The sequence below is a fragment of the Leptonychotes weddellii genome, chromosome 2, assembly GCF_054177405.1.
Source record: "Leptonychotes weddellii isolate Sample4059 chromosome 2, ASM5417740v2, whole genome shotgun sequence".
NCBI classification, from domain to species: Eukaryota; Metazoa; Chordata; class Mammalia; order Carnivora; family Phocidae; genus Leptonychotes; species Leptonychotes weddellii.
The window spans coordinates 172,317,888-172,380,102 of record NC_138370.1 but is presented as its reverse complement, the minus strand read 5'-3'; the positions used below and the strand labels follow the sequence as shown (position 1 = coordinate 172,380,102).

General features: G+C 55.2%; 1 protein-coding gene across 1 annotated transcript; it reads right to left on the bottom strand.

Moving 5' to 3' along the window:
• Positions 1-2,079: 2,079 nt before the first annotated feature.
• Positions 2,080-44,657, bottom strand: WDR1 (WD repeat domain 1). Its single transcript, XM_081812612.1, has 15 exons — positions 44,498-44,657; positions 43,926-44,047; positions 31,830-31,920; positions 26,730-26,877; positions 25,535-25,715; positions 17,781-17,858; positions 17,340-17,420; positions 16,769-17,002; positions 13,954-14,046; positions 12,335-12,486; positions 11,457-11,544; positions 8,570-8,680; positions 5,635-5,808; positions 3,858-4,002; positions 2,080-2,418 (listed from the first exon to the last, which is right to left on the bottom strand). Exons 1-15 carry the CDS (start codon positions 44,511-44,513, stop codon positions 2,312-2,314), a joined length of 1,821 nt encoding a protein of 606 aa, XP_081668738.1. The 5' UTR covers positions 44,514-44,657; the 3' UTR covers positions 2,080-2,311.
• Positions 44,658-62,215: the final 17,558 nt, after the last annotated feature.

The following is a 62,215-nucleotide window of genomic DNA, read 5'->3' as shown; positions in this document are numbered from 1 at the left end:
GGGTTAGCCCGGTGATGGGTATTAAAGAGGGCACGTTCTGCATGGAGCACTGGGTGTTATACGCAAACAATGAATCATGGAACACTACATCAAAAACTAATAATGTAATGTATGGTGATTAACATGACAATAAAAAATTAAAAAAAAAAAAAAGCCCTAGTGAAGAGTGGAGTTGAGGGAGGTGGGCCCCTGGCTGGCTGGTGGGCGCCCTCCTGCCTCCCAGCTCCTGGCCCTTATCAACCTAAAAGCGTTGGTTTGAAAGATCCAAACCTGTGGTCTTTTTCCATAAATGTGGTCATTTTATATGCATTATTCTATCACTTAGCTTTCTATCATAGATTTTGAAAACTGTCCCAAGTATGCACAAATTTGCATTTGAAAAATCCCGTGTGCTCAAAGAAAATTATGCTGAGCATTAAAACATACACATCCTTTGGCCTAGCATGTGTAGAAAAGTATGCTATTTGCCATGTTTTAACAATTTGTTTACTGTGGGTTTTTTTCCCCCACTTCGATACACTTTTAACTCCATTGTTTAAGACTAAAAACTTGTACCTACTTTTAATTTAGTTTGGCATAAGGACAAGTAAGCAATCTTATTTTTTCAGATTGGTACCCAAATCAATCTTCACTGTTTAGTGAATAATTTGCCATTTCCCCACGGATGTGAGATGAGAAGTAGCTTGTCCCCAATCCAAATACACAGGCATGAAGCACTTGTCTGGACTCTGTTCTGCAGTGGCCCCAGCTTTTAGATATACTACAGAGTAACACTTAATTCTCTTTTCCTTTCTTAGGTCTGTTTTCATACATCAACTGTGGAAGCAGTAAGATGAAACCAGAAGGGAGAAAATATTTTTTATTAGGACTGCGTATTTAGGCACCTTTACAGTGTTGTCTTTCTAGCCAAGATCATCTTTCACGATTAATAGGAATGTTTGGAAATGTAGTGTTTTTCAACGCCTACACGCATGTCATTCCTTACTTTTGAAGGCAGTGCTAGAAAGGTCACAGACTGCCCCAGAACTTGAGAATCAGGTGGGATCTAGGGATCATCTGGTCCAATGTTTTCAGTTTACAAATGAACAAGTTTAGGCGCAGAGAAAGGAGGTGAGATGGCCCAGGTCACCCAGCAATTTGACCCAGAAGTGCCCGCCCCTTCCCTGGGGCTTCTCTTCCCCCACCGGGTGATCCAGCAATCCGGGGTCCTGAACGGTCTCCCCCTGAGGCTGCAGGCTGGGGAGAAGCCACTCGGGTCGCACAGCGTTCCATTCCGCCCCCCCACCACCACCACACAAAGTCAGTCACCCACAGTGACGAGAAAGACATTTAATCACTTCTTGGTCTTATCTCTTAAAGCGCTCAAGTATTTTCACAAGTGCAAAGGGAGCGATTGCTCTCAGCCAACATTTACCAGTAATTCCAACACACGCAAAAAAACTACAAATCACCGTGCTTTATACTTACTTTTAATTGCTGCACTGGAAAAAAAAAAAAGGTGAAAACCATGACAGGTTAGGTTACAGTGACGTCACCTCTGCCTTTAAATTAACCTTTGCTCTTGGGGGCAGAAGGGGGAGAGACAGACAGGAACACATCAAAGCAGGAGAGCAAAACGGGGGCCGAGACACCGGGGTCCGGCTGACCCGGCTCCGAAAACCCGGAGGCGGCGGCGCGCTGGCCGGTAAACACGGACAGGCAACAGTTAAAGACACAGTAAAAAGGGGGGAAAAAAAAACAAAAAACAGAACTCCCACAATTCCATTCTTAAAATCAAGCACGACAACGGACAGCGAATCCAAGGTTCACGTGGGTGCACCCGTCCGCCGCGGGGGCGACCGCACGGCGGGGCGCGCGCTCCGGCCCGGGGGGGCCCCTGCTCTGCACAGACCTGCGCCCGCCAACGCGGGGTGCTCCGCGGGGAGGGGGTCCGCGGGGAGGGGGCGGCCCACAACCGCAGCCTCCCGACAGACAGCAGGAGCCGCGGGGCGGGTCTGTGTGCCTTCGAGGCTCTGCCTCCGGAATGCTCTGCACTCGGGCTGGGGTGGGTGGTGGGTTTGAGTTACGCTCCACACGGTGTTTAAGTGCTTGCTTTATTTTTCATGTGCAAACTGTCACTGTCTAAAGCTTTCAGAAGGACGTGTACAGAGAGGAACACCCTGCAGAGAGCCGAGGGTACTCGCGTAAGGCCCCTCCCTCCTGAGCGGGGCGGGGGCGTGGGGGCGCAGGACAGAAATATTTAGAGAAACGACGTGTTCTGCCGCGGTTAAGCTCAAGTCCCTGATTCGGTCCGAACAGAGGAGGGGGCTCCTCAGTAGGTGATTGTCCACTCTTTGACAGAGGCGTCGTGGGAGGTCGTGATCAGCGTGTGCTCGTCCAGCCAGGCCAGGCTGCTCACGTGATGGAGCCGGTGTGCATCTGGGGAGAAAGAGGGCGTTCTGAAGGGAAGCCCCTCTGCTCCCCCAACACCTCACGCGACGGAGTAGGGGACAGGCTGTGCCAACAGCGACAACAGAACCTGACCCCGTCCCTCTGCACCGAAGGGGGAGCGTCTGGAACGTGGAAGGTGGCTGCAGGCAATCTCAAGCCGGCATCCCTGCGGTCGGTCCCTCCCAGACACGGGGGCTGTCCTGACAACCAACAATGTCCCCTGGGAGTCAGAACTGCTCCTCCCCCAAGGGGGTAAAAGTCTGTTCCTTTTTATGCATAAAGCAACAATACAGACAATACACAAACAGCTTCCTGGTGTATCTGCAGTAACAAAATGGGCGGGGGCAGTGAATAAAGGCGGAGAAACCTCTCTAAGAGGTGGACTGGTGACCAGAATACCCTGAGAAACACCCACAGGGCCCCGGGCCCCCCTCTGTGAGAGGTGCACCAGGGGTGACTGCAGTCCTCCCCAGTTTCCTGCCTCTACTCTACGGACTGGGTGGGTCCTAGTACAAACCTCACAGAGCAGGGGACCCAGGTGAATCTGTTCTGGGCCACCTCCCACTGGGCCCTCCCATCTGGCTGGGGGGTGACACCAGAACAGGAGAATTTCAGATCTATCCCGGACAGACACGGTCCCTCCTAGGGCCATGAGGCATGTGTGACTACAGAGCCCTTGAAGCGAGCTATTCCCACATGTAGAAAAAGTATGTAGGGACTAAATAAAACAATTAACAATAATTTCATCTGTTTTTTGTTTTTTTAAACGAGGCTGCTAGAAACACAGAAGTCCACAGGAGGCTCCATTACACTCCTACTGGACGCTGCCCATCGTGGAGAGAACCTGATCAGCAGTTTAATTTAGGGGGTGGGGCGGGGGATGGGAAAGTGCTGTGGTCTGAATGTTTGTGTCTGCCCCTCAAAATTGTACACCAAAAATCTCATGCCCAAGGCCGTGGTATCAGGAGGTAGGGCCTTGGAAGAGCTGCGAGCACGAATGGGATCAGTGGCTTATTAAAGAGGCCCCGCAGAGTGGGGCCCAGTGAGAAGTCTCTGGCCCAGAAGAGCTCCCCAACGCCCCAGCCATGCCACCCCCTATCTGGGACTTCAGCCTCCCGAACTGTGAGCAATAAGTCTGTGGTTTATAAGCTGCCCAGTCTGCGGTACTTGTTATGGAAACCCGACGGGCTGAGAAAGATGTCAAGAGGGACCCGGTGTGCTAAGGCGCGTGCCCAGTGAATGGAGACCACCTGCTCTCCCGCGGGGAATATGTGCATCGTCGATCCCTCTGCGTGTCTAGCGGGGGCCGGCAGAATGAGAGCCATGCCTCTCGGGGGTGACTTCCCCAGAAGCACAGATGGGACACTCGGGCTTGGGGAGAGCCTCTCTGGGGCCGCCTGGGGAGCCGAGGCGGGATCGAGAGTCACCTTGGATCTTGACCCTGGTCTCAGGGTCACTTAGGGTCCAGACGTACACCATCATGTCCATGCCACCGGAGGCAAAGTGCTCGTTGTCTGGTGACCAGGCCAGGCAGACGATCTTCGCGTGGTGGCCGTAAAAAACGTTGTTCTCCTAGTTGCAGGTTGAAAACAGAGGTGGTAGGTCAGGGTTCAGGCCAGAGGGGTGCGCGTCATCTCACGTGCCCCCAGCGACCGCCGCGAGGGCCGACGCTGATGCAGCACGCTCTGCCAGGCACCGCGCACGCCTCACGGAGGGCTCACGGGAACCCAGGTGCCCACCGCTCTGTGATGAGGCCCAGGAGGGTACGGCCCCGCACGGCCCAGCGTCGGGCAGCAACCACTGTGCCCCCGGGGCCCCGAACGGCCTCCGTCCCCCCTGAGGCGCTAGGTGTGTGCGCTCTCCCTCATGGAGCCTCGGCCCAGCCAGGGCTCAGCGCAACGCAGACACGAAGGCTCGAGGAGGCCCCGCCTCGGGCAGGTGGTGCTCAGGGAAGGTTCAGGCAGCAGAGGGAGGCCGCCGGCCCCTCCCCACACACACCTGCCCACTACTCACTACTCCGCGGCCTGGGGCGGGGGGCTGGAAGGAGCCTGCAAGCTGGAGGACTAGCACTTTCCTGCCACCGTAGGAATGCTTTTTCTTCAGGGCAATTCCATTTTCTTAATCCCTAAGAAAAGGTCGACTTGACGATTTTCCTTTTCAAGTTTGCCTGTTCTGTGCTGTGTTGATCCCACCCTGTGGACCGCCTACTTAGCATGCTGTCGCAAGACTTCTGTTGTAAATACATGAAACCACTAAAAATGAGATAAACACAAAATCTGAGAAATGTGGCGAGGGAGCAGAAGGAAATCCCCTGGGAGGTGGGGTGTCATGTGGATGGAGATCCTGATTACAGGCTTTATGTCCAAAGCCTTTTGTCAGAAGTAACATTGTAGCATCAGACAGACTAAAAAGAGACTCAACTCTAGTTCATATATAAACCCAAGTATTTACAGGGAAGTGTACAGATGCCTGTAATTTAAGTGCACCCAGAATTAAGATTATCGGATGGATAATGGCAAAACCTAGGTGGTAAATTCTTTCACCTCTGCTGCATTCCAAAACCATTCAAGTGCTGGGGGGCTGGCGTGGTACAGGGCCCGGGGACCAGAGACCTGCCATCCTGTGCCCCCGCTCTGGCCACACCCAGCAAGTGACGGAACCCCTAACAAAGCTCAGTCTCCTGTCTGTGAGCTGGGGCAATGGATCGCTCTTGGCCCTCGGCTGTCCTCCCATGCCCAGGTGCCTCTGCACCCTGGTCTGCCCTCGCCAGCCCACTGCCCAGCGCCCCCCACACGTGAGGCAGTGCTGGGATGATCCGCGCTCATCTTCGTGAGACTTAAACAGCAGTGAGACTCAGGAAGAAAATCTAGTCTCAGCCCTTAGAGAAGAAGCCAGGAAGTCACTTAGCCAGGCAGCCCAGGTGAACCAATCAGCCTGCCTTCACAGCAAGCCTTGCTGCCACCCAGGGCCCTAACTTTCTGGCAAGTGTTCTATCTCACCCACAAAACCACGAGACCCTGGATGACAGTGCGTCTCCTTGTCTCACATCATTCAGCTCTGAGAACAAGGAAGCCACGGGGTCTCATGGTCTCATGCGACTGCCGGGCTGATGAGAACAGGGGAGAGAAGCCACGGCCATCCCCCCACCCCTCGCCTTCTGCACTGCCCAGCACGGGGACAGAGCCGCCCCGCCTGACCACTCACCGAGTAGCCGTCCGCGACACTGAAGACCGTGACCACTTTGCTGGCATCGCACACGGCTAGGAAAGCGCCATCGTGGGAATACGCCACATCGGTCACGGGGCCCTTGGCCTCCAGGAGCTTGCCCTCGTCCTTCAGCGTGGTGCCCAGGATGGAGTACAAGCGGACATTCCCGTCCTGCAGGAGGACAGAGGGGCACTGAGTCACTTCCCGACGTGCACCACTGCGGGAGCACACACAGGCATGCACACGCACACCCCCTCCTGACACCCTTACGCACGCTCTCCCGACACCCTCCCGAAAACCGTTCAGCAGCTCCCACAGCGTACTCAGCTTAGTGGGAAGAATTACTCAGGAAGGTAATTAAAATGCCGAGTGCTAGGCGCCCCCACTTCTGCTTCTGGGTGTTTGGGTGTTCAGGACTCTGCCTCTTTTCATAAACGCTCCAGTAAGTTCTAACGCAGGGCAAACTCAGAACTACCTATACACACTTTAGGGCCCCTGGTCTGGCTCTGTCCCCTCCGGCCACTGCCTGCCCCCTGTGCTCCGTACCCACAGGGCCCTTCCCAGCGCCCAGGAGGTTCCTTCAGGCACCGACTCACTCTGACCAAGCCCCCCTCTGTCCAACCGGCTGTCTCCTAGCGAGCTCCCCCTCCTTGTCGTGACCCAGGTGCTTCTTCACAGGGGAGGCACACCTGCTCTTTCAGATGGCAGGTGCCACCTAGTCCATGGGCTGATCAACTGCCCCAGGGGTCCTTGAGCCTGGGATGCCCAGGAGATGCCCAAGTGCCTGGCTCTACCCAGCTCTCCTCGGCGGGAGCCTCTGAGGGCTGTCTGCACATCTCTGCTGACAGTTCCGCCCGTGCTCTGGAGCTCAGCCAGGGGACACACCTTGGGCACCTGCCCTCCAGGCCAGGGACCCCCCTCCCGATTTCATGCCCCCAGGGACTTGTCTAGGACTTGGGCCTGAGAAGTGTCACACACGGTGGAATGAATCCCTGTGGCATGGATGGACAGACAGAAGGAACTGGGAGAGGTGGTGTCCTTGCGGCTGCCCCAGGCTGCCCTGGGAGGAGGCAGATCAAGGACCAGCCGCCCTCTCGGGGCAGCTGAGCTACCCGAGTGGCGAACATGATCCAAGGTGTCCCAGCTCAGTGCACGACACAGCCCTGGCCCCGCCTCTAACGCAGGAGGAAAGCCCTGTCCGACCCCAGCAGGGTTTCTGAGCTCACGGGACAAGCCCAGCTGATGCCTGCCCGCAGTGCAAGTCTGGGCCCCAGGGTCCTGGGGGTATACCGCCCACATGGAGGCATCGCAAGGAAGGAAAGGGCTACGCTCGCAGACCGCACACAGGACGTCAGAGGAGGGCACACGGCACAACGCCCGCCACCGGGCTAACTACGTGATGGGACCGCCACTTGCTGGAATGTCATTAAAATAAATGAAGACTACTAGCGTGGGGGACAATGGGGAAACTTGGGATAAACAGAGATGTGTCCTGTGTGATCACGGAGATTCACAGGCCCAGGGCTGGCAGACAACCAGGGAAAACGAAAGCTGCCAAGACCTTGAGGTGGGAACTGAGGGGATGACGAGACAGCCATCTCTCTTCTTCTTAAGTGAAAAGAGGTAAAGGTCTAGTAAGCAGGGCATGGTGCTATGCTGTGCAAGGGGGAACACCAGGTTCAAACCCCACGTCTGACTTGGACCTCCTGCCCCAGGACCACAGCTGTGAACTCTTCCCTAAAAAAAGGAAGGCTGTTTCTCAAAACATGTCAGAGGGCAGCTACCTGGGAAAGGGGTAACAGGCCCAGAAGGGACGGCCAGCACTGCGGGGTGCGGGCCTACAGGGACGGTGTCCGGGCCGAGCACGTGCAGGAGAGCAGGGCCGACGGGAACCCTGTGGGAGGCGGTGGGGCTGCTGGGCAGGAGGGGATGCAGCCCCCAGGCAGGGGCCACCACACACACACACACGGGACACAGCTTACTCGTCTGTGAACACCAGGGCAGTCCACGGGTCTTAGAGCCCCCGAGGACGGCAACACAGAGGAACAGCTACAGTGCAGGGGCTGACAAGCTCTGCTCTCTGTGTCTGGGCAGTGGGGGCTCGACGCCGTGCCCACGGGCTCCTGGGGGAAGGAACAGCTTGTGGCCGTGACAGGGGGCTCCCTCACCCGCTCGGGCAGGCACCCTGACCTGGCTGGTCCCCCTCCGGGCTGGAAGGGCGGGCAGCAAGAACCACTTCTGAGGCTGGGGGGCGAGTGGAGTGGCCAGTGCCGAGCTGACGCGTCCCACGGGCCAGCTACTGGGCAAAGCCCTGCCCGCAGACCAGCCTTTCCTCAGCCCTCACGCCGGCTCTGCGAGATCGGCCGTGGGCCTCTGGGGGGCAGCTGGCCCTCGGCACGGCCGGCACTGCCCGACACTGGCGCCCTTCCCTGGGGGCGCGGAGGTCTGCCATCTCGGCTGCGGAGCTCCCTCATCAGGGCACCTGAGCCCCCCGGGGCCGGACGGGGCGAAGGGAGCCGGTTTGTAAAGCAGGCAGGACTCGGCCTGGCAGGCAGGGACCACCGGGCCCCCGCGGCTCTAGGTTTAGGGGGGCAGGAGCAGCACAGACGTCAGCACTGAAGGAAATCCCTGAACCCATCGGGTTAGTGCTGCTTCGCACGGGCTAGCCATCTTGTCACGCTCCTCCCACCTACAACCCGCCAGCCCAGCTCACCCGTGCTGGTCCTCTCGCAACACGCTAAGTCACGCGTGCCCCACGCATTCGTGTGGCTGACGGCCCAGCGGTCCCCCTGCTGTGCGCTCCCCAGCCCAGCCCCTCCCGCTGCCCGGGCCCTTGGTCCCCCACCACTTCCCTATCTGCCTCAGGACGCTCCACACTCACCCAGCCTGTGTCACCCCCAAACCGCCCGACAGCCGGGGGCAGGAGACTCACCGTGCCCCCGACAGCCACCGTGTCACTGCTGGGGTGCACCGCCACCACTTCGGGCTCGTAGCCGGGGCTGTCGATGCTGAAGCACTTCTTCTGATCCTTGAGCAGGACGATCTGAAAATCACAGGCAGCAGTCAGGGTGCAGAGGCCGGGGACAGACCGCTCGGCCCCGCTCTGGGCCCCGTCTCGAAGCTTGCTGGGAGCAGGGGCCCTGTGACCCTGCGTTGTGCTTCCGCCCTCATCAGCCGCTCGGGGCTGTGACTCTTCCTAGTCACAGCATCGTAGTAACGATCGGCTGCTGTCACTGTCACCGCACGTGCCGGCTTCTCGGGAAGCCATCTGACGCCAGAACTTTCCATCCTCCCGTTACACAGTTCCACAGGAGCTCTGCCGAACGGCCTTCTCCTGAGGTTCAAGGGATGCAAGCATTTGGAAGAGCGGGGCTCTAGAGCAACACTGGGAACGAACAGGACACGCCGGAGTCTAAGTTCTGAAATCCCAGGTCCAAGGAAAGCCCCTCCGCACCGCCCTGGAGCACGGGAACATCCACGTGTGCTAGTGTGAGCGTCTCGCACAGCTGGGGGGCAGTGTTGGTACGTCTTCCACACAAAACTGGGTCCCAGGTGGGGGCGCCAGCGAGCAGAGAGCACAGCTGGGCCCCAGGTCCACAGAAGCTCTTCGCTCCCAACCGGCCTCCCCCCAGAGCACGACCTGGCCCAGGCAGCAGGCAGAACAGGACAGATGGTGCACAGCAAGGCAGCTGGACTGTGGCGCGGCGAGCCCTGTGCGGGGCTCCACCCCAGCCAGGCCTGAGTGCCCAGGTGTCCAGGCCCTACTGAGGGCCCTGCGGGGTTTGATCCTGGCTCGGCCGCCTACTGCTTGTGGGGACAGCTCTGTCCTGAGCCTCAGCTCAGCTTCCCAGGGCAGAAGAACCTAACGGTGCCTACACATCACAAAGCTGGAATCCGACGTTCAGGGTAAATAAAGTCCCTAATAAAGGCAAATAAAAGTAGCAGCTAAGGTCCGCTGAGCCTGAGACACAGGCCTTGCTAAGAGTGCTGCACACACCCCGCCCCTGGAGACGGCAAGATCACCACCCCCACCCCCATACAGACGAGAAAATGGGGTACAGCTATAACTCTCAAAACCAAGCTGGGGCTCGCGTCTGGGCCCCCTGGCTCCCACGCGGTTAACTTCTGCCCACTGGTGCTCACAAGAGGCCCTCTGTACACGAGGACCCTCTGCGCCCTCCACCCCCACGTGCCCCTTGCTACCCCTCCTGCTTCTAGCTCCTGGACTGCTCCCAGACAGCATGGCCTAGATCTGTGACGGCTTTGGCTTCATCCCACAGCACCCCTGCCCAAGCTACCAGCTGCCCCACAAAGGGCAGGCCGGCCCCTGCCCCCACTGTGCAGTGGCCTCCGCTTCTGCGTGTCCTGTGGGGCGGGGGCTGGGGGAAGAGGACAGGTGGACAGGTGGCCGCACCCTCACTAAGACCCACCACTGAAGACGCAGCCTGAGAAACCCTCACCGGCCATCTGCCCGACTCAGGAAGTGGACGTACCTATCTGACCGGTAAGGACTAGGGGCACCAGCATTTGCCAAAACTTGCCCAAGACGTGAGACTTGAACCTAGCTGTTTCCCTTCCAGCACATTCTGCTGACCCTCTGACCTGCAATGAGAAGTTCTACGGAAGCTTCCTACCTGGAGTGGGGCAGGGAGGCTGGGCAGCAGTGGCACATCACAGAACAATCCTGCACTCCCCCACCCCTCCCCAGCGCGGCACCAGGCTGGCCCCTCTCTGACCCTTTGTGCAAGCCCCGCTATGAGCCTTGGAGGAAGGCCTGTCAGGACTGCCCTCCACCGACAGGAAACTGAGGCCTGGAGACACGGAGCGCACCCCACGGAGTCGCAGCCCAGGCCCACCCGTGCTTCTAGAAGGCTGCCTTTCAGGCCCCCTACACACCCCCCGCCATAGCTCTCCACGCAGTTCATGCCTGTTGTTCCCCCACCGACCACCCAGGCTGCTGACAGAAGTTCCTGCTATCTAGGACACGCAAAAAACCATTCTCCCAGAAGCACTTAAGTGAGCAGGATGGAGGGGCGGGGGACCCCGAACGGCAGCTGCCTTTACCAGGGTTGTCTCTCCTGCCGTCGGGGGCTGTCACACCTGCCCTCCCTGATCTACACGCTGGGATGCCCGGTCTGCTGACAGACGCCGCCTGCGCCGGAGCAGAGCCTGGTAGGAAGTGGGTCACGCCAGGGTCTCGATCAAGGGTGCTTTGTTCCAGAAATTCCAAAAGAAAAGGTGTATAGGTAACCTGCCTTGAATGAGAAGCCAGGCCGCAGAGCTGGGATACCTAATGCCATTCTGGTCCCAGCACCCCGGCCATCGTGCGGCCTTGGGGAAGTCACCAGATCACTGCGCCTCGGCCCCGCTCAGGAAAGGAAGGTGCATCGCTGCAAGGAGCCTCACAAGCCCCCCTGTGAGCTGCCAAGGAGGAGAAAAGCAGAGCTCACAGACAGTGAGGAGCATGTGCGGATCACACAGCTCCAGGCCTCAGGGCTGCACCCCCGGCAGGCCCCCCGGGCTGATGGGCACACGGGGAGGCTGATGCCTGACAGCCGTGCCCTCTGGCAGCTGCAGACCCTGGGCAAGCAACTTACCCCCCTGTGCCTGTCTCCGTGTCTACAGAATGGGGAGGACCCTGTGCTACCGGGGAGGCCTGCGGACGGAGCCAACAGGCGTGCACGTGGGGCTCGGACAGACACGTATCAGAGCTCCCGCCGCACGGGAGGCCAGGGGAGATCGGAGGTCAGATGCCGCGGCCTGCCAGTCCCGCTCTGCCACCCTGCCCGTCCTCCCCGCCACACCGAAGCAGACCGTACCTGCCCGATGCACACGACCACGGCGTAGCCTCCGGGGCCCACAGCCACGCACTTGGGCTGGACGTCCATCTTCACAACTCCCTGCCCACTGGTGCAGACAAGGGAAAACGTGTTATGTCCACCTCATGGGGGCTCGGCGTGCGGGTTAAGCACACACTCACCACACACCCACAGCAGTTCCGGGGGCAGGAAGCAGAGATGCTAGTCCATCCACACGGACAGAGCCATGAGCTAAAACCTGGGACCAGTGAGAAAGGGCCCCCGGCTCCAGGGAAAGAGATCGGAAATCACGCAGGGGCTGGGGTCAGGGGGCTCCCGTCTCTGTTACCTGAGGACTGCCCATGGACCGCCCTGGGGGACCCCATCCTGCTCTCGTCCTGCGTCCATTGGCCACAGACCCTGGCAATCCCTGGATACAGATGGAACCAAGCCCACCACCCACTCCCATGGTCACAGCCACTCTGCTCAGCAGGGTGACTCTTCTGAAGAATCGGATACTTTCACAGATGAAAATCAGGTCTTCGTTTTTGGCTAATGCCGTGAAAACACGCCCTGGAAAATCTTGCACACTTACAAAAACTTCTTGAAAAGAGTAAACGAAGGAAAATCCCCTGTGACTGGCCAAGTGTGGGGTCTGGGAGAGCATCTGGGTTGAGATGTTGCGCCTGGCTTCCCAGGCAGAGTCTACACAGCTCACCGTCCACGTGGGCCACTGGACTGTCACCCGGCCCCCGGCCGAGAGCCCGGTACAGGAGGAGTAGTTGGGGGGAGCAGTGAGAAGAGCAGAGTGCCATCGAGGGCTGCGGGCCGGAAGCAGTGTGGGCGGAGGGCCCCTCTTCCGGGGTGCACTGTGGACCCAGGCCCCCGGCAGCCCTCACCTGTAGTCCCTCAGCGTGAGGTTGGTGTACCGCACAGTGTCGTCCATGCTGCAGCTAACCAGCTGCCCGGACTCGTCCACCGTCATCCTGGACACCTGGTTCGTGTGGCCCTTCCCGGCGAAGGCGTCATTCTCCCCCGTCTCAGAATCCCAGTAATGTGGGGCGGCGGTTAAGGAAAAGCCGCCTCCAGGACATGGCGCAGGCCCCACTGGGGATGCCTGGCCGTCCCTCCTTCGGGACAGCGTATGTGGGACGGGGAGCACGGGGCCTGAGGGGACGTCTACGGCAAGTCTAAGTCCGAATTCCAGAACGTTCTGGTGACAGTGGGCCACTGAGGACGCGCCGAGCGACGAGCAGTCCGGCCGGACCCCCTGCAGCAGCCGGCACGGAAGTGTGCGGGTCCCCGCTGGCCAGCGGTGCACACGGACCACAGCCCGGCGGCGGCGGGCTCCCGCAGCGAGGGGACAGCTCTTCACTGCGGCCCCGCGCCACTGAGCCCACGCCGCCCTGTGTCCTGCAGCGTGCCGTCAAGCCCGTGACCGTCAGCAGGAGGCTGGCTGTGCCTCCCCGCTCAGAGGGTGGCCAGCCAGGTGCCGCCGGGGCTGACCCACCCTGGCTGACCCACCCTGGCTGGGCTGGTTTACACGCTGCGAGCGGGAGGTGCTCAGCGGGGAGGGGTGCTTTAAGTGAGGAGGCTTTTCTTTCACACAAACACCTGAAAATCTCATTTCCAATGAAGATTATTGTTGCCTCTCGAGCGCCACGGGAATGCTGCACGGCCGACAAGCTCTTGTGATGGAGACCCAGCGCCTGATGCCCGAGGAAACGCAGCTATCTGAGCATCAGAGTTCACACCAGGGCAACTGAAGACGGCGCGACTGCAGACCCGCACGCCACTCCAGAAGGGCGGGTTCTAGAGCCTTCTCTGCCCCTGATTATCATGCAGCCCCCACCACACACTACCCTCCTTACATTTAATGGGGCAGAGGATGACGTGTCTGCCCTCCTACCCCAGGGCTGTGGGGAGGCCTCCCTAACTGGAGCTCTCTTGGGAAAACCGCAAAGCCCTGCAGGGAAGCGTGGGCCTGCACCCCAGCACCCCACAGACAACAGTCCTGGGAGGAGCGCGGGCTGTAAGGGCTGCTTCACATGCCTCCAGGGAAAGTCTCGCAGGACCGCAAAGAACCTCAGCACAAGCGAGATTGTGGTTCCAGTCCCAGGGGCCGCCGACAAGCGGTGTGACTTTGGGGAAGGCACTTGAGCATTCTCAGCTTCTGTTCTCCACTTTTAAAACAAGGGGAACAATACTGACAGGTTCTAGGTCCTACTTAATCCTAAGACTCCTGACTCACGGCTTGTGAGAGGGATCCGGCAGCACTAGGGGCCCAGGTGGGGGCAGCAGTTCGATTCAGAGCTGAACAGCCACTTACAGCTACACAGAGAGAAGTGACCCACCAGGTCAAGGCTGCAGCACGGAGCCAGAGGCCCCCAGCATGGACACGGCCCGCTGGTCGGAGCCCTGCTGCCGCCACCTGGCTGGCCTGGCCTTTGGCTCAACGGGGACAGAACACTCCCACCTCTCCTGTCAGTGGCCCCGGAGCCAGCTCTGTGAGTCAAAGGATATTGATGTGTCCATCGTGGCTCCCGGAGTAGATGTAGGACTTGCCACCGTTTTTATGCACCGTCAGACACTGGATGGATTTGCTGTGACCCTGCGGAGGACATGGACAGGGCAGGGTGAGCTGAGAACACGCCATCCTGTGTCTGCAACCTGCCAACCGCCCTCCACTGACTGTGCCCCTGGGGGATGAGGCAGAAGGCCGTCCACATCGTGGCGGACGTCCGTGCCGACATCCTGCAGCGCCCCGTGTGCCCGAAACCCCCTTCCATGAGCCACGGCCTGCTTTTCCCCAGCTGACTGGCCATCTGGCAAAACCCCATCATGCAGCCCTCCCCTCCTGGGACCCAACCTCAACCCCGGCCAAGGATGGGATCTAATAAAACCCCAGGAGCCAAGGGCCTGGTCCGTGCAACTGACCCTGGCAGTGCCCCCGAACGGGGGAAAGGCTGCTCATGTCTGGCAGACGGGGGGCGGGGAGCCCCAACCCCGAGCTGAGCCTCCGTGGAGCGGAAGCAGCAGTTAGCGGGACCAGTCGCAGGAGGGCCTAATGCTCACTCACGGAGGCAGGTGGGGGGACGTCCGGGGTGAGAGACCCAGACAGTCCTGGGGTGCTGCTAACAGTCTGTTCTCTCCCCAGAACCGGAACATACAACCCTAGCTTGGACTCCTGGCTGATGAGGTTTCTTCTCTCCCAGCACGCCGCTCCCCACCCAAGCTGTCGGAGGGCCCTGACCCCCAAAACCTCTGACTCCTCTGCAGCAGTCCCCCGCTGCTAGGGGGGACACGTAACCTCGCTGTAACTGCTCCTGGGGGCCTGGGGTGGGCAGGTCTCTGTCTGGTCTCTCCCAGCAATGCTCCGCAGCCCGGTGGCACAATTCTGCACAGGCCTTGCCCCAGGAACTTCCCAAGCGTCCTGCGGGGTTCCACTTGTTACCACACCATGGCAAGAAGCTTCCGAGAGAGGGTCACACAGTTCTCAGGAGACACACTGGGTCCTTTCGACCTCACGTCTCCTTCTAGGACACAGTCCACCAGCCCTGGTACTTAACGCGTGGTCCTCAGACCAGATCGGCCCCACTGGGCATCCCACCTGCGCATCCTGAGGACTCAGGACCTGCACCCGGGGAGATGCCTGGGGACTCCATGCACATGCCCTGCCTGGGGCCACAGCCTCACCCGGGGACTTGTGAGGAACCTGAGCTCGCATGTGCCCCACAGATGTCCCCAGACGAACCCAGCCGCCGTGTTTGAACAAGCTGCCTCTCAGCTGACTCTGATGGACGTTCTAGCTTGTAACCACGGCTCCAGCTACACATTGGAATCCCCGGGTGTGTTTTAAAGAAGTACCAACAGCGAGAGCCACCCCTAGAGGTTCTGACCAAATCCCTCTGGGGCAAGTCCAGTTCCAAGGCCTCCCGGTCCTCCTTCAGGCTCTCCAGGGATCCAGCCCTTTCTCTATCTCAACGTGTGGGGCTGAGAACTGCTAATCTAACTCCGGCCTTCTCCTGGGCCCCCACGCATGGCTCAAACACTCTGCAGCGTGAGATCAGCACCAAGTACCCCCTGGGATTCACGCACACGTGCTGTGGCGGGAGCGGGAACAGGAGTTTCTTTTCTGCTAACTGTAAAAGCCCACAGGATGCCCCAAGCTGGCCTGGGGGCAACAGAAGCCCAGCCTGTAGCTCCCGTGCTTTCGGTGGCCCGCGGGAAATTGCTCTTCCGGGCCCAGGTGGGCTGACAGCAACACCTGAATGTCTCAAGGAATTTCTCCCCATCACAACTGGAGGCCCAGCAAAGTGACTGTGTCCTGCGATGGCCCCTGGCTCTGTGCTAGGCCATGTACACCCGCATGACATATACACCACGCCAGGCTGGGAGCCCATCGAGGAGGAGGTCCCAACGCCCCGTCCTTAGGGCCAAGTGGGGGGGGGGGGGGGAAGCGTCATGAGAGCAGAAGGTGTGGGGCCAGCAGCGAGGACAGACGCTGCTGTTACACCAGCTCGGTCCTCCCCCGCAAGCCACATCCCCTCCTGAATGGACACAGCGGCTCCCACCTAGGCAACCCCTCCATCAACTCCTAGGCAGAAGCAGGGTCTGCAGGGAGCGGCACCAGCCGGCCCTGTCCTCAGGGAGCGCCTAGGTCCTCACCTGGCTGCTCGTTTCCGGACAGGGGGAAGGCATGCCCCCCACCCCCCTCAGAGTAGGGGCACCCAGGGCAGACTCTGGGCATCAGCTGCCCTGAGGAAGGCTGAGGAAGGCTGGAGATGGGTCCCAGCATCTCCCATCGCTTGCTGCTGCACAAACTCCCGGCCGGGCGTCCACCCGTTTCTCCGAACTCATTCCCTCCCACGTGCCGTCCCTGCTCAACCACATAAAACTCAAGGCCTCCTTGAACTCCATCCCATGTTCAAATGCCACATAATGCCCAGGTCCAGTCCCAAGGCCTCCCGGTCGTCCTTCAGGCTCTCTGCCGGTCCTCCATGTCTGTGGTGATGCTCTTGGGGCCCCGTGTGTTCCGGCTGTCAGCTCCTGAGGGAGGCTCTTCTCCCCAGGGCCCGGGGACTCCTGACAGCAGGGGGAGGGTCACTGTCCACAGCCCCAAGGCCCTGAGCCCCTGGTGCTTCTAGAAGCTCAAGGGGAACTCGGCACCAGCCTCCCACTTCTCCTAAACACATATCCCAAAGCAACTAGCATCCTGCCGTTGCCCAAACCCGCAGGGCTGGTCCCCCTGGGCCTCACGCAGGTTCTCCCTTCTCGCTGGGCGCACACCTCTGCCAGCCCCTTGGACAGAGGCACTGTCGGCACAGCCTTACCTTGATGACCCGCAGGGGTTTGCTGGGGTTGTTTTTGTCCAGGTAATTGATGTACCCAGACAGGGAGATGCTGAGGAGGTGGTCCTTCTGCCACAAGCAGCCCAACTGCTGGTCCAGAACGGTGGAGCCCATTGTAAACGTACTGACGACAGAGTTCACACTGACGTCCCAAATCTTCGAGGTTTTGTCTCCGGAAGCAGAAAGCAAATGGGTGCTATCAGGGCTCCAACTGATCTACTCAAAGGAAACAGCGGGCCACGCGTCAGCGAGCAAAGAGTGGGAAGGGGCCTCAGAAAGCAGCCTGCCCACAGCCCCCATTTCTGAGCAGGGAGAAGCCACGGCGGGGGGTGGGGGAGCCGGTGGGACCAGTGTCCAGGCCCCTGCTCTGGCCACTGGCTTCTCCAGGCCACGACACCCCTTCTGTGTGACCGTGAAGCTTTCCACCGCCGCCCCTACTCAGCCCCCTCAAACTTCATGCTTCTGACTCCAAGTTGTGTCCGGACGACTGCACACGTACACACGGCCCCACCATAGTCGCTGAAACGCTCATACAACCCGGATCCGTACTCACAGCGTAAATGCCTCCGTCGTGAGCCTTGCCTCCTCCCAGGGCACACACTTTCTCTCCCGTCTTTCCATCATAGATGTAGATCTTTCAAGGAATAACACACATGTGGGTCACAGGTGGGAGGATGCGCTCACCAGCTGGCATGCAAAATGAGCTCTTCCTCGTCCCTGCTCTACCATCAAGAGTTTGCTACTGTGACTCTTAAAAAAAGAATCTGAAAAATGTGCTAACAGGCAGAGTTTCCAGCTCCATTTAAAAGGAGAGAACTGGAAAGGGGGCCACCAAGCTGTGAGGACACAGCCTGGGAACGGAGTGCCTCCCAGGAATGGGATGGAGGGAGAGTCTGAGTTCCTCTTGGGAAGACTGGCTTTGGGAGGCTGGCCTGCCCTGAAGAGTTGAGAGGCGGTCAGATGAGCCCCCACCACCTTGGGCCCCAGCCCTCACCTGACCATCCGCGCTGGCTGTGGCAAATCTGTTCCCATCAGGAGAGAATCGCACACAGTTGACAAAGCGGCCGTGATCCTGCAGGAAAGAGCACAGTTATGCACCTGATGACAGGAGACTCTGGAAAATTCTTCATGAAATACGCAATCTGCTTCAAACATCTGCTCCGGCTGCCAATGTGAACTATCAGTCCACAGGAAGACCTCAGAGCTTAAATAAAACAAGCCTGAAGCAGCTCCTGACTCACTGGGAGGTCTGCATCAGCCTGCCTGTCTTGGCCCAGGCCCATCTGTGCCCGCAAGGCTGTCCCCTGCTAGGCCTCCCATTCCATGCTCGGTCGGATGCCTGAGCTCCCCTTATCCTCATTCCACAGAGCAGACAGAGCCCAGACAAAGCCGGCTCTCTTCCCTCAGGGCCCCAGAGGTAGCTCAAGCCCAGAACCCTAGGCCTCTTCCCCAAGTCTCCAGGGCCCAGCACACAGCAGGTGCTCAGCTGGATCAGGATGGAGCTGAGTTAACTGAGGTTTTAAAGAAATTAGACAATGGTCTTACACTTCTGGGGAGTAAGACTCCAGATGACTTCCAGGGATGATTCCCTTTCCTAAAGATTCATTCTTTCCTCCATCAAGGGTTTGCATAAGAAAACATCCTCTAGGGGCACCTGGGTGGCTCAGTCGTTAAGTGTCTGCCTTCGGCTCAGGTCATGATCCCAGGGTCTTGGGATCAAGCCCTGCATCGGGCTCCCTGCTCCACGGGAAGCCTGCTTCTCCCTCTCCCACTCCCCCTGCTTGTGTTCCCTCTCTCGCTGTCTCTCTCTGTCAAATAAATAAAATCTTTAAAAAAAAGAAAAGAAAACATCCTCTAAACACCCCACACCTCCTCCTCTACCTGTAAGAAACACCCCTTAAGTGAACTTAATAATTTATTATTAACTCTCCTCAAGGTAGGAAGTGTTAAGGGCTTCTGGGGTATAAACACCTAACCTTAAGGAAAACCCGCACCTATCACCTGCCCCCACAGTGCCCTCCAAGGCCAAGCACCGAGTCAACTTAAGTCAGGAGCTGCTTGTGTGAAGGCTCCGCACGCGTCTGCGTCACGTGAGGGGCTGAATCGTGCTGAAATCGTGCCACCTGTGAACAGAAACCTCCTTAGGAAAGAGAAGAGGGTCTGTGCAGATGCAGTTGAGGTACGATGAGGTCCTTAGGGCAGACCTAACGCTCCATGAGGAAGATTAGGACAAGACACAGACGGGGAGGGAAGAGCAGGTGAAGATGGAGGCAGACTGGGAGGACGCTCCTCGAGCCAAGGAATGCCAGCGGACAGAATCTGGAAGGAGTCGGGGGAACACAAGCCTGCTGACACCTGGATCTCAGGCTCTAGCTTCCAGAAACGAGAAGAAATCCCTGTTGAAGCCCCTGGTTTGTAGTCCTTTGCTGTGGCAGCCACAGGGAACGAGGACACCAAACACCATCATCTGTAACGCTCCTGGGATAATAACCCTTCAAGGACACTGTGCTCACTGCACTGCGAAGAAACTCAGGCCAGGAAGGAGAAATTGGGGCCAGGATCCCGAGGAAGGGAGCCATAGAGCCGGGATCGGAGAAACCCATGTGTCTGCGAAGTCCAACTGGGAGGCTGAGCAGAAGAGTCACCCCTCAATTGGGTTTTCCCCGGTGTAGGCAGCTCTCGTCTCGGACACACGAGACTGTGATCTCCGCCCACAGACTCTTCCAGGCCAGGCACCTTGGGCCCCAGGCAATTCGGTCCAGAGCTGGAGCACAAAGCCAGCCCCGCATTCTGCTCTTTAGCAATCACACCACTGCTCAGCTGACAAGGCCAGAAGCAGCCAGCCCTTCATCTCCCTCAGAGGGATTCCCCCGCAGGGGTGGGGACTGGAAAGCCTGAGCACTCTGAGCCCAATGACACTGGGGATCCACACAAGCCGGCTTTCCTTTCTGCCTCTTTCTGGCAAACACCGTCGTGGGGCTGCAACTTTGCTCTGACTCAACAGCCTGACCTCTGGGGCATCATCATCAGTGCCCGCGGCAGAGGTGCGATGGGGCACGGCTTCAGCCTGAACTTGGCTCTGGTTTTGGGACCGCTGGGAGGCAGTTCCCATTACTAACATGCCACCCACCTGGCTCCCGGGGCCCAGCCTCAGCCAGGCCAGGTCTGCAGGGTGACACCAAGGCCACAGACTGGAGTTTCTTACGTGTGCTCATCTGTGTGAGGGCTGACCTTCCACGCTCCAAGGTCTGGCCCCCATGTTTTAGAGCAGGCGCAATCCGCCAATCTGAACCACAGTGGAAGGAATCCGCTTCCCAAACTGCGATCTCTCAAGCCCTCCAGAGTGCTTCTGCCTCCACCATGGTCACCTGTCACCCACCACCTCACCACTGCGAGGGCCCTGGGGAGCCTCCAGGCACCTCCCAGGAGACAACCAGGCCCAGAGGGAACCTGGGTCTCCGGTTTCTCTTCCAGAACACTGGGCTTAGCTGCACTAGCTCTGGGGCCTGGGCAGGCCAGGTCATATCCTTAACTCCCCAGGCCAAATGCCACCGTGGTGCCAGCCGGGCTCCCCAAGAACTGGGGTGCTGAAAGAGCGCACAATAAACGGAGCAGACCCTGGGCTAAAGGGGTCGCTGCAGTGGGATGCTGAGCCCCCTTTACTGGGCATTAAGGAATATGCCAGGAGTTAGATGGCCGGCCACCACTCAAGAGAGAACAGGAACATCCCCGTATCCCAAGCCCAGCTCAGGGAAGTCAGGATGCCCTCCTGAAGGGCGGCACCAGACACCCAAGCCCCACACCTGCCCATGTCCACCCAGCGGCCGGAGCGATCCCATTATGAGGCCACTGCCTCTCCTCAGAAAGGTCTTCTCCCTTGACCACCGGCCCGTCTCTCCGGATCCGACTCCTCCCAGCACTCAGCATCCCCGATGTTACAGGGGATGTCACCCATGATGGGCTCGTGGCCCTCCTCCCGGATGGAACGCCGCCAGGTCCCTCCCCAGGCCCTAGAACAAGACAGGCTTGTGGGAAAGCCTGGGTTTAGTGAGGGCCAGAAAGAGCAGATGCCCCCAGAGGACCAGGCGCTGTGTGAACCCAAGGCCTTTGGCTTTAGAAACTCCTCCCTGTCAGCTTTTCCTGCAGCTTGAGCCAAGAGTCCAAATGAGCAGGAAACTGATGTCTGCTCCTGAAATAGCCCACATAAAGGCAAACAGCAGTGAACAGCCCATTAACCAAAAAAGTGAGGGCTAAAAATAGCCTGTTCCACAGGGAGGTGAGGCCTGAGTACAAAGGAACGGGTCCGGGGAACCATCACGGGGTGGGGGGGCGGGGGGCATGGGGAGGGTTCAGACACCTGACGGGCTTCTTCCGGCTGCCCGACCCAGCGGCCACCTACTGGGCTGGGGCTCCCAGCCCCTGGCCCTCCCCACGCTCCCTGGAGGAGTCACAGCCCCATCCTGCAGGCCTAGCTCACTCAGGCCATGCCCTGATGTGGAAGGTCCTCGGTGTCCGGTCTACGCCTGTCGGCCCATCAGTCACAGCTGACACTCACTGCAGCTCGGCGGGGACTGTGTCAGCGGATCCTCCCGAGAATCCCCCACGGGATTCACTATCTCTCCCCCATCAACACCTGACCCACCAGCACCCCCTCCAGACACTGAGAACAGAGCCGTGAAGCCATCAGGTAATAAGTAATGTACCTGAGCCCCCGTCACTGATAGGCTCAAGCACCACGGGGCTCCACGGCCCGGCTCCAGCGAGCACAGGCCGATGAGCTGGTCCGCTCAGGTGTCCCCTCTGGGAGCCCTCCCTGGTTTCACTGGCCCCAGCTGTCCCCTGAACGCACAACTGCTCCTAACCCTCACACTGAAATGCCTGCCCACCTGTCCTGCTGCCCTCCCGAGCTCATGGAGGGAGAACCGGCTCGGGCGCCTGGGCCCACCTCCCCGTCCTCCCTGAGCTCATGGAGGGAGAACCGGCTCGGACGCCTGGGCCCACCTCCCCGTCCTCCCTGAGCACGGCACGCGCCTCCACAGCTGGCGCTCTGAAAATGGCCTCTGTCCTCCCCTGAAACCCTGCCTCGCTCCTTCAGTCCGCCGCCCCCTCCACTCCTGCCGTCCTGGCCAGGCCACTCACGCTGCCATCAGCCACGTGGGGCAGGAGTAGACCAGCAAGGAAATGGGGGGAAGGAGACCTGCCCCGTTGACCCCCAGCATGACCGGCACCGATGAACCCACAGCTCTCTGAGAAGCCAGACCGGCAGGTCCAAGGGCGGGAGGCGGAACGGCTAAGGACGAGGCAGGCCATTCTGTGGGCCCAGCCTGGGCTGGAACAACGCAGGCCCCCGATACACGCTGAAGGACCGACACTGCTGCTTTCTGCCCTGCTGTGAGTCAGGAACAGGGAAAACCACCAGAAAAGCCTGCAGAGCAGAGCTCCAATTTACTTACCTGCCTAGAAAGGCAGTGCCTCTAATAATAGCCAAGACAGATTTCTGACTCAACTCCGCTCCGCTGCGTAGAAGGAAGTGGGACACCCCCCTTCAGTGCCGCCCGTGATGGGTGAGACCACACAGGTGGCAGGGGAAAGCCCAGGACAGCCGGCTGGAGAGGAGACCAGGTGTCCCCTCTGCCACAGGTGGGCGCCATGCACGCTCAGAAACTCAGGCAGGATGTTCCCATTTCCAGATCACACAGCCACAGCCTGGACAAGCGGGCCCGGGCCACAGGAGTGCCGCCTAAGCAACCGCTGAACTAGACAAACTATCCTATCGCCCGCAACACGTGGCTGTGGGAAAGGCTGACACAGTGTTCTCAAGAGCTTGCTCCAGAAGGGGCCTCCATGGTCGTGCCCGGCAGAAGAGGAAGCCCAAGGCCAGAAGGGCGCTGAAACCTGCCCAATGCGCCCACGGGCAAGGTGCACAGACAAGGCGGGCAAGTGAACCACGCCTCGGTCGCAGGGACGTGCTCGGAAGGAAGAAATTCCTGCTGCAGAGGCCGGAGTAGGTAAGGGCCCACCTGCCCCTTCTTTCTTGGGTCCTCCAAGGGAACCTCAACCTTTGTCCACAGAATGCCAGTGCCAGAAGCAGAGACAGTGATGCCCCAAGCCTCCACCCCACACCCGGCCTCCTACGATCCTGGGGAAGTCACCTGCCCAGGCGGCCCACGGCATCTGAAATGAGGGTGGCCTGGGCCTTTTCCACTCAAGGTTCCTCCACCCCATCTTCCTGCAGCCTCTGGAGCCCACAGCAGGTTCAGGCAAAGGAAAACGAACGCTGAACTGACAGCCCGAGGGCCCAGCAGAGCCTGGCTGAAGCTGATCCTAACTTAGCTCCGGAGGATCCAGGAGTCTACACTCACTCTGCACACCATAAGCAGCAGGTTTAAACCAATAAGCTCAAGAACCAAAGAGAAAAGTGACCGGACCCCCGCTGTAGGCCAGCAGGATGGCCAAGCGAGCTGAGTATGTTCAGTCCCTCTGGCTTGTCTGAAACCCTGCTTTTACCTCCCCTTGGGTACGTGCACCAACTGCGTTTTATTCTAGCACGTACTGAAACTGAGAGCACAACTCAGTCTTCCTCAAGGCAGCCACTTGAGCTCAACCCCTCTGTGCTCCTGACATGCTCACCCCTTGTCTCCCTAGCCTCAGCCATGGTGCAGAGGGAGACAGCAAGAAGCTGGAGCCTGGATGGGCAGGCAGCCAGCCACCCACTCCAGCTGCACTCTGGGGCTCTGAGGGTCCAGGGCAGATACACGTGCATAAGTCAGACTGATCTACACAGTTGTCAACACTTGACGGGACATTCTGGGTGGGTGTGGGGCCCCGAGTGCTCTCCCCACCCTTCATTCGCTGGCCACCTGAGCCTGTTAGAATCTTCTCCAACAGAAGCCCAAAGATCTCCTAGTGGACACTCTGATATGACGTCTGCCAGCATCTCTCGTCCTCCCACAGGTCTACGGGGCTAGCAGAAGACAGCTGTCACCGTCCCGTCTCCCGAGGGGACCCGGACACGCCACTGGCCCATCCAAGGGTCACAGAGCCAGCCAGCTGCGGCTCTGGGCTGCCACCCAGCATCCCCCACTCCTGGTCTGCAGCCAGGTCCTGATGCAGGACCCATGGGTGACAGGCTCCACAGGCAGACCTGAGGACAAGCTGTGTGCCCACCCTGGACACAGGTACCAGTTGGACTAATGTTTGTACCTGACAGCCCTGGGCCGGGGCCTTGGGGTGAGGGCTGTGTTCTCATGTTAGAAAACAAAATGGAAAGAGAAAGATTATTCCGGCCAAGTCCCCAAGTGAGCACATGGAGAAGGCTGGCAGTGTGCTGGTCACAGGCTCGAGCCGCCTGAGCTCAAACCTGGTCTGCTGACTCGCTGCTGAGCTGCTCCGGGCCGGGTTTAGTCTACATCTGCAAAGAGGAAGTGATCCTTCCCAGCATAAGGAGAGGTGCCTCACTGGCCCACAGCCCAGATCACGGCCAAGTGACATCAAACAGTGGGGGGTGGAGGGGGACTTGGGAGCAGGGACAGCTTCACTGAGACATGCAAGGACAGCCTCCTGTTGCCACAGAAAACCTCTTATCTCCCTCTCCTCCTCTCCTGGGTGCAAGGCAGGACGCTCAGTTATCTGATGCATCCCACGGTACCTCTACCTGCACTTAGTAAACACTGACCTTGAACAGCCTTCGACAAAGCCCCCACCACCTACCAAGCGGGCAGCAGGAACCGGAGACGGTTCAGGAGCAGGAGACGGCCACAGGAACTGCTGCAAAGGGAGCTCTGAGCTGCACACCCCACGGGGCACGGAGAGCCTTGCTGGGCTTCCCACGCAGCCGCCTGGCCCTGCTCAGGGGCCCTGGGGACGGAACGGAGTGTTTCACCACTGGCAGGGCAGGAGCCCCTCCGTACCCGAGCCAAGATCTGCACTGCCCACCGCCCAAGTGCCACCCTGTTGGGAACCTGCCGAGGAAGTGGCATCATCCTTTCCGGCCATACCGTGCCCACAGTTTATGAATCACTGCATGCAGTCATCGAAGTAAACAGCGGTCCCCACAGAGCCACTTTAAGGACATTCTCTCATTTCATCCTTGATGAGGTAGGACAGGGAACTGCTCTGGACCCGTGGGCAGCCGTGCAGTTAAGTTCATGGTTAAAATGCACTATATTGATGCCCCCATACCCACCTTGCAAATGGGAAAGATGAGGCTTAGATTCAGACCCTTGTCCCAACCAGGGAGCAGGGGCAGAGCTGGGACACTCAGCTAAGGCGTTTAGACACATGTCTTCTACAGGCAAAGCATCTAACTCTCCTCATCGTGTGTCCCATTCAAGCTGTGACCCTGCCCTCATCATCTCACAGGAGGAGACGAACCCGGGTGTCCCTGGAAGCTCACCAGCTCTACCACCTGGCTGGCTCAGCAGGTCTCGAGCTGGCAGAACCAGAGCCAAGCCTGGGCTACCCCTTTCTAACAAAGCTCCTTTAGGCCAGGACACTCACTTGGTCACAGGGCATCAGAGGTGTGTCCTCCCTGCAATCCCAGAAACACACACGTCTCCCAGGGTGGGTCCCTCTTTGCTGGAGGCAGCCCCGCCGGCCGGACGGCTAGCGTGCTGTCCCAGCATCACGTCACGCTCCCCCGCAAACCCCTGTCTACACATCACGGCATAAATGACACGTGCCTGCAACCCTGCGGGTCTAGACTGCCGGTTTCACATGCAAACCACCCCCAGAGGGGACGTCACTTACGCCAATTGTAAACTTGAACTTGAACGGTGGCCCCTCAAAGAACGCGGCACAGTTATCGTCACTGCCCGTGGCCAGCCGGTACGGTCTGCTCTGCTTGATGTCCACACTGTTGATGACTTTGTTGTGTCCCGTGATCTCGCCCACGGAAGAGCCACTGTCCCACAGGAAGACGGCTCCAAACCTTTACCCGAAGAGAGGAGTCACAGGAAGAAAACAATCAACCCTGGGGACGGTCGATGAGCTGTGGGCAGCTGAGTGGCCCGTGCTCAGAGCGGGGCGGGGTGGGGGGGCGTGCTCACGGCCACGCTTCCTGCACACTCGCTAAAGGAGCAAACACGAGGCACCGTGGTTTCGGCTCTGTGCCGTGTTTGTCAAAGAATCTGAGAACAAGTGCCTCTGGGAAGGGTTGGATGTCTGCGTCTGTATGGTCCAGGGCCAACAAGTCTCCCACCTGCCGGGGGAACAGCTCTGTGGCTTACCAGTTTCCTAACAGTTGTACTGGGCGGGACCAAGGTATTTAGCAGCTACCATCCTCTACTAGAAAGGAGAGGATGCCTTGCTCTCAGCTGGCATCCGATGAACACGCCACTGCGGGGGTTACTTTTTGTATCCGAATGAAAACTGAATTGTTAAGCCCAATAGGATGACCTGAAAAACTATGGCAGAACGCTTGCCAGAACACACATTAAAAATAGCCTCTGAGTAAGGGAAACGAGATGTGTGCCTGCCAAGTCCCAAGTGCCTGAAGCCGTGTGGTGCCCTGGGGGGAACCCTGCACTGCGGTACTGACCCTGCTGGTCACTGGACCCAGGTGCAGCAGCCACTGAGGGCCACCAACCCCGTCTCCACCGGTCCCCTCTTCCTTCGGAAGGTCACCACCTTCGGTGACGTGCCCAGCTCCCCTGCAGCCAGGTGTGGCTGTGTGGTATGCTGGGAGGGACCCCAGTGACGCTCCCGGAGCTCCCTTTCCCCTCCTTCCCTGCTGCCTGGAGTGTGGGCATGATAGCTGGCGCTCCAGGAGGTGAGGGGCCAGGGATGTCAGAGATAGAGAGAGAATGGGCCCGGCCCCAGGGGGCCTCAACACACACTAGCCCAAGCTGGCCCAGAGGTCACCGCTCCCCTCCCAGCAGGGGCACCCACAAAGAAAGCAAAGCAAAGACACACGGGCAGGGAGGGGCCGAGGCCAGAGACTCACTTCTCCCTTCCTTCCCCGACCACTGCGATCCTCTTACTGTCTTCTGTCCAAGCAATGTCCTTGATCTTCCCAGCGAAAGGCTGATACTCATACTTTAAGAGGTGCTCCTTCTGCGTGGTATCCCAGATCCTCAGCTTTCCAGATACATCTGTGGACACAAAGGGTGGCGAGAGCCATGTTCACCCCCGGGCCCGGGCCGTGTGGGCACGAGGCCCACCCATGCAGCACGGCCCAGGGGCTCACAGGTTTGCTGCAGTTGCCCAAGGCCACATTTCAAGTGAGCAAAATGTGCCACGGGTCCATCAGGGCCTGCGGCCTCTATGAGGCCCACGACTGGGTCCCTGCACTGCACCAGCCATCCCCTGGATGACAAGCCCTGTGTGGGCACGAGGAAGCCAAGACACACGGAGGCAGGCCAAGGCGGCAGGCAGCAGTCTGGTTCTATGATTCTAGTCTCCCCGCAGGGGAATCTAAATGGTGTACAGGCCTCGGGCAGCTTTCTGAACTCTCGGGACTCAGTTCTTCGTTTGCAAAATGTGACAAGACTAGTGATAGCCGCCTCTCCCACGCAGCGACTGAGCTAACAAGGAGCGGAGCTGTGTGCAGCTGGTGCACGCCGTGACTTGCACGCGGCCCCCGCCTGGGCTCCCCTCCAGCTCCTCGTCTGCACCCCCCGCATCTACGGCGGCTACGGCGACGCACATGCCACAGCCCAGACGAGTGAGGTGAGAGCAGGTGCCCTGTGGGAGGCGCGCAGGTGGGTGCTGGAAGGCGAAGTGGTACTACAGACGGAATGCGAAGCCACGCCTCTCCTCGGGGATTAGTAATCAAGTGACTGCGCAGGAGGGAGAAGCACACCCCTCCCTTCCCGGCAGGATCCTGTCACGGAGATCTGAGACCAACTCCGACACAGCCCTTTCCAAAAGAGCACCGAATTCCCAAATCAGCATGAAAATGGAGGATTTTACAGTAACTCCTCCGCCCAGACTGGGCCTGGGGGGAGGTCCTCCCAGGAGGTAAGCTCCGGGGGGTTCCCAGGGTCCCCAGGCCTCTTTAGCACTTAACACAGACCCTCCGGCTGCTCTGTGAGCCCAGCTTCTGTCCTCCCGCTCGGGCCGCAGAGCTGAGGGAGGCGGAGGCTGCACGGGGCTCCAAGGGTACAAATGCCTTACACCGACAACTGCACTGACCAGAGTGGGGAGGACAAGGCCACCTCCGGGGGGGCTGCTGCGAAGATGACATGAGTTAGCACATGTGAAGTCTTAGACTAGCACTGGGCACGCTGCAGGCGCTTGCTGCAAGCTGGTCATCACTCCCCAGCGAACGAACTAAGGCTCTGCAGGAAGCCACTGGAGACCCTGCCTCACAGCAAACACCCGCACCCACAGTCCGCGGGCCAGACAAGGGGAGACTCCCTGCCATGTGAAAAGCACAACCTGAGGAGTCCCGGGGGTGCTGGGCCTCTCTGGGTGAGGTCCAGAAAGGCTGCCTGGCCGAGGCGAGTTCCAAAGATGACCTAGAACTAGTTCAGTCCCTAACCAACGGGCCAGCGGGAAAGGCAAGGAAGAGGCAGATGCCGGAGCATCAGAAAGGACACGTGTGCAAGCAGGGTCGTGCGCCCACTCACACACAGGCCAGGCCGTGTGGTCAGCTGGGCTGAGGCCGGTCCAGGGGGCTCTGGAGTCCTGCACAATCAGCGTCTACAGCTCAGGCTGGCCGCGTCCCACCGTCTCGGACAGGACGGAGCCGGCTTGCCCGCTTCCCCTGGGCTCTGCCAGTCCCTGCCTGCCTCCTCGGGGCGCTCAGGCTCCTCTCCGGGCCGGACACGAGTCGTTTCTCCCACGGCCTCCCCACCAGACCCCCCACCTCCTCCGGTGGGCCCTGCTTGTCCATTTAGTCCTTCTTTTGTTTCATCTGAGGGAAGCTGACAACGTCACATTACTTTCAGGTGTACAACCTACTGACTTGACAAGTTCATCCATTACGCTGTGTGCACACAGGTGTAACCATCATCTGTCCCGACATCGCTATTAATGACGTCTGCGACTGTGTTCCCTGTGCTGCGCCCTTTACCCCCACAACTCGCTCACTGCACACCTGGGAGCCTGTGTCTCCCACTCCCCCGCCCCCGCCCCTCTGGCAACCGTGGTGTGTTCTCTGTATTTATAGTCTGATTCTGCTTTTGTCTGTCCTTTTTTCCCTTTAGATTCCACTCTTAAATGGAATCCTATGGTCTTTGTCTTTCTCAGTCTATTTTACTTACTGTAATACCCTCTAGGGCCTCCCGGAGTGTCTCAGATGGCACGATCGCGTCCTTTTTTACGACCGCATCACGATTCCATCATATATATATGCCACATTTTCCATGTCCATTCGTCTATTGAGGGACACTTAGGTTGCTTCCATACATTTAATTCTTTTTCAGAAGCAGCTGGGGCTAGGAACAGACAGTGGGGCATGGAGACCAGGTGCTCGGGCCCCACTGACGAGGGCAGCCCCTGTGCAGTCACGAGATCCTGACCAACTGCCCATGGGTGCCAAGCCCTGTGCTGACTGCTGGGGACACAACAAAGACACCTGCCGGGGGCAGAGGACACCTGCAAGAAGCCAGAGATGATGGGGAAAAGAGTTCCTTCTGTCCCCCACTGGGAAGGCATCTCCCTCTCCAGACAATACGCTTCATCAAGGGGAGCAGACTGGGTGAGCCTGCCCCCTGCCCCCTCCCCCCAGCAGCTTAGCAACATGGGGGGCAACAGGGAGCAGGGAGTGACGTGGGCCTTCCAGTGCCCACGGAGGCCTCTGCTCGCCAGCTCTGCAGCACGGCCTCTCTTCCTACGTTCCTCACCTGAGCAACCCTTCTCTCCTCTCCTCTGGGCATGGGGCCCCTCTCCTAGGAAGCCTGCCACTCTGCGGCCTGGGTGCATGCTCTGAGGGCAGCCCGAGATTCACAGCCCTGGTGGGTGCCCAAGGGACGGACTATGGGGTATAGACCACTAGCATTAAAATTACCCAAGGGAGACACGGCTAGAAATAGGGAATTGGGTTTGCCCTGGAAATGGCTCTGAACAAGAGAACATGGCACTGTGGGCATGTCAACCCAAGGGCAGAGACTGACCATTTTGTTCAGGGCTGGCTGGCATGGGCTCATTACACAGTAGGCCTTCTGGAAGGTTCGATCATTCAATGACATAGACCATTCAGACTCACAGGAATCTGAAGGTCCCACAGAGGGCTGGAACCCCATCTGGGAGCAAGCCACAGGCTTCCCAAGGTACTGAGACCCCCCCACCCTAACCTGGGGAACCCCAGGTACCACGTAACCCACTTAGCTGGAGAGCACAGCCCTTTCTCAGCCTCCCTCCTCCTCACTCCAAACCCTGTACAACCACACTATTTTTAGCCCAGGACCTAATCTCTGCAGTGAATGTTTCCTTGTCTTCAGTTGATTCAAGGGACCAGCAGGCTAGAAACGTAAATGTGATCTCCACCCAAGAGCACCTGGATCTATATGCAGCCCAAACCTGCCTCAGTTCCTGCCCAAATCAGGGAGCTTTCACGAGAGAAAAATGTCAAACTGATCCTTTACTTAGGTGGACTGTCCTTTGCAGTGGTCTCTGTGCCAGGCTTCCTCATTGATTTAGCATTAGGATCTGAAGAGCCTGGCTCTCTGGCTGGTGGAGCACCCTGCCCTGCGACCCGGGAGTGCCGGCCCGGCTCCCACGTGATTCAGCAGCCGGGCCTGCAGCTCCACGTGCCAGGGTAGGGAAGCTGTGCCAAGCAGGCAGCGGCGCCCTCGCCAACCACGCGTCTCTCCTGAGAAGACATAATTTTAAAAGGCACCAGGGCCACTTCTTGGGGCTTTCAAGGAAAAGGTATTTTCCTGGCAAGCAGGGCCGGCCAAAAAAAAAAAAAAAAAATTACACGGCTAAAATAAACCAAGGCATAATAAATTAGAGCACGTTTTACAGATAGAGTTGGAGTGAGTCTAAACACCACCATCATTAAGTGCCCACGTTGGGCCAGACTCCTGGCCAAGCTCTTTACACTCGGCCCCGACCGCCGGCTTTAGCCATCAGCCAGCGTGCCTCTCTCTCTGGCGTGTCCCGGTTTTAGTGGCACACACTTCGGTCACCTGCTGTCAGGTGGCCACCAGCACAAGACAGGCCCAGGCATTTCACACACACTGCTGCTCCGGATCCACTGTCCGGCTTCCGGGAGAGAACAACAGGGCCCAAGAAGGTAAAGTTATTCCAGGCAGGCCGCACAGCGTGTAAGGGACGAACCCTCCAGGGACAGCCGCAGGGATGTGTGACCCCTCTCCTGGCCAGTCGGCTCTTTCAGCAATTCGTTCCTCTCTGCTGCTCTCTGGGGAGGCTGACAAGGCCCAGGCCCACACCCGCTCACTTGCTTGGCTTCCCCTGAGGCCGGAGACAGGGCTGGGCACTGACAAAGCAGTCAGGATCTGCTGAGTGTGCGAATGAACAAATGAGTGAATAAACGGGAGGCCACGCTAACTTCCGTGCCTCCCCTTCTCATCTGCAAACGGTAAAAGATCTACCTCAAAGAAGCGGGTGAACAAAGCATCCACCATGGTAAAGATCTTTATGTCCCTCCTCCCAGCCAGCCTCCCACAGAGCCACACAAAAGCCTGGCTGGAGTGGAAAGGAGCGCTTGCCTGAGGCCCACATTGACAGGACTGGGAAAGGAGCAGCTAATGAATAAAGGTGACACAGGACAAAGCTGCAATTCACAAAACACACACACATACACACACACACACACAAAATGAGCTCCCAAACATCATGATACAGCTACCCACAAAGGCCTCTGGCCAACCTCACAGGAGTGTTTCTGCTGACCTCTGAGCTGGAACCAGCTGGAACACCGCCAACTGCAAAGCTCTGCAATGGGGCTTTTTGGCGGCTTATACTTTCCTTGTCAGCCCCAAATGAAACTAATCACACTGGCTCCCCCTGCCGCAGCTCCCCTCCCTTTACCACACCCCCCACCTCCCACCACCCTATGGCCAGGAGTCCAGTCTGGCCTGGGGAACCCCTGGGCCACACCACAAGCGTCCACGAGCCACGCGCACACAGGTACCTCCAGAGGCGATGTAGAACCCGCTGGGCGCGTACTTGGCCACCACCACCTGATGGGCATGCTCCGTGTAGATGTCAGCAAGGGCTGGGTTCTGCAGGGAGGAGACCAGAATGAACACAAGGAATGCAGAAGCAGTCAACTGCTTCCCCCTCTCCCGATGAGTGGATTCGGGGGCTAAAAATAACACACGCACAAACATTTAAGTCAAAACCTCCATAAAGAAAAATCCCAGCAGTACGACTACCTGCCTACACACCCACTGCCTGCCTATCTTCGGGTGATAGGAATCTAGGCAGTATTAACTCTTTCTCTTTCATCTACAGCTGTGGAATTTGAGATGATTGTCTTTCCTTTGCTTTTCTGCACTGGACACAGTACCAATATGTATTTGTAAAATACACGCTTGAGACAGAATTTTCACTGAAAAAAAGTCTACTATTCTACTTTTCTTTGTGGGGAGCCTCCCGCTGCGGCTGCTTTCTCCAGTCACCTGTGTGCCGGTCTCCCTGTTCAGGAGCAACTCAACCCCAGCTGCCGAGCAGCGTATGGCCTGAAATAGAGCCCCTGGCTTTGAGCTCCAGCAGCACAGCGGAGCGCGGAGCTGGGAGCCTTCCCCTTGTCACAGCCGTCGCCGGGCGATGGGGACTTCCTACTCGCTTCGTAGCCCAGATGGAAGGCTGGCTGGACTCACAGCAAGAACAGGGCCAGCATGTGGGACGAGAAGCATCTCCACTGCTCAGCAAGAAGGTCCTAATGTCTAATTTACTAAAAGCAGACAGCGGCGCCCCCACTTCCACACACTCGAGCGGCCTCAGCAAACCTGCAGCACACATACTGAGATGCTCTCGACTTGTCTCTACAGCTGGGCTTTCTTTCAGGAGGGAACAGACTCGGTCATATACTCCCCAATTCCCGCAGTCGGCTTTCTATGAACCAAGCACTCTTGAAAAGAGGCCGCTTCCCACTGGCTGGAGGCTGAGGACACATCAGGCCCCAGTGTCGACACCCTGCTTTCTAGAGGCGGCGGCTGCAGGCACATCTAGCCTGACCCCCAACTGCCCCCCCTTCCCGACCTGACCACAAGACCAGAGCCTGCACTTTTCTCAGCCTTCTGGCCACAGGATCCCCACACCCCCCATCCTACCAGACTGAGACCAGAGAAGCGGACTCTAAATTCTAGCCCCGCCCACCACCGCCCACCTTCTGGCATTCCTGTTCGGCCCACGTCTCTCTGCAAATGCTGTTCCCCAGAACCACCCCTCCTGCCCAGTGACACCTACTTCTGAGGCCTAACTGCAGGGCTACCTCCTGCACGAAACCTCTTGTGAAGGCTTCTCTTCTGTGCCCCTAAAGCATTTCATGTGTCTCTAAAGGTCCTAAAGGTCCTTACGACACACGATACAGGTATCCCCTGCTTTTCCAAAGCCTGCACTGTGCCACTTTGCTTTTCCAGAAGACCTACATTAGTACCTGTTTTCACTAACTGAGAGCCACACAGGATTTTCACTGTCATGAAAAAAGGCAAAAAGCCAAAATCGCATTCAGCACCGGTTTTGCGGCAAGACGAGCCCGTCTGGGGTAGCAGGCACCCGAGAGCAGCGAGGGATGCCCCCCAGCGCCTTCCCCGGGAGCCACACTCAGCGTCTCGGCATCAAGTGGCCAGAGCTCCAAGCTGTGTCTGGGAGCACCTGGGCTTTATCTCCATTTATGTCGTGCATCTGTCCGAAGGTATCAGAAAAGCCAGGACAGGTGACTTTTTGGGGGTCTAGGAACACTCAAAAATTTTTTCATATAAAGTACCAGTAACTGCTTCTTTGCTTTAGGCCATTTTGGCTCCCATAAGGTTTCATAAAATGCTCTGGTTTTGGATAGCGGGGAAACCTGGAATCCCAAACCTTCTTGTAGACCTGAACCTTCTTGTCATCTCTGCCAATTAGTTGTTCCGCGACCTGCTTCAAGTGCAGTTTCTTCAGCCATCAAAGCAGTTCACAAATAGCAGGTGCTCAATAAATGGGTTTTTTTTGGGGGGGGGAAGTACACAAAGTCCTTTTCACCCCTACAACTTAACACTCAGCATTATGTGATGTGGTGGGCACTTAATATACGTGCTTCATAAATTAATCCATCTTGGAATAAACATTTGCTTGAAAGGTATCAGGTACTCAAAGACGATGTCACAAATGGCAAATAGGCACATGTAAAAGGTGCTCAATGTCACTGTCTTTTAGGAAAAGCAAATAGAAACTACAATAAGATACCACTACATATCCACTAGAATCAGCAAGATTAAAAGACTGGTATCACCAAATGCTGGCAAGGACGGGGGCGCAGCGTACGGGAATGTTCACGTATTGCTGGTGGGAATGCAAAACAATGCAGCTGGAAAACAGTTTGGCTGGTTGTTCATGAAGTTAAGCATACACTCACCACACACAAAACCTGCAATCCCGCCCCTACATATTTACCCGAGAAACAAAAGCACATGTCCACAAAAAGACACACGCATGAAGGTTCAAAGTTGCTTTACTCATTAACAGCCCCAAACTGGAAACAACCCAAATGTCTACCAACAGACGTTGGAAGAACCACCACCCTGTATCCACACAGTGGAACACACCTGGGCAACAAAGGGGAACATCCACTAACACGCTCAGCCACATCAGTGAACCTCAAAGGCATTATGCTCAGTGAAAAAGTCAGACACGAAAGACAACACTGGGTTGCAGGACTCCTTTTTTATGACATTCTACGAAAGGCAAACTTAAAGGGACAGAAAGCAGATTGGTCCTTGCCGGGTGTTAGGCATGGAGGGAGCCCACTGATGGCAAGGGTCTTCTGGAAACGATGGGAAGGTTCCATGTTAGGACTGCGGTGGTGGTTATGGGACTGTGTGTCTCTCTCACGTTGCGCAGCAGATAAATCTTGCTGTATCTAAATTATGCCTCAGTAATATTAAGATGCCTGGTATCCATTTAACATCTGCCTAATCCAACCCATTCTAGCCCAGATTAGTGCTTCTTATCCTAACACCCTAACGCAGACAAGATCCCTCCCAAAGAAGCTGGCCAAAAGTGGTCTGTGGACAGTCCACCGCTCCTGAGATCCTTTCCAGATTGTCTGTTTCAAGGCTGACTGAGGGGTCTTACACCCCACACAGTGGGTGCCACCAGGCCATTTTACAGGTGAGAAACCCATCCCATGGGCAACTGACCGCCCATGCTAGCACTCAGCCCCACTGGGATCTGCCTTTAAATGGGTGGGCTCCCAGGGGCCTGGGGCTGGGATGCAAGATGAGTAGGCATCGGCTCTGGGAGAAGTTCTGCCCCTAAACATTCCTTCCCTCAAATGGTCAGGGTGGCAAGTGCAGGGGGTGTGAAACACCCAAGGTCATCCCCAGCAGGCTCAGCACCAGAATCCCAGGCTGGATGAGACATCTCTCTTGTCTGCATTGCAAATACAACTGAGCCAGCAAGGGAGGGGGCCAGATTCTCCAAGCTGAACATAATGACTTTTTCTGAGTCTGTGGCAAGCTCCCCACCTCGGCTCAGCACACACACAGGGAGGCTGGCTACTACAAGCAGAAATGACAACTCCCCTGTTCCCACTGTCATCCTCCCAGGTGAGGCTCAAGGCCACAAGGCACCAGGATTTGGACCTAATGCCCACTCCCCCGCCTCACAGGGGGCGGCAGCTCCCCTCACTTGTCCTCCCTCTCCTGCTGCCCCCAGGCAAGGAAAATAGGACTTGGGTGAGTAATTTATTTGAGGCAGGGCTAGGGAACAGGGAAAATGAGCCAGGGAAGGGAAGAAAGCCAATTCTGGGTGCACCAAGGAATACTCCTGTTCCGGCAGGGGCTCCCTCTCCCTGGGGGCCTTAGGAGATGGTTCAGGACATGCCCAATCTCACTGCCTGCACTCTTCTCAGACCCCTACAGGCCTGCCCTCCTGGGCCAGTGCCCTTACCTGGCCAGGGCCCCTGTCACTCCCACTTGGGGCTAGAACAGGAGCATCCCCTCCCCCGCCCCCCGCAGCTCAGGGCCTGGCAGTGGGTACTTGGCAACACTGCTGAGGGGCAGAGCTCAGGGCTGCTGAGGCCCTGTCACAGGCCCGGAAGGCTGCCCCCACACCTCGGAGGTCAGGGAGCCTCACAGAAGACACGAGAAGACAGCGTCACAGATGTGAGGAAAGACATGGGCACAGCTGGCCGACCAGGTGCCTTGCATACCCTGCAAACGCCTGTGGGGACAGCAAGGTGGGGGCGCTCTGGCCACAGTGGAAGCCAGAAGACAGGAGGCACCTCAGCCCAACCCAAGGAGGCCCATTCTCCCATGGACTACATGCCGCCCCGGCCTCCCACCTGCACAGAGGCCCATCCGCAGGACCAGACTTCCTTCTGCCAATCCTGTCAAACAGGATATGAACCCCAACCCCCCACACCTTCCCAATCTGCAGCCTGCCCGAGGAGACTCCCTACAACGAAGGGAGGATTCCTGAAACTCGCTTCATCCGGGTAGTGTCTGAGCCGCCGGCTCCCCAAAGCTCTTTCAGGTCCTAGGTCTTCTCAGGCTCAGGTGCCGAGGAGGGATCAGAGGTCACCACACCATCTATAGTGAGGTTAGTGACTGGCCCAGGTCACAGGGCGTGGCAGCTTTGACCTCAGCGCCCGAGCCAGTGAGCCGGGGGGACACATCAGGAGGTTGGGAAGGCCTCCCCAGCCGACCAGTGTAGAAGCTGTTGGACACAGCACTGCAAGAGGGGCCTCCGTGCTCTCCTGTAGCAGCTGATGGCCCCGGAGCCTCCAGAGAAAGCCCTGGGCTCCTCCAAACTCAGACCAGGTAAAGTGAGAGTGACCTTCCAGGAGGATTGCATTTCACAGTACTGGCTTTCTAACTACTTCTAGTTCCTAAAAGCAGTCACTGGGAGCTGGACCTGTGTATCTGACACAATCTGCAGGGACCTCTGTTCACTGATGACTAAGGACAAACTCGAATTACTGCACAGTAGCCTGGCGCGAAAGAAAGCAGCCACACGGACATCTGGGCTTCCAGAGCGGCAAGCTTGGGCCCAGCAGCCGAGCCCCTACCACGCTGCCTCAGAGAGAAAGAACACGTAAGTATGGCTCATTTACTCCTTCCAAGAACTCCCTGCACCCACTCCGGGCTGGCCCTGGGGATCCAGCAGTGAGCGAATGCTTCGTACGAATACGACCTGCACCAAAGTAGCGGCCAGTGAGCACCATCCTGCTCCCGCTTTGAGGCTCCCGCCAGCCCAGAGGAACAGAACCCTACCTGGCAATCCGAAGTCCATCTTCCACTATGCCTTGCTCCTTCCTCCAGGAACTCACCGAGTGACTTTCTTCCCTTTATCTGTCTCTGCCTCAATGACACGCCCTAATTAGCTTCTACCACCCGGGCAAAGGCTACCGCCAAGAATCCTTCCCCGCTGTCCCAACTGGGAAACGATCTCTGCCATGAATGCCCTGCCCCAGCCGCCCACCCCAGCACCCTCACTACTTTCTGCCTTGTACCACGTGCCATTCTTATACCCACGTGGCTTCTCACCAAGCAGAACCCGCAGAGGGCAGGGCCTGTATCTGATCCAACACTGCTGCCTCCAAATGCCCCAGAAGACCAAGGCTGCCTGGACCATGAGAGCCGTTTCCGAATCATCGTGCATGGATGGTTCCCTCTCGGCCACACGGTTGGACCCTTCTGTTGATTTCTCTGAAACCTCACAGGAAGGTAACCTTACAACCCACTTCACTGGCAAAGAAACCGGGCACAGAGAGGGTGATGTGCCGAAGGCTACCTGGCTGGTAAATGGTGGGGTGGGGACCCGAAGTCAGGTAAGAGCCTTTATTCCTCAGTGCTCTTCTCTTACCTATGGTTGGCACTACCGTTAGCCTGATTCTTTGACTCGGAAGAGCACTTCAGCCTGGCCGACAGTTACGCATTTCAGAACCGCGTGGCGCCATTCAGCAGTCCTGCGTGGTGTGCCGCTCCGAGCGACTATCCCTCCTGCCTCCTGGCTCAACCCCTTTACGATGGAGCAAATCAGGCCGTAATACAGGGACCCCTGCACACAGGACACTGGCCCCTCCCTTCCTGCACCCCCTCCTTTTCCTCTGTCTGCCCAGAGCCTTACTGAGCAGTCATGAGGGGAGAGTCTGGGGGAGGCTGCCCGTGGTCAGATCCCAGCACGTCCTGGGGCTCTGGTGTCCACATCTCTAAAAAGAGAAACAGTCTCTAGCCGACATGGGGCGGTTGTGAAGAGGAAGGCACCCTGGACTGTCACAGCCCAGGCAACCCTCTAGGGATACTTGTGAGTGAACTCGGCTAAATCCCACAATGACCCCATGACTGTTCTCCCTATTCTTACGGATAAGAAAACCAAACTGGATGAAGTACAGTAGGTGCTCAGCCACTGCCTGGCACAAAATGTACTCAACCAAGAGGAGCTCCTTTGCCAGAGGCAGCGCTCAGGGTTGCCTGCTGGACTGGCCCAGGTCTGTGTTCCCTGGAGAACAGCTGAACACGGGCGGGGCTGGGGAGCGGGACTGGAGTACTCATGTTGGGATGGTGTGTGGTGGAGACACTGACATTTTCTGGATAAGATCCCAGGGAACAGAGATAAAACCAGTGGGTAGAAGCTACTAGCAAGCTGACCAGAGCCTGGGGTCCAGTTCTTTCTACGGGGTGTATCACCACCAAAGCCGGGCAGGTTCCACCACTGAGACTTTAGAAGAGAAGCAAAAAGAGCCCTCTCCACTCCAGAGTCTACAGGTCATCTGTAATGAGGCCCTGTGGGGGATGATGGGTTGGTGGCGGCAAAGTCCAAGGTCAGGCCTGCACAGGGACCCAAATGGGCATCTCCAACCATTTCAGGGCAGGGTTGATTTCCAAAACCCAACCAGAACTCCCCGTTCGCCTCAGGCATGAGGCTACAACCTTGTTTTCTTTATAACCTCGAAGGCCTTGATATCCCTCTCTACACCTCCAGGAACAGGAACGGGGTAAGAAACGTATCAAAACCACCAACAACCGGCAGAAGCCCCTAACTGTGCTGAGAGCACACAAGTCAAACTTCTTCCAACCTCCGTGCACACGTGGTTCACTGTCTAGATTCTCCCCGATCTCTGCTGTCTCTGTCTCACTCCTCTTCCTGGAAAACTCTTACTTATCCTCCAAAACCCAACTCAAATGTTCCCCTTCTCCAAAAACCTTCCCTGCTGCTCTGTGGCACATCTGGTTCTTCCCTCTTGTTCCCAATCACCCGGGACATTCTTTTAAAGTGCTTAACCAGAGCATCAGAATGGTTACCCACAAGGGTAACATTCAGTCTCAACGCTACTGATACTGCGGGCCAGCTAAGTTGTAGTACAGCCCTGTGCGCTGTGGGATGCTTGGCAACATGCCTGGCCCCTACCAACTAGAGAGAGATCAGTAGCACAAAGATGTCTTCAGACGTCGCCAAATCTCTCTTAGGGGGTGGGGCTGGGGGCAAAATCTCCTCGCAACCATTGATTTGAATCTTGGACACTGTGGTCATGGGCAGGGTTCAGCAAGACAAGCTTAGTGACTATGTGTGGGAAACATCAAGAACCAAGGATCGGTTCTATCCTCTGATAAACACTTGCTGAGTGTGTTCATCTTGAACCTCAAATCTTAGGTACAGAACAATCTCTACTACAGATCTGATCATATTACTAGTCTGCCTGACCTCTTTATGGTTCTGGTGGTCTCTGCCCCAGGGCCGCCTGACCACCCACTGCTAGAGCCCCCCACACCCTCACACCAGGCTCTGGCCCGGAACTCCACAACCCCTGCAGGGCACCTCTCGCCCAAGCGCACCTCATCTGGCAGCACAGCATCTGCGCTTCCTCTCAGGGTCACAGCCCCATCCAGTTCCCAGTGCCGGTTTTCCCCACTAGACTTCGAGATCCCTGAGGATGGGCCCTTGGGCTCTGCGAGAAAGCAGATGCTTGGTAAGTACTTGTAACAGGATTCACTGGGGCTCAGGCATAGGAGGCGGGAGGGGCAGGGCAGCGGGGCGGGGATGGAAAGGAAATGCCTATCCTGGGCCAACTAATAACACTCACAGGACCCCTGCTGTGACTCGACACGTGACAGCCAAAGTACCCAAGAATCACCGGCCCACGAAGCAAGTCGCCACGCAGCTCTGTGGCCTGGTCTGAGCCTCTCTCTTCACTTCTTAAAGATCCGACCCCCAGGTCTCTCCTGCTTCAACCTCATGCATGTGCCGCCTGCTCATCTGTCCAGGTGGTACTCCAACATACCGCTCCCTTCTGCCACCTGGGAGCCCGTCACTCCCACCAAGACCACGAACTCCATGCAGGAGGGGCCTCCCCTGGATCTGTGCTCCCCTGGACGCACAGCAGGGACTCAGGAGGCATGTGCAAATAGACAGAAGGGACAACGTCAATCCTTCTGGAGCCATCTGTCTCTTCATGGACCTCCCCCACTCCATGGTGCGGAGGGGGGGCACGCACAGGTGGTCCTTCTGCACATGGCTGGCAGCGGATCACTCCAGGAGAAACTCAGCACTCAAGTTCCACACCCCTGAACTTCACACTGTCCTTTGAAACAGAGCATGGTGAAATCCAACAAATATGTCACTTCCTAGAATTGGATTTTATATGTTATTTTGTCAAATACATGTTATGTTGGTTCTGGAATCTAGGGATTAGACTGCTTTAAAAGCAAGCTCCAAACCTGCCCTTGTAGCTAATCTGCTGGCTGCTTCTGGCAGCTTTCGAGGGGCCTCTGCTGGGAAGTTCATGTGCCAAAGCTGTTTTTTACAGGGACGTGATGATGGGCAGTTCAGAATCCTGAGGAGGCTCCTTCACGGTCACTGGGAGTAACTCTTCCCTGTCTCTGCAGAATCCGCAGGGGCAGTGGCAATGCTGGCCCCATGCTAAGAATATACCAGGCTCTCCCCTTCTGGATTATTCTTTTCTAGATGACCACACCACTGTATGCTTTTAATTCGGACGTGGTTGAAAGAAAATAGGTAAGAAACGCTCTTTTCCACAAGCTTCTAAGGTGCCATTATGCTGGGTTCACAAAACAACTTTTAAGTCAACAGTGAATGACAGCAGTGGCTACGACTGGGAAGTCAATATGGGTATGGATACCTGTTGGGTTTGAAAGGAGGGGGATGTCACAAAATTTAGCTCCAGCAACTTCAAGCAGGCTGAGATTTCCAGGCAGTAAAACCTTCCATGGCTGCCTATTATCTCTATGACACAGCTTGGCACTCAAGGCCTTTCGACCAACGGATAAACTTATTGAGCACCCATTATGGCCAGGTACTCTCCTGGGTGAGCACACAGCAGTGCATGAAACAGGGGAGAGCAAAGCCCTGCTTTCAAGGAGCTCCCAATGCAGCCACAGAAGACAGGCAGACGCACACACAGTAGTAGGATGTGGTGGCCTGCCTGCTGGCTCGCTCCGTGTTAGCCCTGAGGGGTAGAGAAGGCCAGGACGGGAGTGCTGTTAATTCCTGTGTCCTGAGCCAGATATGTGACATGTTGCAGAAAGAGCATGGAAGCAAGAGTGCCTGGAGCCGAGTGGAAGGGAGGGGGTGTTTTGGGGGTGAGCCCGGAGGTGACAGGCTGGATGGGGATGCTGTATCAGGCACCGTAAGGCAGAGCAAAGGGGCAAAAGACACCATCTCATATTTTAACGTAACTGGTCTGGCCATGCTCTGAGAGCAGACTGGAGGACAGCCAGCATGGAATCGGGGAGACCAGTCTGGGTTTTCTGTTCTGCAATCCAGACAGGATGGTAGCTTGGAGGAGGGTGGGAAACAGAACAGGGAGAAAAAAATGTCAGATTCTGAAGTTTGAAAGTAGTCACTAGAATCCACTGAAGAATGAACTATGGGAGGGAAGAAAAAGAGGGAAATCCAGTATAAGTCCCAGGTTTGGGGCCCGAACAGCTGGAGGGAAACCTGAATGTGGTCTGGACAGGCCAAGTAGAAGCCAAGCAGACGTCTGTTGGACATTCCTTGACCTGGTCCCAACCTTTCTTCCGGGCCTCCTCTCCTTCCCGAGCCTGTAACGTAACCAGACCATCTTCCTTCCTATTCCCTGAATGGTCATGAGGGTTCCCCATCTCTTTTTCCCAGGAATGCTGTGTCCCACCAAAAATGGTATCCATCTTAACTGAGTGCCAGTGGTCCCCCAATCCAAAAAAGAGCCCAATGGCCTGATTTACATCCAGAACACGAACACATTAGCAGCTTCCCATGCTGTCCTGGCCCCACAGAAACTTACAAATAGCTGGGAAAGGAAAGCAGACACACCCTCAAGAGAGAATGCTAACCTCTGGGGTACGGTAAAAATAAAGACCTCTGAAGAATGAGCAGAATGGGTGTCACAAGCTGGGGAATGTTTGCGGGGTGGGGGTGGGGGGGTGTTTGTGCACAGCTGTGAACAATTTTCCATTGGAAGCAGCTCTGATGATCAGCCTCCTTCGCCTTGCTCCTTCTCCCTCTGCAGAGCAATGGGCCCCAGGGCTGAAGGATGCTGCAGTTCAAGAACCTCCCATGGCACCAGACACACAGTAGGTATCCCACATGAGGCCTCCCACCTAGAAGTACACGTAGATTGCCACGACACGTCCAGGATTGTTAGGGGCAAACCCAAGCGTTCCCCCACCCTGTATCCCTGAGAATGGTTTAGTCCACTTTTATACTCAAAATCTTGGGACCTACCCTGGACATCTCCAGATCATTACCATCTAAGTCCCTGGTGAGGTTTCTCTCAGTTCTGCGTGAGGCCAGAGCAGCTTTCTAGGAATCCGTAAGTAGCACAATAGCACCTTCAGTGAACAGTCCCACCCGCCCACCCCTGCATTTGAGGTGCCCAGCAATCCGGGGCAGGGCTGAAACTGCCACTTGGGAGCTCACTCTTTCAGCAGAGGAACGACAGTGACTGGGTGGCTTACCCAGAGACAAGGGGAGAGCCAGCAGCACCTCAGACCATGCAGAGTCCTCTCCTTTTACAGGCAATAAAAGCGAGGCCCACAGAGTCCCTTTACTCCCTCAGCCAGTTGTGAGGTCCCCGAGGGCAAGTGCATCTGATCAGCAACAATCCCAACCCACTAGGGGTAATCACTCACAACAGATGTGAATCTAAGCTGACAGCCCTTGGGAACATGACCAATCAAAATCATCCACCTACATACTGTGCACAAGGCCCAACCCCAAGCACAGTGCAGGAGAACCCCTCCCCGCCAAATGGCTGTGCTGGCATTTCCAACTTCCCTCCCCCATACCGTAATTCAGGCTGAGGAAGGGAGAAGAAAGATTTCAGTGTACAATCCCAGCAGTGGGGAGACCAACAAGCAGACTGGGTCATTTCAGTAATTACAGAGGAGTAACAGGAATTTGCGAGGATTTCCCACGAAACTGGCTCAAGAAGCATTCTCAGCCTGGGTCCAGGATGTCTGTCTAAACGATTCATGGGGATAAACTGGTTCCTGATTTTGCACTGGGGCTCACACCGGTCTGGAGTGCAGAGGCCTGAGCAGGAGTCCTGGCCCCGCCACACTGAGACGCTGGGTGTTAATAATGATCATACGTAAGTGCCATTTACCAAGTGCTGGGTGTGTGCCAGGCATGCTGGGCTGTAGGGACGCATCATCTCATTCAGCGGGCACAGGCAGTCAGGGGAAGTGGGGGGAGGGAGCCTCATCTCACCACCACCTCCATTTTACCAGATGAGGACACTGGGATTCAGAGGCCCAAGTCACCAACCGCCCCAAGGTCAAGCAGCCGCTGACCGGGTGTGTCTGATCCCCCTGATCCAGAGACCTCATACTTATGGCCTCAACTAATCCAAGCCTCAGTTTCCCCGGGGAGAGAAAGAAGAGAGCCTAGGGAAGCTTAAAACAGTCTTCTAGGCTTCCGAGGTGTGGTCCCAAGGCTGAGGGGGCGTGGCGTCCTCACCCTCCCCAGGCCGCTGGGCGGGAGAAGAGGGGGGTAGAGGGGAAGGAGAAACCTGGGAGTAGCACCCAGGGTCTGAACCCGCGCCTAGCGGCGGGGGGGTGGAAGGTGGGAAGGGAGTACTCACGTCGATGTTCCTCAGAATGACGCACTTTCCATTGGTGTAAAGAAAATTGTTGCCCTTGGGGTCGCCGCCGATGATTTTGGAGACGCCCCTCTCCACCTGGGGGAGGCTGGCAAACACCTTCTCTGCAGAGACACAAACCAAGCAGGGCGCGCGTTAGGGGCAGCCCCCACCTCGGCCCCCGGCCGGGCTGAGGACTGGGGACAGGGAGCGGACGAGAGAGGGGCCCTGGACCGGTCTCAGCCGGTCACCTGTTGCCTCCACCGGGAGGGGCGGCCGCCACTTTGAAGGAGCGCAGGGAACCGCGCGACTTCCTGGTCCGCGCTCCCGACCAGGCCCTTCAGGGACGCGGGGGCTCCCACGGGCCCAGCCCGCAGCACCAACTTTGGGGCACCCCCCCGGGCCGGGGATCGCCGCCGGGCGCCCCGAGGGCGGCGGGGCGTTCGCCGGCCCGCGCCCTCCCCCCCCTCCCCCGCGGCCGGGGACCCCGCCGGGCCGCCCGCGCCCCGCCGATGGCCGAGGGGGCCCGGCGGCGTGGGAGCCCACCCCGGGGGGCACCGGGCCGCGGCACTTACTGATCTCGTACGGCATCGTCGCCCACTTGTTACCACGCCGCACTCGCCGAGAGCCTCCAGAGCCGCCCGCGCCGCGAAGCAGACTGGCCGAGGCCGGGCCGGGGACAGGGGGCCGAAAGGCGGCGCCGGGCGTGCCGGGCGCGGAGGGGGCGGTCCGAGGCCGGGGCTCAGAGGCCGGCTCGCGCCCTGCCCTGCGCGCTGCCGCTGCGGACGCGCCGAACCCGGAAGCGCGGCCCCGCGCGCGGCTCGCCCCCAGCTTTGACCATATATAGTCAAGCGCTCGGCTCGGCGGCTGCAGCCCGCGTGAGCCTGCGCGGACCGGGCCGCCCCTCCCCCCGCGCGGGCCCCGCCCCGGACGCCCCGCCCCGGAAGTGACGTTGCACACGGCCCCGTAAAAAATGTGGCTCGCGGGCAGGCTCGGTGCCAGACGGGTTCTGGCCGCGGGTTGAGGGCTGTTACTGCGTTCGCGGAGGGAAGGGTGGGCGGGCTGCTGGGGCCACTCCAGGCTGAAGTTCGGGGACCGCAGACTGCGCCAGCTCGCTGTAGTGGGGGGAGCCGGGGAAGCCTTTTTGGAGCCTGTGTTTGCGCAGCGGGCGTTCCTGGGCCGCTAGCCTTCCGGCTGAGTCGGCGCCCGCTCGGGGATTGCAGAGTGCTTTTTCTTTTATTAAAAATACTCCTGAATAGGAGTCGCCCTTCCTCCAAAGCAGCCGCTGACAGAAATTTCGGGGCTATGCCTCGCTTGGCCTGAGCTCTTTCTCTCAAAACTTCCTTTAGAAAGCTAAGAAGCCAAGGAGAGTAAAGGGAATATAGGTGCTAAGAAAACCAGGGTTTATGAATCAGGGAGGCGGGAGGAAAGGGGGGAACTTCTACTCTTAAGGTGAAGGCAGCGTTAAAATGGGAAAAGCAAGGGCTCTGAGATGTTGCTTTAAGCCTCCCTTTTCTGTAGGGGGACGCACTTTTCCTGAGTGGGGGGCTAAGTGAGAATATGTAAAGCACCTGTGGGTGCTGAAGCCTGAGCTGGAAAACCTTGAACCGTGATCCTTGCCTTTCTATTTCTCTAATCTGCTGGGAAGACCTCTTGGCTCTGTTTTCCAACTCTCTCCAAGTTGATCATTTCTTGCCTCCTTGGCTGTTAGTCCCACAGAACTATGCCCCGAAGGCTCACCTGGGTTATCGCAGGTGTTTGCTATCTAGTCTTAATGCTCCCACCTTCCCCCACCTTCACCTCAGTCTGTTCTTCAGGTTGCAGCCTGTGTTCTATGAACTGAATCCTATTTTTCACCTTAAAGTCTGTAGGAACTCCAAGGCTCTAAGCTAAAGCCTTTAAGGTGGCTGATTGGACCCTAGGTGACAAGTCTGAGTTAGGAGAGACTCCATCTACTGTCCTCAGCTGTACCTTCCTTCCTCTTGCACACTGTCCGTCTTGTCCCAGGAATGCCCCAGGCATATGCCTGCCCCAGGGCCTTGGCAACTTGTTCTCCACCTCGAATTACTCTTCTCTCCAGAAGAACCTAGTTGCTCCGGTGTTACCTGCTCAATGAAGATCACCTTCCTTGACCACCTTATTTTAAATCCCAAGCTTCTAGCCCTTAGAACATATTCCTGATACTACCTTCCCTGTGACTTTTGTTCAAATGGGTGACCCCCCACACCCCACATGTGATCTTTGATCAAGAAACAATGGCTGTGAAGGTAGTTCTATGAAGTGAAGGACCCTAGAAATAGTAAGTCTTGGTACCAAATGGTGATTCCTGAAACAAGTGGTGGCTCTAACCTGAGAAACCAGGATTTAATTATCAGCCCCTAATGAGACTTGGGTTCGGAACAGGTGGATTTAAGTTCACCCCTAGGATATTTATGTAACCTAAGGACCTACGTGCAAGTAAAACTAAGGCGCCAACCCCAAACTCTTGCAAGCTGGTAATCTTTAGCACCTGTACAAAGCCTTGTTGGAGTTGATGCTGCTTGACGAGATAAAACTCCAGTAAAACGTTCTCAAAACCCTGGCAGGAGGTTTTGCTGCTAGCTTAGGTAGTCCTGTTGATCTGGGGGCTTGAAGGGGATGGGGGGTGGGGATGCTCCCCCTAGCTTAAAAAGAACTGTCTACAGACAACAAGATTAGGCTGGAAGTTACCGAGGTTGAAAGGGAAGACGGACACCAGGGCATTCTTCCTCTGGCTGGTCTCTGGGACGGTGTGCTTGGTGGTCTCAGTGGTGAAGGCTCAGTAACACCTGAGTGGTATCAGCTGTGGCTAGCTGTGGTCCCAGCGCTTTTTCCTTGGGTCCTCCTTACATACACCTTTGTTAATACAACCTAACAGCCTGCCTTCGGTCTCCAGGAGGGACCCTGAATGTCAGTATCCTGGAGGATCCTTCTCTGCATGTTGGTCCAGCTACTTCTCCAGCACCTCACCTGTCACCACCTGCCTCCCCAGCATCTCTGTAGGAAAGTCCCCAAGGCACTTCCTGAGACCAAACCAGCCTAAGACCAAACACCACCCCCGCTCCCTCCTGCCACAGGGCTGTTTCTCTGAAGCCTCCCTTCCCACAGTGACCCCTGTCTTTCTGGCTACCCAGCCCTGTCTTCACCCCCACATTCAACCCTTCACCAAATCTGGTTCCTTGAATGCCGGCGTTTCTCAAATCTATCCCTTCATCTCCCTAACACGGCCAGGCTCCGAGCTTCCTCGCCTTACATGGGCTCCTTTAGCCACTTCCTGGCTGCTGTGTCCACTCAGAGCCAGAGTAACCTGCTGGGTTTGGCCAGCAAACCCTGAGGTGGTGAATGAAAAGATTACTCCAGACACCTAAATAGAAAGAAGGTTGAAGGGACCAGACGCTCTAGTGGTGAAAAGATCCTGAGCCAGACTCAGTCTCTGCTTTTATTGCACGTCTTAATACATCAAGTAAGAGCAGAAAAATAGAAAGGAATGTTGGGCTTTAATAATCAAGACCTAGAGCACCTGGGTGGCTCAGTCAGTTAAGCATCTGCCCTTGGCTCAGGTCATGATCCCAGGGTCCTGAGATCGAGTCCCAGCATGGGGCTCCCTGCTCAGCAGGAAGTCTGCTTCTCCCTCTGCCTGCCACTCCCCCTGCTTGTGCTCTGCCTGTCTGATAAATAAATGAAATCTTAAATAATCAAGACCTAAACCTATGGGGCAATGCATGGTGGAAGCAAGTGGTGTCTGATGTGCATGCGGGCTAAAGGTATGGTGAATACGTGACCATAAGGTGAGAGTGTTTTTCATCTAAGCTAAACATTTACTCTCTAGGTGAGAGCGTTGAGCTGCAGTAAGGATCTGGCTGTTTTCAGCTCAAACTTCAAAAGAGACCCAGCGTTCCAGGTACTCCTCCTTTGCTTTTCAGTTGGTCTCACCTCAACTATTTCACTTAATCTTTCCAGGCACTATGAATCCTCACAGTAACCTCAAACCTTGTCAGCAGCCCCCACATCTTCTATCTCAAGATGTAGGCCCGGGGAGGATGTTGGTCTCAAAGGCCCTGCAGGGACCCAGCCCCAGCCTAGCTCTCCAGTAGCTCTGTGCCTGAGTCTCTTCGGGTCACGGGGGCCACCCCAAGGGCCTTTCAGCTCTGCCACTCTGCACAGCGCCTGCCTGGGGCTACTGCGCCTGCGGTTTCTGAGCCTTTCCTGTACACCCCAGTTTAAGGCCAGTCTGTTCCACTGAACTCTCAAACCAAGGCCAAATCGATTCCTCTGCTTCCTGGATTGACTTGCTTCCCCACCCCCACTGAACTTGAGAACAGGGGCCACCTGAAAACGGGCCACATGTTTTTTCGAGTATTTAGCCAAGGGCCCACCAGACTGCCCTAGAGGGAATGAGCAATAAGAGCATCACCTGAATTTGCATTTAGTTCCAAAGCAATTAGTGTCTTAAAAACCTACTTAAGTAATTCCTTAAATCTCAAACTCCTAGGCTGGCTTTGGGTAATCTGGTTGCAGTTACTTGGGTAACCCCGACAAAACCCTTAGATCGGCTTCCAGGTGTCAGTACGAGGCCTTGATGCTTCGTTTCGGGTCAGTTCTGCTGGATACTTCGTGGTGAAAATGAGGGCTCAGGATGTGTGGCTCTACAGGAATCCACCACCACCTGAGCATGCTTAGCCTGGGAGCCCTGGTTTCCTCTTCCGTAAACTGGGATCCCACAGGAGACCTGGGCTTTGTCAAATGAGTAAATATCTAAAACCTGTAACCAGCACTACAAGATTTTTTCAAATTCCTGCAAGCTACAGGAACTTGTGTGTAAATACTTTTCCATTTGAGGTGATCTACAGTAGATGTACCTTGAGGAGAACTCCGTATTCCTGCATAGCTTCAGACTGATCTTAACATAGTTCGGGGAATATATCCTAGTCATTCCAGTTACTGACCTATCTTAGTTCTTTATAAGCCATGCTTTCATAGACCACTAAACCTCCCCTAGCTGATCTTCCTAAGGACCGGGTGAGGGTCAACTAGCTGGAGCCAGCAAACCTGGCGTGAGACTTGGACCGGCACGACTTCACTCCTTCAGCATGGAGCTGCGAAGGTTCTGGGCCAGTCCCGCTGCTTCCTTGTCTCTATTCCTTGCGCTAAGAACTCCTGTGACTTGTACAATGAACACAGCCACTGTTTTTGCTTCTCTCTGCTGCCTGATACTCGCCACTTTGGCTGAAATGGTGCCCTGAGGGCAGATGGAGTCCTGTCCTCAACTCTGCCTCCCTGAAGGGCTTTCAACAACAGACTTCCCTAGCCTTGTATTTGGGAGCACTTCCCGTGAGCCGGGTGCTGGCTTGCATGTTCTTTGGCTCAAAAGTTAGGACTTGCCCAAATTTCCAAGCAAAGGGCTACAGCCAGGATTAAAGCTTGGGTCGGCTTTCTCCAAAGCCCAGCTGTTTTCTCTTAAGAAAAAGGAGTGAACCAGAGGTACCTGGGTGGCTCAGTTAAGCGTCTGACTCTTGATTTTTGGCTCAGGTCATGATCTCAAGGTCGTGAGATGTGAGCCCTGCATGGGGCTCCAAGCTCACTTGCACGGAGTCTGTTTGTCCCTCTCTCCCCTGCTTCCCATCTCCACCCCCCCCCCCAAATGTCTTTTAAAAAAGAACCAGATCAACACTTGTGAACCTGTGTTCTTGAACAGGCAACTTTATTTCATTCCAGCAAATGGTAGAATCCAGTAGCTCTTAAGTCAAGTGCAGGGATGTCCTTTTTTAGTTGAAAAGCTGTGTCCTTGGACAAATACTCAGAATTACAATACTACCTTTTTTTCTCCTGACTTACACTAGAAAATGATCCAGCCATCTGTTAGGTGGTCATGATCTGCTTGGCTTTGGGTGCTGACCCTGTCCCAGTAGTCCCCATGAAGCAGGCATGTGGCTACATGATCTCTTGACACTCTGCAGTGCTGTGGGGTATCTGGTCTAAGGGCCATGCTGGTATCCTTGCTGATGACCTAGAGCATTGGGTGAAGGGAGCTCTGCTTTCTGCAGAAACCCTAGTACAACTCCCGGGTCTGTCCTTCCTCTGGTCTGGTCAGCACTAGGGTCCTTCTCCCTGGCTGTTGCAGGCATGGAGAGATTCTGGACCTCTACATACAGAGTACAGGGTGTGCTTAAGCCCCGAGTTCTGCAGAACTGGCTCTAGGCTACTTCCCAAATAGCTGAGGATCTCGGGAAGTGCCAAAGCACCCCAGGAATCCATCCCAGCTTCTGCAACACTTCCTGCTCCAAAGGAGTCACTGGCCGTTTCCAAACCCACTTCCCGCTATATTGGTCTTTAGTGTGCTCCAAGATGTGAACCGGGCTCCACTTTTGCCAAAGCACAGAAAACACAAGGCAGGGTTTATTGGCGGCCAGGAGGGCTTTGGCCTCTTCCATGGAGAGGGACATTGATTAGCTGGACATAGGCATTCCTCTGTTCTTTCATGGGGAGTGATCAGAGCAGTTCAGCTTAAGGAACTGGTTGAGCATTGCTGAGCCCTTGTTTTGCCTGCATTCTGAGAACAGGTGCTTTGCTTCCTCCAACCGGTCAAGTGTTTGCATATAGACCGCCCAGCACCCAAAGCCGGGCCCACTATCTAGGTCTGCATGTGTCTGGGAAAGGGGTATTAGTTTGCTAGAGTGCTGTAGTTAAGTACCACAAGCTGAAGGACTTAAGCAGCAGGCATGCACTTGGGCAGGGACCATAGCATTGACACTAGAGGTTTGCCACCCACATTGGAGTAGATGTCCTTGAGGAAAGCCACCAGCTAGGGTACAAACCGATCGATGGGCAGCTGTCGTGCCAAAGGGTCCCCCCGAAAATGATCAAACAGCTACTCCCCATCCCACCCCCTGATCCAGCATTCCATTCTAAAATGCTCCAACGTAGCAACTTAGAATAGCAGTCTTTAAAATAGGCACCAGAATATATTTGTCATGTTTGGGAGCTACTTGGCATCTGGTGCTGCCCGTGGGGCTGAGAGCCCAATTCCTTAGCCCTACTGGCATGGCCGTGAAGGGACTTCTGTGTCCAAATGAGGCTGCAGGGTGGTGGCAGCCGTAGATAGCCAGGAGCTGCTGTTTGGCCTCAATGTCCTCCACTTAAGTCTGGGCCCAGGAAGACCTAGGCCCCTTGTCCTGGCTGGGTGGGCTCTAGGCCCTACTGATGGCATTGTTGGGACCGAGATAGTAGGCCTCTGTACAAGGACAACTTGAATTCTATATGGCAACGTTTGTTTTCAAGGCAGTGTCTCTACAGGGAGACTGCAAGGGGGGAGGCTGGAGATGGCAGGAGCTCTGACTCGGGCGTCAAAGTTAATGGATCGAATAGCACCACTGTGTACACTTGGGCATGATGGGCGTCTGGTTTTGTCTATTTTTTAAAGATTTTATTCGACAGAGCTAGAGCCAAAGAGCACAAGCGCGGGGAGGCAGAGGGAGAAAGAGAAGTAGGCTGCCTGCTGAGCAGGGAGCCCAATGTGGGACTCGATCCCAGGACTCTGGGATCATGACCTGAGCTGAAGGCAGACGCTTTAACTGACTGAGCCACCCAGGTGCCCCTGTTTTAAGTCTTTAAATTCAGTTTAGTGTTATATTGGCTTTAGTGTATAATAGTGATTCAACACTTCCATACAACACCGTGTGCTCATCACAAATGGTCTCAATCCCCATCACCTATTTCACCCATCATTTCACCCACCTCCCCTCTGGTGGCCATCAGTTGTCTAGAGTTGAGTCTGTTCCTTGATGTGTCTCCCCCGCCCCCTCCCCCGGCCCCGCTCGCTGGTTTGTTAAATTCCACATGAGTAAAGTCATCAGGTATTTGTCTTTCTGACTTATTTCACTTAGTGTTGTAATACACTCTAGCTCCATGTCATGGCAAATGGCAAGAATTCATTTTTTATGGCTAAGTAATATTCCTGTGTGTATCACATCTTTATCCATCTATCATGGACACTTGGGCTGCTTCCATTATTTAGCTATAGTAGATAATATTGCAATAAACACTAGGGTGTGTGGGTCCCTTTGAACTAGTATTTTCGTATTCTTTGGGTAAATACCTAGTAGTGCAATTGCTGGATCAAAGGGTAGTTCTGTTAACTTTTTAAGGACCCTGCATATTGTTTTCCGGAGTCGCCACACCAGTTTGCATTCCCACCAACAGTGTAGGAGACTTCGCCTTTCTCCATCCTTGCTAACACCTGTTGTGTTGCTTTTAGCCATTCTGACAAGTGTGAGGGGCTATCATTGTGGTCTTGATTTGTATTTCACGGATTTGTGATGTTGAGCTGCTTTTCATGTCTGTTGGCCATCTGGATGTTTTCTTTGGAAAAGGGTCTATTCCTGGCTTCCCACTTAATTGGATTACTTAGGTCTCCTGGGGTGAGTTTTAGAAGTTCATTTGTCTCCTGAGTCCAGGGAAATGAAGCAAAAATCATTGTGACTTCATCAAAATAAGCTTTTGCACAGCAAAGGAAACAATCAAAATTAAAAGGCAACCTACAGAATGGGAGAAATTTGCAAATGACCTATCTGGAAAGAAGTTGCTACAGCTGATGTCAAAGAGGTTACTCCCTGTGTGCTGCTCTAGGATTTTGATGGTTTCAGGTCTCACATTTCGGTCTTTCATCCATCCTGAATTCTTGTGTATGGTGTAAGTGGTCCAATTTCATCATGTCGCTATCCAGGTTTCCCACCAATTATCGAAGACCTTTTTTTCCCCTGCTGGATATTCTTTCCTTTGTCAAAGATTAATTGGACTTAGAACCCAGAAGTGAATCCAAAACTCTATTGTTTCTTCAATCTAGGTCTGTTTCTGTGCTGGTACCATACTGTCTAGATCACTACAGCTTTGTAATATAGCTTGAAATCCAGGATTATGAGGCTTCCAGCTTTTTCAAGATTGCTTTGGCTATATAGTTGCAAAATCCTGTGATTCTTGATCTTCAGGGTCATGAGCTCAAGCCCCATGTTGGGTGTAGAGCTTGAAAAATTCTCTGGTTTTGATTTTTTTTTTAAGGTTTGCAGTCTCTGGACAAGTCTGTCCTATTGAATCCCTAAATGTCTTTAGGCTGCAGCTATTAGTTCTCAGGATTGATAGGTACTTAAGTGTCTGATAGACTCCCTTCCCCCTCCCCAGACTGGGGGATGGTGCAGTATTGGCTACCGTGGACTTACACAGGGGAGAGTGAGTGTGGGTCCTGAGATGCCCCTGTAGGTTAGATGGAAAATATACTGGAGCTTAGTATGCACTAGGCTTTCTACAGCCCTCTGTAAAACTGAGTGCATGATGGGAAAGAAGCATAAGATTGTTGTACTGGAAGCATGTAACTTAGAAGAACATGAGTGCCTTGTGTGTGCTGGGCACCAGGCCAGGGAGCTGAAGGTGCTACAGAAACATGGGGCTGGGGACTACACAGAATTGCACTTGGGCATCCTTGGGCTCCTTGCTTCACCCACGCCAATTTCTAGTGTGGACACCAGCGTGGTGAATGCTTTAGTCCCCAAGTGCTAAACCACCAAGCATCGAGTGATCTGCATGCCTTATGCACACTAGTTAGTTCTTCCCCTGAACCAGCATTTGCAAATTCCAGCTCCCAGGATGCTTGCCATGCTGTGAGAATGGAACGGTTGGAGCTAACCTGTTTTTTTTTTTTTTGGTGCTTAAAATCGTAATTAGCCTCTTTACATGTTTAACATGCAAAGTGTTTATAGTGCTATTCTTCACTTCAAGAGTTGCAGCTAGACCAGGATACTCCTCGGCTAAGTCCTGCAGCCAGGTCTCCTGACTCTAAAATACATGTTTTATCTTAAGGTCTACAGAGGAGTCCCAGCTATCAGGGTTGTGGGGGTCATGGTCCTAACACTAAGAGCTAAGACTTCTTGAAGGGATAGCGTCATTGTGTGTGCTGCCCTGGGCTGTGGTCTTTCTTTTGGGGTGCGTCCCAGTGGTGAGAAGAACCAGTTCTATGTGAGCGTCCTGAGGTGGGCCCTGGGACATGACTAAGTGAATAAATGCTAATTTTCTGCTCTGCTTTGTTCCCACTTGATGCAAACATGTGGATTTAGGTTGCATAGCAGGCTTCCTAACATCTCAACCTGGACACAACTGGCTTTAACCCTAAAGTTAGAGAGGACGTAGAGTCCCAAAGTTACTTCCCATAAAGCAGTCTGATTAGGTAGCAAATCCACTCCCTCTGTGGCTGACTCTCTAATGATAATGGCTAGAATATGCCTAATGTAGAGGGAATTGGCTGAGCTAATGGTGCTGTGATATAGTACATAACAAACCTTACTGTCGACAAATTAGCTCCAGACTTAAGATTATTACTGCCAAGGTATCCCCTTATTCCCATGGCAAACCAAGTCACTAACATGACCAAAACTACTCTGACATGATAGCCAGTAAGACCTTTAAATGAAAGAGCAATTCTTGATAATCAGTTGCTGCTTTAAGAGTCATGTGTGCACAAATGACTTAAAACTTAAGGAGATTTGGTCTTGTCAGTCCTCTTTGCGTAATTCCAGATTAACTCAAAAGAACCCAACATACCAAACTTCCATCTGGCCCTGTGGACAGGAACTTGGACCGCTTCAGATGCATCCTTCATTGGATAGAACATACCACTAAGTCTCTGCCATACTGATGTAATGTTTTTGAAGCTTGGAGATAAAGTGCTTTGTAAACTGTCAGTTTGCTTTCCAGATAGGACAAGTCAACATGGACAAAAGGATGATAGTCTAGAACCAATGGAAAGGTGGTGGGTAAGCCAGTGCATGAGGGCTGCTCCCTACCTCTTGTGATCTGGAGGAATCTTGTGGTGGAAATAGCTTTGGAATTCCAAATTGCTTTGGGGGTTGAGATATGCAGAAGCGAGGAGAGCCTCCCAGCCAAGGCGTGTACAGACAGTAAGCAGAATGAAGGCTGGTAACAGGTGCAGGGTGAGGTGCAAGTGCCAAGGACGGTCCTAGATGACTACCCAGAGAGCAGGCCAGGGAGGGGGCTGGCCTGGGTGAGGCATGTGCTTTCCCTGAGGGGGGTAGTAGGCAAGGAAACTTCACCAGACTATTGCCTGAAGACCTGTCTGAATCCTCACATCCCTAGGGACTGGCAGTGAATGCCCATTCCCCTAGTGATACTGTACTGACATTTCGGGGTAGACTGTGCAAATAAGCATGGAAATAGTGCATCAGGCTGTGCATCTATGGGGGACACCCTTTATAGTTGGCCTCTGAGTCTAGGAGTATTTGGTTCTCCTGTGGCCACAGCCAAGTTCAGGTCGATGGATAGGGACTCCTTGGGATAGGAACTGGTCCTTTTATGGCCACCTCAAATCCCTTCACCTTGGTGTCAAGTACTTAGATGAAGACAGTGTGTGCATGTGATGGTGGTTTGCCTTTGACCCCCTAAACCCCTGTGGCGCCCAGTTTACAGTGAGAAAACTAGCCAGATGTCAACCAGTCTGGGTACAAGACTTGATTCTGTCACTGAGGGCTTTGCCTCTGTAATACTTCTGACCCCACATGGAAAGACAACTGAATTACTTTCAGAACCACAAATCAAGGTTGTTTTGAAATTCTGAACTTGAACCCTTGTTTCCAGGAAATTTTGCTCCTTGTTTCCCATCATTCCCATAGAACCAAGGCCTTCTCACTGTTTTGTGCTGTTAGGAGATGAGTGTTGATGGTTTTGGCAATTGCTATGTGCATTTTTAGAAAACCCAGCTGTATCCAGCATTCTTCCAAACGCTGGTAGATGACAGCATGTTTTTGGCTTTTGAGAACTGGTAGAGTTCTAAGTGTTAGGACTAGCTGTTTCTTGGGTTGTCCTTGGAATTTTGGCGCTAGGGTCATTGGTGGTGTCTTAAGCTCTAGGAGAAGTTTCCTTAGCTTCAGTGGGTGTATCCAGGGATGCCGGGGGTGAAGGGTCAAGAACTGGCTACCTCCCTGTGTGAGGGGGGAGTAGGGTGCTCCCACCACCCTACTGGAAAGAACTACTGCCCTTTGACCTCCTCCCTCTTAATCCCCATTGTTCTCCCCACCAGGCAACAGGCTCCTCTGGCCAGGAAGGTCACTCTTGCGTGCCCTGGCTTCTGGCTCTTGCTTTCCTGGTGTTGAATCTATGTGGCTGCCCTTAATGTCCTATAGTAGGTTTCCTCATGAAAGCTCACCCAATCAGCCTCTTGTACTTGTGTTGGGATGGAGTGTTGCTGCTTAAATCCAAACCATCTTTTTGCCCTTGGTCTCTAGAAGGCCATGCACTCCAGGAACTCCTAATAAATGGCAATAGAGGAATCCCTTTTTAATGGCAAAGCTCAGTGGAGAGAGCTTGGCTTAGACTCCAGTTTAATATGGGACTTCTAATTTCTTGCCAAGTGCATGGTCTTTGTCAGGTTGACACTGAAGGCTGGTTTGGAAGAATGCACTTCCTGGTGTGGCTACAGAGGTGCTGATGTTCTCTACTTAAATGCCTGGCAGCTGTGGGTTGCATAAGCAGGACTGCTCTGTGATTGTATTGGGTAAAGTTAGCCTCGGTTATGGGTGCAACTGGCTTTAACCTGCACAGCCACGTGGGGTCTTGTAACAGCTGGAGCATCAAACATGGCTTTGGCTGGAATCCTCAGACCCAAGGCTCTAGCCTGGCTGGGGGTGGGGGGGAGGCTTATGTTCTGCATTAAAGCACAGCTGTCTGCACCCTCACTTTGAGCAGACTTCAGGATTTGAGCAGAGCGTTTCTTTGCTGGGGTCTGAAGAGGCTTGAGGAGATGGGGAAGCCAGGAACACAGCACCAGAGCCCGTGGCCCAGACAGCTCAGCTGGCTCCTCTACCGACGCAAGTCTCTGATGCCTTTGGGGCCATGTTCCGTGGGGGGAAAAGTCAGACTTAAGGTAGAAAAGGGCCTGAAATGGAGCAAGAGCGCTACTGGGTACTATCTACAGAGCTCTTGGTAGGTTGACCCTAGTGAAATGGAACCCGTGTGACCTGAGCATGGAACTTAGCCAGAGGAACCTGCTTGGTGATGCAGTGCTGGCTAACCTAGGAGCCCGCTCGGTTAGCTTAGCTGTGGCTAAGCACCCACCCTCAAACACTGGCGTCCCTGGTCTGCAATCTCTGGGTGTGCCATCCCCTGTCCTGAGTAGCCGGGGAGTTGACTTAGGGTGGCCTCCAGATCCTGTTCAAGCAAACTTACTGTTTCAGTGGCCACTCCCTGTTTGTCCCCAGTCTGTTAGGCTTTTTAAGACTTGGCTTGTCCCACAAGGGCTTCTGCTAAGCTGGTGCCACCTACAGGAGTACAGCCATGGAAATTCAGAGGTGGGGCCTTGCTGGGCCTTTCTCACCACACAGGGATGCTTGAGCTGTGGAGATGGAGTCTCAGGATCAATGAGGCAGATCAACTTTCCTCCTTGTTGGATTAAGAGGACCCTATGAATGGAACTGTGGTTTCAGGGCTTCCTTACCCTGTAGGAAACAAGGTGTAACTGTCACGGAGAGAAACTCCCTGAATGTCATCAGTGCGACTAGCCTTCAGTGTGCATTCCTCGCTAAAACACTAGGGATGTAGGAGAGGGCTCCCTGGGGGAGAAACTCTGAATGCAGTAACTGTGGGAACACCTCGAATGGTCCTTATCCTTTTAGACGTGACGCTCCACCATGGAGAAGAATCTTTGCCGGCCTTGCATTTTCCTGCATCCCTTGGTGGTGGTGGGAGGGGGGGGATCAGCTCTCACTGGAAAGAAACTCTAATCTGCATTAAGTGTGCTAAACAGTTATAGTGAGGGCCTCCTTTTTGTGTGTATCAGGCTCACTAGAGGGTAGCATGGCATCAGTGCGGGGATGCCCTTGGCATTTGTTAGTCTGAATTTTTAGTAAACCCAGCTGGCGCTTAAACATGTCGGTCTCGCTGTTGGCTGTAAAGGACTCGGTCAGGTTCACCGTTGAGGAACATTTTTGCAAGACTGCAATGAAGATTGCATCAGTCTGAAAGCACACTCCACAGGGAATCCTGCTTCCCATGCTATATAGCCCCTTTAGGTGGGCTGTGTGAATGCTGGTCTTTGGGTCAGAGCATCTATTCCTCAACCAGTTATACGCGAGACCTCAAGATGGAAGACAGAAAGGGGCCTGTATGCATGGGTTTGGGGACTTGGTGGTCAGGTGTGACTTCTTTGGGTACTGTGCTGGTAGCCCCTAGATGAGGATACTTTGCCCTGGTCTTAAGTTCTAGGCCTGCAGCCTTGGCCACTTCTCTACAGGAAGCCTGCCATGTTAATTCTAGTGTCAGATTAAAAATCCTCCACTCTGGATGAAGATGCCCCGGGAGGGCCATGGATACAGACATGAGGTTGGCTCAGAAAGGGGGTGGATGCTCTTCCAGCTTGCTTGCTTACTCATGATGTCTGTTCACTTCTGGTGTCTTGCCTTCCAAATGTGATTTGATGTCATGGAATATTGAATAGCAGGTGTAATAGAGGTGGGAGGAAGTGGGGGAGACCATGAGGAACAACACGAATGGGCTGGCCATGGGAATCCAGATCCTATTAGGTTGTGGTGGGTTCAAGTGAAGTACTCAACTGAACTGAATGAAATGTAAGAGATGAAGTTAAATCAAATTAAAAAACTATAGTAAAAACAAATACCTCCTTTAAAAAATACCCTCCATTCTCAGGGCAGGAGAGAATGTTGGTTTTACCTTTCTCATGACCCAACATCCTGGAACCTCCCCTTGCCCAACTTTTCCCCAAGTGACTTTCCTTTATGTAGGGCTTTTAGTTTGATACACCTGCTCTTAAAGTCTGTATCCCTGAGTGTCTTTACTAGCCAGGGACCCTAGTCTAGGAACAAGGAATCCCAGATGTAATGGTATCTGAAGGAGACACAAGCAAGTGGGGAAGTGGCCAGCTCTGTACAGGAGCACGGAGCTTATGTGGGCCACCAACCCCTCCCTCAAGGAGGCACTGGGATCTGGACAATGTAGGATGGGGAGGGATCAGGCATCCAATCCTGGGAGGGTTGTGCCAACTGGGCAAGGTGGGCAGAAGGGTGCTAGCAGCTTCTCCCAGTAAGTCACTTTGGAAGTGCCTCGCATCATACCTACCCAGTCCTGACCCTCTGGAATTGTGACACCAAGTGTGAGCTAGTGCCAAGCTGTGTCCTTACCAGGTCCTATTCAGCAAACATGTCCTGGAACTTCTGAGGAGCAGTCTTATTTTAAAACCTGGGTTCCTGGCATAATTCAGGAGATAATGTCCCAACTTGCAGGCAGGTACAGGGGCCCTTGGGGCAGGGCCCATGGCTTGGGAAGGGCTACCCCCAGGAGCTGGAGCTGTGAGCATAGGATGGATTTGCGTCCAGGTATAGTTGGAGAGTTGATAAACCGGTGAACGGAGTTTCTCAATTCTAGGCTGTAATGGAGATTACCACATTAACCCGTAAACAGAAGGAATGGGATGTTGTCAGTGACCACATTGGGGAGTCCCATAGATATCCTGGTAACTGGTTGAAAATGGGGAAGAAGACTTAGGAATGGCCTCTCTATCCCTTCACTTTCCTGATTGCATATGGGGTGAAGCTTACCCAGGACAAAGCACCCAATGTTGAAGACCCCTGGTAAGATGAGTCATATCTTCTGGGTGTCCAGTGCTCCCAGGGGCACACAGGTGGAGAGCCTCTAAATTGGTAAAGCAGGGAGACCTTGCTTGCTTCTTGCAAAGGTTCCTATAGCTGCACCATGGGGTCTGGGATGGGCCATAGTCCAAGGGAGTTTCTTGGACTGCCTAGGAAAAGGATATTGGGGAATAAGTTCATGGGATTTCTTGGTAATGCCTGATGTCCTGGAGGGCCATGACCAATGACACTGTGGCTTCTTATGGGGGCTTTGGCCAACTGCTTGGGGTGGGGGTGCTGGGCATTATGGCAGCTGATTTTGGGGCAACATGCTTGGCTTGGCGGTTGCCCCAGTGGACGTGGAATTCTTCCTACACACAACTATGCTGTGTTTGTGAACTTGCAGGACCTGCTGATTCTCTTCACTTGATTGTCAGTTATACCTCCTGAGCTGCATTCTCTGCCAGACTGGAAGCTCACTGGGCACGGAAAGTGTGCTGAGGGCTGTGATTTTGGCACTTAGGAATGAAGACAAACTTATTTCCATCTTAGAGCTTAAGATGTTGGACCTTTCAACAGTAACTCCCGAGAGTGTTGGGTATTTGGATGTTGTGGCCTACACCAAAGAACAGGCAAACTGTGTTAGATCCCTGGATTCTCAAAGTATGCTGACTAAAGGAGTGATTAGGGACACTCTGAAGGGGAGCCATGTTCCCCTGATCAAATTGAGGTTTTACCCTTTAGGGTGGACAGTGTGCTCAACCAAGGTCACTTGATAGTTTGATCTGCTGTGAGTGGGATGAAGCTGCTACTTGCTAGATGACCACGTGGTGTTGGGCATGGAAGCTCCTGGATTCCCAACCTTCCCTGACTCCTGTTCTCCATGCTGTACACTGTCTTCCTCTGGGGGGTGCCAGAAAAGGGGGATGAGGGTGGGAAAGAATGGGGTCACAGATCTTTTCCTTAGAAGGTGACAGTTTAGGACTAGGAAACTCCTCTCTTCTCTTCAGCATCTGCATTTTATTAAATAGCTTTAATCACTGAGGGGCCTTTCAGTGACTTTCCACATAGACTTTTGAGGGTGCTTTATTTTTGTCAGCTCCAGCAATTAGTCTTTGTTAGGCTTTAATTCCCTGTGTAAGCCTCACCCTGGAAATGACATTAGCCCCTGTCTAGTTATCAGCTACAGAATCCGTATGCGGGAAAGCAGTGGTCTTTGATAGGTGCCAACAGTTTTTCTCATTTATGTGGTGGGCCTTGGGTCATTGATGGCCTTGAGTTGCCATGCAGATCTCCCTGAGCTATGGGAATGGGGCTTCTCCTGTACTGAGTGGTGTCCCAGCATGGTGCCAGAGGAGAGCAAACAGGTACACTTGCCAGAGTGGGACTTCCCTATAGACGGGGTTACTATAGATTCAGTTGTTAGGTTCTGTTCTCAGGATTAAACTGGGCCTTATTTTGTGACTCATTGGTCCACCACCCCCCATGACTGACTCACAAAGGAAATGTTTTTCTCCACCCTTTCCCCTCCCATCCCATCCCAAATAGTGGTGGAGCCTTTACCCAGGTAAAACTGAGCCCACAATGACTGCACAGGAGGTTGGGGTCTCACTTTGGTCCTTGGCTAGACCTTAATGGGGTTGTAACACGAAGTGCCCAGTGTTTCATCCCTAGGGGATCTATGAATTCAGGGCTGGGTACCAGGATTTTAAGGGTCCTGTTCTCTCAGCTCTCACATGTTCATATGCTTCTTGTGGATCATGTTGCCATTTCATTAAATTAGAAGGAAGAACGTCTAAATCACTGAGAATAATGGCTAGTGTCTTCAAGTGTGTATTCGGGCTTAATGCATGGGGGAAAACTTTTGTAGTTCTACCACTGAGCTGTCACCAGATAGCTTTCCTGATGTCTGGCCCATGGTCATCGTCATGGGCTCTTGAGTTTGTCCCCACTGTGGAATATGTAGCTTCAGGGCCCACGAGCAGTACAACCAATGAAACTCCTTTCTGGGCTCTGGTAGAAGTGGAATAAGCTGACGATTGTCCTTTTGTGTCTGGTTTACCTCCCTTCGAATGTTCTCAAGGTTTATCCATGTCGTAGCGTGGGTCAGTGCTTCATGCCTTTCAGTGGCTGAAAAACACATTGCATGCACATGTCTATCCCTCCGTGGTAAGGATACTTGCTTGTCTCCTCCTTTTGGCTCCTGTGAAGACTGTGGTGAATGCTGATGTTCACTTACCTGCTTGAGTCCCTGATTTCAGTTCTCATGGGTATGTAACAGAATTGCTACATCATAAGATACTTCTATATTTAGAGTCTTGAGGAACTGCCAAACCATGGACTGTTCCTGGAGGTGGTTCTGTGTGGAAAATCTCTTCCTGAGGTCCTTTTGGAATGCCACCCCCACCCCGTTAGGTGAAAAAATCCACTGCTTGGTTTTGTGCTTGAAATTCAACACTGAAAAATGGTGATATCCATTTCCTCAGTATCTAGATCTGGAAGGAAGGCTCTCCCCACCCTCCTCCCTGTCCCACTGCTTAGATTGTCAAGATCCTTTCTATGTCAAGGACACTTTGGTGTCCCTGCCATTAAGATTCAACAGACACCTTAGCAATGAGTCCTTCTGTAAACTGCCAA

Excerpts from the sequence above, each read along its gene's own strand:
- WDR1 (XM_081812612.1), bottom strand. Across the intron at positions 17,003-17,339 it reads ACGACGGAGGCATTTACGCT|ATCAGTTGGAGCCCTGATAG; the intron begins GTGAGTACGGAT and ends TCCTTTGAGTAG. Across the intron at positions 4,003-5,634 it reads GTGTCGCGGACGGCTACTCG|GAGAACAACGTTTTTTACGG; the intron begins GTGAGTGGTCAG and ends ACCTGCAACTAG.